The 72,089-nt window shown below is 38.7% G+C and overlaps 5 protein-coding genes across 5 annotated transcripts in view; 3 read left to right on the forward strand and 2 right to left on the reverse strand.

The window, feature by feature from the left end:
* Positions 1–2,724: 2,724 nt before the first annotated feature.
* On the forward strand, positions 2,725–3,976 carry LOC104090260 (U-box domain-containing protein 4). The gene has a single exon (XM_009595321.4). The coding sequence runs from the start codon at positions 2,854–2,856 to the stop codon at positions 3,796–3,798; it is 945 nt and encodes a 314-aa protein (XP_009593616.1). The 5' UTR covers positions 2,725–2,853; the 3' UTR covers positions 3,799–3,976.
* Positions 3,977–10,812: 6,836 nt separating this feature from the next.
* LOC104090261 (trihelix transcription factor ENAP2) lies at positions 10,813–14,462 on the forward strand. The gene is made up of 2 exons (XM_009595322.4): positions 10,813–11,708; positions 13,869–14,462. The coding sequence occupies exons 1-2, from the start codon at positions 11,133–11,135 to the stop codon at positions 14,271–14,273; spliced, it is 981 nt and encodes a 326-aa protein (XP_009593617.1). The 5' UTR covers positions 10,813–11,132; the 3' UTR covers positions 14,274–14,462.
* A 12,149-nt stretch (positions 14,463–26,611) lies between these two features.
* LOC104090262 (thioredoxin-like protein CITRX1, chloroplastic) lies at positions 26,612–29,586 on the forward strand. The gene is made up of 4 exons (XM_009595324.4): positions 26,612–26,957; positions 27,308–27,430; positions 28,992–29,072; positions 29,206–29,586. Exons 1-4 carry the CDS (start codon positions 26,742–26,744, stop codon positions 29,320–29,322), a joined length of 537 nt encoding a protein of 178 aa, XP_009593619.1. The 5' UTR covers positions 26,612–26,741; the 3' UTR covers positions 29,323–29,586.
* Positions 29,587–29,855: 269 nt separating this feature from the next.
* Positions 29,856–48,570, reverse strand: LOC104090263 (E3 ubiquitin-protein ligase KEG). Its single transcript, XM_009595325.4, has 16 exons — positions 47,572–48,570; positions 42,789–43,151; positions 42,444–42,674; positions 42,097–42,219; positions 41,445–41,781; positions 40,757–40,914; positions 39,114–39,271; positions 38,841–38,962; positions 37,945–38,079; positions 35,214–35,338; positions 34,975–35,079; positions 34,633–34,866; positions 32,680–33,013; positions 32,243–32,431; positions 31,745–32,050; positions 29,856–31,586 (listed from the first exon to the last, which is right to left on the reverse strand). Exons 1-16 carry the CDS (start codon positions 48,303–48,305, stop codon positions 30,363–30,365), a joined length of 4,878 nt encoding a protein of 1,625 aa, XP_009593620.1. The 5' UTR covers positions 48,306–48,570; the 3' UTR covers positions 29,856–30,362.
* A 14,408-nt stretch (positions 48,571–62,978) lies between these two features.
* Positions 62,979–72,089, reverse strand: part of LOC104090264 (sphingoid long-chain bases kinase 1) — a 9,355-nt gene continuing 244 nt past the window's right edge. The window contains exons 1-9 of the mRNA XM_009595327.4: positions 72,017–72,089; positions 71,091–71,647; positions 70,649–70,999; positions 68,134–68,227; positions 67,992–68,029; positions 66,636–66,782; positions 66,233–66,332; positions 63,678–64,618; positions 62,979–63,390 (exon numbers count right to left, since the gene is read on the reverse strand). The exon at positions 72,017–72,089 is cut by the window's right edge and continues 244 nt beyond it. Of these exons, the coding sequence (XP_009593622.1) occupies positions 63,241–63,390; positions 63,678–64,618; positions 66,233–66,332; positions 66,636–66,782; positions 67,992–68,029; positions 68,134–68,227; positions 70,649–70,999; positions 71,091–71,513 (2,244 nt within the window). The 5' untranslated portion in view covers positions 71,514–71,647; positions 72,017–72,089 and the 3' untranslated portion in view covers positions 62,979–63,240. The remainder of the gene's footprint in view (positions 63,391–63,677; positions 64,619–66,232; positions 66,333–66,635; positions 66,783–67,991; positions 68,030–68,133; positions 68,228–70,648; positions 71,000–71,090; positions 71,648–72,016) is intronic.

Below are 72,089 nucleotides of genomic sequence, written 5' to 3' on the forward strand. Positions count from 1 at the left end.
TGAATTATTATTATATCTTCTGTTCATGGGTCTCAGAAAAATACGTATTTGATAAAATTTATCCGACAGGCATATTATTTTTATGACATTCCGAGAAAATCTTATTAACGCATTTCTTAAGGCATATTATTTTTATGACATTCCGAGAAAATATTATTAACGTATTTCTTATGCATTTCATGCATTTATACATATATATTGACCCATGACTAGATGGCATTATATACGCGTATATATGTATATTATATGTATATGGGATATGGGAAAAGGTTATGGCGTCATATACGCACCACCACCCGATCAGCTGGTATACGTTGATGATTTGCCCACAGTGGCCGAAATGATATGATAGGATACCCACAGAGGCTTGATGATGTTATGAACACATATACCTATGCATGGTATGATATTTATACGCATATGCATGACATTATAAAAATGAAATGATTCACAGAGCTATGCAGACGTTTATGTCGAGTCTTTTACTCCATGTTTCTCTCATGTCTATTATTTACTGATTTTTATTCCTTACATACTCGGTACATTATTTGTACCGACGTCCCTTTTGCTTGGGGACGTTGCGTTTCATGCCTGCAGGTCTTGATAGATAGGTCGAGAGTCCTCCAAGTAAGTGATCAACTCAGCAGAAGATATTGGTGCACTCCATTTGCTCCGGAGTTGCTTGTTTGATCAGTATCATTTAGATGTATATGGTTTGGTATGGCGGGGCTCTGTCCCGACCTTTATGAAAATTATGTATTCTTAAAGGCTTGTAGACAGATGCCATGTACGTAAAAAAATTATATGGCCTTGTCGGCCTATGTTCAGTGTACTAGTGGTTATTTTGGTCTTATAGGCCCGTATGTCTTATGTATAAGTTGGTATCACATGTTGTATTCTACTTATCTCATGGCAGCCTTCCGGCTCAGTTATCTATTATAGTATGACATGAAAAGATATGTTATGTTGGTACTCGATTGAGTAAGGTACCGAGTGCCCGTCGCGGCCCATCGGTTTGGGTCGTGACACTTACCTCGCTCCGAAGTTCTATAATAGGCTCCCATGCCTCTCTAACTCTTCAATCAAAGCCCCCAACCCCAAACTAGTCAAACAATGTGCAAACAAATAAAAATACACCCTAATAATCATAATTAATCAATTTATAATAATTTCCAACTTCGCTCGAAAAGTCAACAAAGTCAATTCTCGGTCCCACGTGCCCGGATCCCAGGAATTTTTAAAGATAAACTTTACCCATGACGCCGCGAACTCAAATATATGATTTATTCCAAATTCCATGTCCAATTTCGTCGTCAAAATCCAAAAATAAGATTTCTAGGTTTTCTACCAAAATCCTACAATTTCTACTAATTTTCATGCTTAAATTCGTATATAAATCATGTATTTAACACACAATGTATAGAAATCTCTTATCTCAAGATTGATGATGAAAATGGCTCCTCCAAATTGCCCCAAAATTGCCCAAGCAAGAGAGGAAATGAGAGAAATGGGCAAAAATCCCGCTTTTAAAACAATTTTGGCCAGGCCCGCCTTCATCGCGTTCGCAACCACCCGCCAGCATTCGCGATGCCCAGTTGTTTCTGCCCTTCGCGTTCACGAAGGCCTTCTGCATCGCAGCCACCCAGCCTTCTTCGCGTTCGCGACCTCCATGTCGCGTTCGCGTAGGTTGCCACAGCCTTTCTCCACGTTCGCGACCTCTGTGTCGCGTTCGCGATGAGCAAAAATCCTTCGCGAACGCGTGAGCCCCTTCGCGTTCGCAAAGAACAAAACCAGACACCAGCACCAGCTATTGAAAAACAAGGAAAAATTGTCCGAAAATATTCCGAATCACACCCGAGGCCCCCAGGACCCCATCCAATCACACAAACCAGTCCCTAAACACAACACGAACCCGCTCGAGGCCTCAAATCACACCAAGCATCATCAAAACTACGAATCAACAATATAAACCTTCTTTCTACTTTCAAACATTCAAACTTCGACGAACGCGTCCGAATTATACTTAAACATTCCGGAATGACGCCAAACTTTACGCATAAGTCATAAATCACAATACGAACCTATTCCAAGGCCCGAAACCTCAAACGGACATCGATAACATCAAAATACACTTCAAACCAAACTTATGAAATTCTAAAATTTTCAAAATGCCAACTTTCCATAATAAGCGCCGAAATGCTCCCGGACCACCCGATACTCAACCCGAACACACGCCCAAGTCCGAAATCATCATACGAGCCTATTGGAACATTCAAATCCCGATTCCAAGGTCGTTTACTCAAAAGTCAACCCTTGGTTAACTCTTCCGACTTAAAGCTTTCGAATTGAGAATTTCTCATCCGAATCAACTCCGAACCTTCCGATTTTAATTGCGATTACGAGTACAAGTCATAAAACATGAAGTGAAGCTATTCACAGCCTCAAACTAGCGAACGATGCACTAAAGCTCAAAACGACCGGTCGAGTCGTTAGTAACACATTCCTCCAATAGCTTTGTTAACTTCCAACAAATGCAAAAGCTGTAAATTTCATATGTAGGAATTATGAAATTCTCGGTGAGTTTCTTTAAATTACTAAAAGGTTTTAAAAGTCCAAATGGTAATTTCCAATAATTCAAGTTCCCATTATTTAATTTTCTTGAACGGAAAAGTCGTCTGTATAGAAACCTCAAAAGTTTGACTGACCTTCTAAAAACCACAGCACACCAAACGCTCTAACATAAAGTCAACAATAGTATATCTAAATTATTATCCGCTATATAAAGGAATTTGTGATCAATTCATCCAATAGTAATGCTGAAATTTTCCTAGGAGATATCGGAGAAGGCCGGAAATGGAGGTCAAACGAAGGGCGGTGAAGAACCTCGTTACGAAGCTAAGTTCCGTCTCGGAGCAGACACGTACAGAAGCAATTTGCGAGCTGAGATTGATCTCAAAGAACGATTCCGACAGCAGACCGTTGATCGCCGACGCCGGCGCGGTTCCGTATTTGGCGGAATCGCTCTACTCGTCGAACAAATTGTCTCAGGAGAACGCAACCGCCACGTTGCATAACCTCTCGATTTCTTCCAAGGACTTGCTGATGTCCACGCGCGGGCTCCTCGATGCGCTCTCTCACGCTCTCCGTAATCCTTCTTCCCCTTTCGTCGTCCAGTGCGCCGCTGCCACCATCTTCAGCTTATTGACGGTCGAGTCGTATCGGTCCATCATCGGCCACAAGCGCGATATTCTCTTTGGGCTTGTAGATATCATTAAAAGCCCTAATTCGGATTCTAGAACTGTAAAAGATGCGCTCAAAGCCCTTTTTGGTATTGCGCTGTACCCGCTGAATCGTGCTCAAATTATCGAGCTTGGGGCAGTACCCGCGTTGTTCTCGCTGCTGTGTCATGACGGGAGAGTTGGTATATTAGAGGATGTTACAGCTGTCATTGCTCAAATTGCGGGGTGTGAGGAGAGCTGGGAGGCGTTTAGGAAGGTATCAGGTGTTGGAGTATTGGTGGATTTGTTGGATAGTTCGACTGGATCAAGCAGTCGAACTAAAGAGAACGCGGTTTCAGCGTTGCTGAATTTGGTGCAATGCGGTGGAGAAGAGATTGCCAACAGTGTTCGTGACACAGTTTTAGGGGCAGTGGATGGCATTATTGAAGTGGCGGAAAATGGAACGGATAAGGGCAGGAGCAAAGCAATGACGTTGTTGAAGATACTTGATGCGAGTTCCTGTATGTTTCAAGAGGAGGAGCAGATGGACTGCTTATCAAATTCAAACCATTCATTATGAGTATGTCAAATATATCTCTTTGGCTATGTTTGTATAGATACCTTTCTTTTAGATTTCGTGTTTGTACTCTTTGTGGGATTATAACAATGAATGGGGAGTGAAAATGCATTAATGTAATTGGAAGAATTAGTTTGGATTGAATACTAACTAAAACAAATGGAATACCACTTGATTTGAATTTTCTCTCTTTCTATTTCTAATTTGTGGATGCAACATTTCTTTTCACTTACCTTAAAGGTTTGAGGCACTTCTTATTTTGTATTCAGAAATGTATTTTAGCAACAAGATATTGTTAAAAGGACCATAGGGTTACCTGCTTGATGATAAAGATACTGGTTGTGGGAGTGAAAACGAGAATCGTTCAGTCTATTGAGTATGGACCTTACTATTGGCTTTTTTATGTGACCTAATAATTATACATACATGATGGTTGGTAATTCTATGTGCGCCAAGCCACTACCCTTTATAACATCAACAGGAGTTTGTTGGTCCATCAATGTTATAGCTTTAAAAGGTTATAGGTTTAACTCATTATTTGTTGTTCACAACACAAAGCACATTTGATTCAAGGCACTACATCTACGTGTTTAAACCCAACAGCTTGTGTTTCTTTTCTGTTAAGCTTTTGAGACATGTGATCATGCTTATTTAAGAAGACTTAGTTGTTCAGTTTGGTGCATTGCAGATGAATAAATTTAGTGTTCTTATGTAAAATTCCGGAAAAAAGTGATTTTTTTTTTCAAGTGAAAATGGTATTTGAAAACTAAAGTTGTGTTTGGACATGAATATAATTTTGGGTTGTTTTTGAAGTTTTGTGAGTGATTTCAGTGAAAATTTTGAAAAACAGCCTTTTGGAGTTTTTTAAATTTTTGAAAAATTTCAAAATCCATCTTCAAGTGAAAATTTGAAAATTTATGGCCAAACACTTATTTTGGAAAAAAGTGATTTTTTTTCTAAAAAGAGTGAAAATTTTCTTATGTCCAAACGGGCTCTTAATAAGTTCCAAGTATGGTTAATAGCATTTAATTCCCATGCATTTCTAATAGTTCCTAATTATCGATGTAGTAGCTGCATCATTTTAATTACCTGTTCCACGGGCAGAGACATGAATTTGTAGCTTGCGGAGACCATCTTGTTGAATGACACATCTTCTGTTCAGCGCTTCGGTAGCTATATATTTTTTCCCTTTTTTGTTTGTGGAACATCTGATTTTATTTCTTATAGGCTTTGTTGGAGTTAATTAATATGCTCGTATTTTGAAAGTTATTCTACTGTAAATTTGCACATTTCTTATTCTTGTCGCTAGATCAAGAAAGAACCATTGGAGCACATCCACAACAAATGTATGAGAACTATGAAATCCAGTTACACTCTCTCTCTCTCTCTCTCTCTCACTCTTGCTTTCGTCGAATATGGTCAATTATGGTTCTCTTATAGCCTGTTTGGCCAAGCTTCTAAAATCAGCTTATTTTGAAAAGTGTTTTTCAAAAAAGTATTTTTTGAGCAATTTGTGTTTGACCAATTAATTTGAAAAGCACTTTTGAGCAGTGTTTGGGCAAGCTTTTAAAAAGTACTTTTGGGGAGAAACTATCTTCTCAAAAACTGCTTCTGCTTCTACTCCAAAGCACTTTTTTTCTTCTAAAAGCTTAGCCAAACACCTTAACTTTAGAAAAAAGCACTTTTAGCAACCAAAAAAAAAAAAAAACACTTTACGCCAAAAAGAAGCTTGGCCAAACAAGCTGTTAACCTTTTATTCTAATTTAATTTTGAATATTAACAATGGCTTAGAAGATATTTTTAAGTAGTCTGCATAATTTCTAGCATTTTTGGTTTCACTAGGTACGAGCCTAAAATTTGCCTTTAATGGGGTTGTTGTACATACTGTAGAAGCTTAAGCAGAAGAAACAAACATTTCCCATGCTTTTGGCACTCGAGCTTCAGTGACTTGATCGACTTCTGATGCTTTTAGATCTAAAAGATTAGGTTTCGTTAGTTAAGTAGATACTTTAACGCACTTTGCATTGTTATACAATAGCTTGTTAAATAGTATCTTTATCACTCGGTACTCTTTGCTCATTTACTTTTGGGATCATAAGTTGTTAAGCAAGGTTTCTAAATATTTTCTTTACCACGGTGACATCTCTTACTGCCAACAAGATTTGATCAATGTAGATTTGCAGATTGGCTGTGCTATCAATAGAAACTAAATGTATCTTCATAGCAAACAACCGAGTAGTGATAACCATCAGTAGATTGATGGCACCAAAGTAGATTGATTGACTTTAGAACATAATTAGGTTGTAAACCACTTGACCCTTATCAAAAAGTTGCAACCACTTAACAAAGTTTGTACCTGCAAGTGGAAAAACAATGCAATTGCTTTATAGATGATTAATCTATATCAACTTTACGTATTAAAGAGTAAGTAATAAGTTGATTTGTCACTTGTTGTGGTAGATTAGATTCTTTCTGACTTGTTGTCTTGTAAGTTGTCACCGTGCTGTAGTTGAATAATCTCATACCAGCTAGATTAATTCGGGGAAAATCATCTGAGTTGATATGTGTTTGCATAATTAGATTGGTTTGTAACTCACTGCTTTATAATTGATTGATTACATGCCAACTTGAATAATTCAAGGACATACCTGAACTGTTATCTTGTTTGCATATATTGTGGTTACATTAGATTGGTTTCTGCATGTTTAACAACTAAAACCCACCACATAGTGGTGGATAAGTTCTAAGGCGAATAGGAAAACAGGGTAGATAGCAACTTAGAAGTCTCATAAGCAGACAAAAGCTGTTGAAGCTTGAGGAAGAATCAATTATTGTACTCAACGTCTCGGGAAGACATCTCTGATGTGGTTAGTTGCTCTTCATCTGGAGAAAACACGAGAGAACTGCTCTAGGAATATCAAAGGTATGCAAATGAGTATAGTAGATGGACCTCGAGATCTATATTTGTAGTTACTTAGCTTAAGTTTTGGACCTTTAGTATTAATTGAATATTTTTAGGTAGTTTTGAGCTGGTGAGGTAGCAAATTTACCTTGATGTAGCATTGCACAATCCTGGAATTGCTTCTCTAGAAATTTGGAGCTTATATGATGCGTTATTGCAATATATTCATGTTTGTATTCTCAGTTGTTTTTGAATTTGTATCAACTGCAAGTTGTCTTCCGCATCTCTTTCATCTCCTAGAAAAATGAGGTACCTTATGTCTCTACTGGACTCAGGCCAAGGTTCCAATACTTTCTGCTAGCCTTATCCACTTCTAGAAAAATGAGGTAGTTGCTCAAAATGCATTGACTATCTGATATATTAACTAAGTGCCTATTCATGAAGTATGAAACCCCAAATGGCTTTTTGGTGCATGGAGGTTTGTTTTTGAGGGATTTGTCTCATTTGTTTTCTCGAATGAGAAAGAAGACATCTGTTTTTTCAATAATGCACTCTTTTCTTGTTTGCTGTGTGTGTGAGGGAGGGAGGGAGTATTCTGCTCATAAATTGTTGATGAACGTCCCTGTATCTTTAAGTTTTACCTTCAGTTTGAGTTCACTGTCTGGCTTTCCAGTTCATTCTAAGTCTTAATATTTCTAAATAACAAGAGACACTTCTATATAGACGCAGTACTGATTTGCCGCGATTTGTGTAGGAAAAGGTAAGTTGTATGTACTGTTATATCTGGTAATAGTTTTATATTCTAAACACATATTTCGCAGATTATTCACAATTTTCTGTTGAGAATTTCAGCAACAGAGGCAATTTGAGAGACTATAGTAATTGTTGAGATGTTTTTGATATACAAAAATCTGTGACAAGCATGTAAGATTTTCAAATATCATGAGACGACGTTATTGAACTCTCTTATCAATGTAATCAACGCGAGCTTCATGTGTCTGATATAAACTATAGTATTTGTGTATAACCAAATTTAAGTCATAACGATCTCAATACGATGAGTCAATGATAGATATTATAACATGCTTTTCCGCCGATTTTCACGAGCCAGTCGATTACTCTTTTTTCCAGTGGTGCATAACGTTGCATATCGACTATGTGGCAATTCCAACAGCTCCATCACCATTGATTTAGCGAGTCTCATAGGCAGAGTCGGATCTAGAATTTGAACTTTGTGGATTCACAGCAATCTTAAATTAATATACAATAATAACCAGATAAACAAACGATAACTGATCTCAACGGTTTTTTAGGAAGAAAAGGGAAACAGCATAAGTGCATGCGGGTGTTGTCTTGTCAAAAAGTAAAAGTAAAGTTAAAAATTGTCAAACCGTATTTGAACCCTCGTCAAACCCAAGTTGGATCCTCCTTTACCGCTAAACCAACAGCTTTTTTTAGTTCTGGGTTCCCAACTTAAAATTTATATATATTAATTATTTCTCAATACAAATATAGGATCCAAATAAAAGTTATTAGGTTTCCGAGAACCCATACCGATACTGTAGATCCGCACTGCTCATAGGTGTCATCTAAGCATAAATATCTAAGGATTAGATCAGCTGCAGCATATCACTGCCTATAAGGGATTGCAATTTGCATCCCATAGCGAATCGAGCATGAATGTGTCACCACTAAGACTAGGACTATAAGTACTCCAAACCATTATAGGAGAGATAACGACTTCCTTGATACGAGAGTACACCCCTTTTAGGCTAAATGCCAAATGCATAATTGTCGAGATGTTTTTTATTTACAAAAATCAGTGACAAACATGTAAGATTTTCACATTTTATTTTATTTAAATTGTGTAGAAAGACACACCTAATGGGACAAGCACTAAAACAAACAAATTCTAATGGTAATTAAAATATGTCGATAAATTGAAAGAAAAGGTAGGCAGCAGTAAAAGGCAAACCTTTGATGGAGAAAAGATCTCGCCCCAGAATATCTTTGGGTGGATAGTCCTCACGTGTACGTGAAAAGTCAGCAAAATGTGGAGAATAGGCAAAAAAGATTGAAAAGTGAGTGGTAAGGCCCAAAAAGTAAAAAAGAAGCTGCTAATAAGTTGGAATGACGAAAGCGCATTGGCTAGTGGCTAAAATTAAAGAAAGAATATTACTGTACATCTGTATTCTGTACATAATAGGTAAGAGTAAATATAATTGGCAATCAAACCTGAATTCGGTGAATTGAGCTGCACCTCATTAGATATTCTTTTTGCATCATTCTAGAGACTGTTTCTGAAAAGTTTTCTCAAACTTCGATTTTTTAAAATTATATCTGGATTTTTTCAGTGGTTTTCTCCGAAAGGCAGTCTCAAAAATCTTTTTCAGTAAAAGGGCTTTTAGATTTTCTTTTTCTTCAAAAAGAACTCTTCTCTCTCAGTTAGTAGTTAGTACTCACGAATACATCAAAAACTATTAAACCAAACAAAATTTTCTTGAACAAGTATATTTATACAAACAGTATCTTCAGAAGTCCAAAGGGCTAAATTTCGATTGATGCTAAAATTTCACTTGTGTCGAAACAATACTGAAGGTAATAAATGACTAAGCACCGATACTTAATTTTAAATCTAAATGGCATAGTACCTGAAATTGTTACAAATACTTTGGCTACAGTCAATCGAATCTTTGAGGTCTCAAGTGGTCAATGATACTCCACCAAAAAATGAGAATTTCCTTTTACTATAAGCAAAGCTTAATATTTAAGTGACAAAGAATAATATATAGTATAAATAGGAGTTCGGCAAAGTTTATTTTTTATTCTAATTTTATATATCTATTAAGAATTCACTAAATATAAATATATAACAAACTTAAGAACTCGTAAACTCTACGTCTAAAATTCATAACTTCAAATTCTTAATTCGCTTAGATGTAATCTTGAAAATTTCTAAGTTACAAAAAAAAACCTGAAACAGAAAAAGATTAAAAAGGATGGTAAGGGGTGGTAGTGATAAAATGAAGTGGGTGACAGTCCCACGTGACTGGTCACCAATTATCGGTGGATGTCATGGTTGGCTTCATATCAACGCTAACAGCCGAAAGATATATGCCCCAAAATCACATTTCAAACAAAGTCACAAAACCAACACATTACTCACCTAAAAAGATAACACTAACAAAAAGTTGGAAAAAAAGTTGGTTTACTATCATTAACTCATTTGACAAAGTTAACACTGCCCATCTTTCCTTCTGTCGTTTTGGTTGGGCACTATAACTTGGCCTTTTTCTCCATTTTCCATCTCTTCTACTTTCTTTTCCTTTCACTTTTCAGTCATAGGCTAGTGGCTCCTCTCCTGTAGTCTCTCTCGTTTGTTGGACAAATTAGGTGAAAGGAATACTGTAAGTAAAACAGTGAATTATAATCCAATCAAAAAGGTCATTACGCTTAGTAAATATTATGCTTAACAAATTCATCTTCTTTCTTTATTTTAATTTTTTGGCTCTGAGGCTTGAACAAGGAATCTTTTAACAGGAAAAGCTTACGTGTAGTGAATAATATGCTTAACAAATGGAGTTTATTTACACACATTTAGCTCAAGTCAAACATATTAAACTACTTTCGTTTATATGATGATAACCAAGTGAAGGAGAATTGAACTTATTCTTTTTTTCCCCGATAACTAAGTTCCGTAATTATATGAATATATAAGTACACCCGCCTATGTATAAGTCTAGTCACAAATTCTTAGGGATCGTTTAGTACGCACGATAAGGTGGGATAATATGTGATACTAAATTTATATTATGTAATTGACTGGCAGTAAATTTATACGTCAATCAAACATAGTATAAACTTTGTCCCAAACTTAATCTTGGATATTCTATCTTATCCCATCAAACTTAATATTATTTTATCCATAATCTCATAACTATAATCTCGAAATAATTTAATCTGCGTATCAAACGACCCCTAGAATTAAGTCTTTTGAGCAATTAGAAATAGGAGGATTAAGATATATATATGTAGCATCCATTTAAAATGTTTGAACAATCACAGCTGTCCAACGCGAGCATAAAGTTTGATTCGGTTATTGTGATATAGCAAATATCTTAAACAATCACTAACAAGATTTTCTTATGTCACGCTCTGTATGTTTAAGAAATTCCATGATTCTCCTTAATGCATAAGAATCCTAAAGTTGACAACCTTTTGAAACTACAAGAGCCTAGCTAAGACTTTCAATTACTTAGCTACTATACTACTCTTTCCCTTTTATTCCCCCCTTTAATTAATTCTAGTGGCTTTCCCTCCTTTTAATTTCCTCTTTCTTTCTACCTCTCAATTCCTCTCCCACATATATTGCTAGCGGTTAGGTATAACAGCTAGAAGAAATTAGTGATAGGAAATGAAAGAGGATTAGATACATATGGATCAAGAAATCTCTAGTAAAGATGATTTCTTTCCAAGAAATAAGCAGCAAAATTACCATGCTGCCACTGGCAATAATACGAGTGATAGACTGAAGAGAGATGAATGGAGTGAAGGAGCAGTTTCATGCCTTCTCGAAGCTTATGAAGCTAAATGGATACTCCGTAACAGAGCTAAGCTCAAGGGACAAGATTGGGAAGACGTAGCGAAACATGTGTCGGCGCGTGGCAATTCCACGCGATCTCCTAAGACACAGACGCAGTGTAAGAACAAAATTGAGTCGATGAAGAAACGGTACCGATCGGAATCCGCCACCGCCGCTGATGCTTCTTCGTGGCCGCTCTATCCTCGCCTTGACCTTTTGTTACGTGGAAATAATGCTTCCGCAGCTTCCACTTCGGTTATTCCTCCTCCACCGCCGGCTGTGGTGGAACCACCGCAGCCGGCAGCTGTACTACCGCCACCTCCTATTCCGGTTCCTCCGCCTCCTCCACCGCCGCTGCCGACGGCTGTGCCAATTGGGAATGGTGGTCAGAATTCGAATGGGTCTAATGGTGTTGATAGAGCTGCAAAGGTTAGTCAAGCGTACTCTATATGCATCCATTTTCTCAAATTATTTGTTTTACAATTTTAACTACGATTATTCACTATTTTCAATTCAAAAAAAAAAGAATCATAATATATCTTAATTTGAAATAATTATGATCTTGATAGAGGGAGACATAAATCCCTATGTATGTTAGTATGATTTTTTAACGCACTCATCGCCACCAGGTTTCGAGAATATGCTTCAATTCTAAATGGTTAGTAGTTGAAATAATTGTATAAGAAAAGAGATATAGCGTTGGTGCTTAAAATGATAGTTTTGCATTATTAATGTTATGAATTAACGACGAAGAGAAATTTGAACCCCAACTTTTGGAAAAAGTGTTTTTCTGCTCCCTCATCATGCACTTTTGTTTTCTGGTCAGAGTCGTTCTGAATGTTTAATTTAGTCTTAGCTTATACAAAATAGAAAATAATAACACTATGATAATAATAATAATAATTATTATTATTATTATTATTATTATTATAATAATCAAGTAAGTAATTAATTAATGAACAATGAACCACCTTTTAACTCAGAGAGCTCCTCATTTGCGCCAAATACTTCCTGAAGGAGATATTTAAAATAGCACACCTTTCCATGTATTTGGTGTGTTTATGATTAAGTAAATGATCATTTGAAGATTATATTTGGATAAAAAGATATTAAAGTCTAGTTTTCTTAATTTTAAATATGTGAAAAAGGATTACTTCGGAAAACATGGTTTAATTTTGAGCTATATAGAAAACATGGTTTAATTTTGAGCTATATATACGAAATCGATCTGTAGGATTAAAGTTATATACTCTATAATATAAAACTTATCCACTTAAGTAACAAGAACATACAAACTTTGAAATGTTATTTTCAAGCACTAGCTAGAACGAAATCCATCACATCGATCTAGCTTCCAATAACGATATGTCTCAAGTTCACAACGTATGCATGCGACAATATTTTAAAGTACACTCAGACACAAGAAGGGGTTGACTACTTGACTTGTGTCTTGACCGATTTTGCAATTTCATAGAATCTGGGTTTTTGAATGTAACAAAATACACAAACAAAAGTAAAGTGAAATTTAAACTGCACAATAACTTTTACGTGGAAAACCTCCATGTTTAAAGAGTAAAAATCACGACTTACCCCAGTAAAATTTGACTCCAAACTTTTCTAATTTCAAAGAGGGATTTTAGGTTACAACTTTATAATCAAGAAAACTAACAATAATACCCTTCCCCTACAATCAACTTTATTATAGCTACCCCTTCCCAAACTAATTCTAGTCTAGGAAGCTAATACAAAAACTCAAAGTTTGCGTGCTAACATATTATTACACTTCTCAAAAATAATTAGGTTACAATTAAGAGCAATTGACTCAAATCCAAAACAACTAAAGAACTTAAGCAGCTTTGTCTCCTAGACCTGGTTCTTCAGTTGAGCTGCGTAAATCCTTGAAAGCACTTTCTTGCCAAGAGTTGTTATTTGCCTTGAATAAATTCTATGCTAGTGCAAAATAATGGTAGCCTTGTAACAATAATAATGCGGTGCTTTATATAGGAATGAGGTTGAGCAAAAAATCTTTTCCAAGTTAAGGCTCCAAAACCTAAAGTACTTCGGTCACCTCCTTAAGAAACATATATCTTAAAAGGATTCTATTTGGATTTTCCTTAACCAGACTCCTTCACGCCTCTTCCTTTCCATGTAAGTCTTCCCGTAATTAATCTTCCCATGTTGGACACAAGTTCCTCCTGTTAATATTTTCCTTTTAGATTACTATCACGATTTTTTCAACTTTAGCCGAAATTGATTTTCCAATCATGATTGCACTAGGAGACGTCCTTCTACTTCAGATCAGTAGGCTTCAAGCAACTTGGTTCTTTTACAATCATCCCAACTTGGTTTGTCAATCATCAAAACCAACTTAGCTCAGCTCAAATATCTTTCTTTTTTTCTGTCCTTTTTTACTCAAGTATCAAATTTATTTGTGAAAAAAGTAGCAATTATGAAATTAACTTGCACGATAGTAGGAGTTACTCATAAAACCATACTTCAAAAACTGCGCATCTTAACAATTAATTTGTATAGTACTATACATCTTTTTTAAGGAGCATGAAATTAAAGTTCCCTAAGTTGTTTTTTCAGGAAGACATAATGGATGCCAAATTGTCGGACAATGCAGCATCAGACAAACATGCAATGGATACAAACAGCAGCACGCCGGCCCTCTACAGCGACGACAAGAGCAAGTCGAAGAATGTGAAACTGAGATCAATGGAGAAAAAATCAAAGAACAAGCGAAAGAGGGCAGAAGGGTGGGAAATTGGGGAGAGTATAAGGTTACTAGCAGAAGTAGTAGTAAGGTCAGAGCAAGCAAGAATGGAGACAATGAGAGAGATTGAGAGAATGAGAGCAGAAGCTGAGGCCAAAAGAGGTGAAATGGACCTCAAGCGAACAGAAATAATTGCCAATACCCAACTTGAGATTGCTAAGCTCTTTGCAAGTATTACTAAAGGAGTTGACCCTTCTTTGAGAATTGGAAGAAGTTGAGAAATAATTAGTACTGCGGAAAATAACGTTCTCTCCATCTTTTACTGATATCTTCTTGACCCACTGCCTAATGGAAGACATTTTATTTAGATTACTGACTAGCAGTTCCATTTTCTTGCTGATTTGTATCCTTAAGATCTTTACAGTATCACTTCTTTCTTTGAAAATGACAGACGAATAATCCATCAATCGACTGTGTCTTAATCTCAAATTAAACTAATTAAAATCGGCTATGTAAATCATCTATATTCATTTTTGCTCTATTGATATTCATTTTGTTTAAATAATGAATAATTTGTTTATCAAGACACATTAAAGGTCATTTCAGTGTTGCCTAAATATCACGCATGCACGGAATATATGTTTCTAGCGAACATCAGACCAAGTTTTTAGTGTAAATACAACAACTACATCAGAATCACAAATAATTGGTATCACTATGTGGACGGCGACATCGGATTGTATAAGAGAGGCGGCGAGAGAGGTGTTAGGGGTATCGAAGGGTTACTCTGGCAGGCACCGAGGCGACTGGTGATGGAATGACACGGTCCAAGGTAAAGTGAAAGCAAAGAAAGCGGCGTACCTTAAGTTAGTGAAGAACACCGACGAGGAGCCAAGGAGAGCGAACAGAGTAAGATATAAGGAAGCTAGGAAGGAGGCAAAATTAGCGGTCACGGAGGCTAAGACTATTGCGTTTGGTTGGTTGAATGAGGAACTGAGGGGTAAAGGTGGGGATAAGAAGTTATTTTGGCTGGCCAAAGCGAGAGAGAGGAAGGCTCGTGACCTGCATCGAGTGAGGTGCATTAAAGACGAGAAAGGTAGAGTATTGATTGTAACGACCCGATCGGTCGTTTTAAACATTTACACTTCGCTCGGTTATTTGAGGGCATGAGTAGCTTCATATAATGTAATATGACTTATGTGAATCGTCGGTTTTGGTTTTCAAGTTATTCAGAATTGATTTGAAAGAATGATTCTCAGCTAGAAGCTTTAAATTTGATAGAGTCGATCAAATTTGACTTTTTGTGAATTTGAACCCGGAACGGAGTTCTGATTGTTCCATTAGCTCCGTTGGGTAATTTCGAACTTAGGAGTGTGTCCGGATTGTGATTCGGAGGTCCGTAGTTGAATTTGGTACGAAATGGCGAAAATTAAAATTTTAGAAAGTTTGACCGGGAGTGGACTTTTTGATATCGGATTCGGATTATGATTCCGGGAATTGGAATAGCTTCGTTATGTTATTTGGGACTTGTGCGCAAAATTTGAAGTCATTTCGGATTGATTTGCTATGTTTCGGCACGAGTTATTGAATTTGAAAGTTCGAAGTTTATAGATGTCGATTTGAGGTGCGATTCATCGTTTCGATATTGTTATGCGTGATTTGAGGCCTCGAGTTGGTCCGTATTATGTTATTGGACTTGTTGGTATATTCGGGCGTGGTCCCGAGTGGCTCGGGCGTGTTTCGGATTGATTTCAGAGCTTTTTGGAAATTTTGGCTAGGTTCATTGCTGTTGGTTCTGGTGTGACCGCACCTGCGGCTGGTTTGCGCAGGTGCGGTGGTCGCAAAAGCGAAATGTGGGGCCGCAGAAGTGGCGCAAAAGCAAAGGTGATGAAACCCCGGGTTACGTGCTATGTGATTGATGATGAGGTGACGCACATACTAAGTGGCAGGCGTGTGGGCGTGCACCCGGTGAATTGTGACTCCTTTGTTTTCATGGCACTGTTTAGTGGCCCTATTTTGTTGATATCTGTGTTTTCACCACGTGATTAAGTAACTGAACTGTGAATCATGCTAGCTATCCTGTTTGGGCCTTATGCTGATATTGTTAGGACCCATAGTGGTCGCTTCTTACTATCATCTCACTAATTTCATTGATATTTCGTACTCAGTCATATTCATGCATTCATATCATATCTCAGTCTCAGTTGTTACTTATTGATACATCATATCATTGTTCCGGGTCAGTTTACAAGACATTGTGAGTCCTTGGGTGAGACTGGAGAGATTGATGACTAAATGAGGCCGAGAGCCTGATTATGAGTGACAGCTATGGGATCGGGCTGCACGCCGCAGCATGCTATATTGATTTATGCATGGATCTGGCTTATAATAGTGCTTGGGCTGTGGGAGCCCCTCCGGAGTCTGTAACACACCCCCAGTGAGCGCGAATGATATTATTGAGGGATGGATTTCCCTGGATATGGATTTGTCCGAAGTACTTGATACCTGGAGATGGATTTCTCCACAGGGTTAGATTGCCCTTTTTCCTCGGTACTGAGTGACTGATGGTCAGTGATGTATATATTCTAGGATAGATCTTCCCTGGGCCATATAAAATACCGAGTGGTTGAGCATAATGAGTGGAAAGTGTGAGACAGTGAGATTGAGTACTCTGAGAGTGTGAGTACATGATTCATCTCTAAGATACATAGCATTGGCATGCACACATGACATACATGCATAGAGACGCATCTTTCCTCGTGTTGTACGGTATCACGTCATTTATGACTTTTACACACATTGATATGTGAGCATAGAGAGGTATTTCACACTTGCTATCTGGAAAGGAAATGAAACATCTTACTTATTTTTGGAAAGGAATTTTGGAAAGATTTACAGTTTTCAAATTATCTCATACTTTTCGACGATTTCGGTAAAGGATTTGGGTTTTCACTGTTATTCTTGAAAACTATTTTCGGAAAATTGTGATAAAGCTGAGCATTTTATTTCTGAATTGCTTTCTTATTTATATGCCCTACGTTGTTATAAACTGCTATTGGTTATTGGTGTTGGACCCGACCTATGTTCCAGCTCGTCACTACTTTCAACCTAAGGTTAGGTTTATTACTTACTCAGTACATGGGGTCGGTTGTACTGATACTACACTTCTGCACATTGCGTGTAGATGTTGGTTGTTATTGTTGCTGTGCTTGATAGTTGCCGGATTTGAAGATGTATATGCGTTCCTATTGTAGCTGTCTCTTGTTCATGGTAGCCTTAGATTTATAAAAATTCTGTTTATGTACTTTTCAAATAGAAGGTGTATTTACTTCATATCAGCTTTGTAAGCTCTATTCTTAGAAGCTCATGATTTGTACTACCAGTTCTTGGGGAATGCATAAGATTAAGACTTTTCATTACTTAATTACTTTATAAAATATTATTGGAATTGGTTGGTGGTTAATTGTCTTACCTAGCGGGTTGGGTTAGGTGTCATCACGACTAGTCGGATTTTAGGTCATGACAAGGTGGTATCATAGCTCTAGGTTCATAGGTTCGACAAGTCATGAGCAACTGTCTAGTAGAGTCTTGCGGATCAATATAATGACGTCCATACCTATCTTCGAGAGGCTACATGACATTTAGGATATACTTCCCATCTTTCTTTCATTATCGTGCGGCATTGATTCAGCTTGAAGTGTAATCCTTCGAATTCCTTCCACGCATTCGTATGCGCACGTGAGCGCTCGGTATCGGCTGTGCAGGGACAACTGGTGATTTCCTGGATGAGGGAGATGTGATTTCTGTGTGTTGATGATGGACCAGTCTGGGGGACTTGAGGCTGGGTTTTGACGGTGGCTTGAGCACGGAGACTTCGGTTGTGTGAAAACGTGTTTGTGGGACTTATATGTCCGGTGGTATCCCTGTTAGAGGAATTTATGATTGGATGACTATGGGGTGAGTATGATGATACTGCGAAATGTGTTCAGATTGTTCGAATGTGACGAGAAAAGTTTACTTGAGATGTAGCAAGGACTATGGGGTGTCTGATTTCTGTCTTGATTTGGCGTATGGTCTCGAGTTATGGGTGTGTTGAGGAATCTCTCATGTTGTTTAGTTGTGGAGTGAAGTAGATTCTCATGTCTTGTTGATGAGTTCAGAATCAAGAAGATTAAGTGATTGTGTAGTGGTCGTGACTATGGAAGGGTATAGAGAGATGTCGGTTCGAGGCAGAGCAGGCGGGTTATCTCCTGCGAGGTGTCCTGAGGTTGTGTGGTCCTTATGATATTTTGTAGAGATTTCTCTTTTACCAGTGAATGATATATGTTGCAATTTGAGTTTGGATTTCTTGTGGAAGTTAGCTTGACTATTACAAGGGTGAATGCGAGATTTGGAGACGATTTAAAGTATTATATGGTTTGTATTACATGAGCTTGCGAAGGATTTAGTTAAATTTCAGTGCGGGATTCTGGCAGTGATAGAGTATGGGTATCGTGATGTTATCGAGTGTTTTGTTCTGTGGCCTTGAGCCAAGAGGGGGAGTCTGCTATCGACGAGTTGATTGCACAGTTATGTGTTATATTGGTTTCGATTTGGGGTATAATGGTGAATCAGTTATGACTTGCAGGCGTCGAGATCAAAGATGACTCGGGTAAAGGAATTTCTGGATACAGGTTGCATTACACTCTATGGGTATACGGGAATCATAAAATAACTGAGTGGTTATTCGCGAAGGATGTAGTGTACATGGAGTAGGAATTTGCTCGGTTGCTTAGGAGTGGGTTACTCCTTTGGGTGTCGTCGTGCCAATGGGGCACCAGTCGTTTGGCCTGTTTGGGGTGGTGTAATTGAGATTTGAGCAGAATATTGACTCTCGAAAATGGTTCTAATAGACTCAAGAATTATATGTAGTGATTTGGAATTTTCAAGATTGGTACATGGCTAGAAACTGAGAGTTACATTGGATGGTGTCGAGACTTGTGGCATTTTTATATCATTGTGGATTATGCATTTCTGCGTTGAGAAGGTGAAGGAAATAGTCTTAGGTTCACATAAGGTCTCTTTAGAGTGGGTATCTCGGGTGTGGTTCTTTAGGGTGCTTAAGAGGGAAGTCAACGGCTTATGGGCCTTAGGGCGTTGTGGTTTTATACTAGGGTCTCTTGTGTGGTGAATTTTAGTTAAGGATTGTGGTGTTCCAGCAAGGAGAAGTATCAATTTGAAGGCAATTTGGAAGGGACTTGGAGAAATAGGACAACGTGGCAGTAGGTTGGATCAGCACAGTAATGGAGATAATCAGTTATTTGGGTACTTATGATGTGGCTAGTCTCCACAGGTGTTTCATGGCAATGCTCTTGGGTTTTGATGACCTGCGTGGCTGGGTGAGTTAGAGAGATTCAGTTCTGATAGCTTGGTTGTGTGCAAATGGGTTTCAAAGAGTTCCCACTGGGTTTTACCACGGTTCGAGGAGTATATTTCCTACCGGCGTGAAAAATATGTTGCGTATTAGGATTTTCTCCGGGATGGGATCAAATGGAAAGTTCTTGGCTAATTAAGTGTGCAGTTGGTGGTGACTAGAAGTGGATTACGAAGCTCTCGTATTTTTTGTATGATGGCATGGTATGTGCGGTGTATTGTGTAGGATTGAGAATTGCATGTGTAAGGTCACGGTTCAATTTTGAAGGGAAGGTCATAAGTCCTTAGGCAGCATAGACAGTTTTGGACGACTAGGTAAATGATATTACTATCTGGTATGGCTTGATGAGGGTATACATTTCAGAAGGGGCAATTTGTTTTGATTTATGGATACCTCATTGGTATTGCGGCACTCTCTTATTTGATCGACTGCTGATGTTCAAATTTTGCTTTGTGGCACAGAAGAATTATAGAAGTATTCCTCGTGGGATGATCGTGTATTGGAAAAGAGTTAGACATTCAGGCGGTGGAGTTGAGATCAGATATGGTGATTCGTGTGTTCTATCGATTTGGAGACTGGGAGTCCTTATGAGTAAATTATTTCGTGGTTGTGGACTGTGAAAACGTAGCCAAGGTTAGTCAGAAGGTAGTATGTGTTGTGATTCAGTTATTGTGGACTTTCGGAGGGTTATTTATCTATTGTGGGTGACGAGAGTTGATGTGGGGTTCATTGGTAAGCCCAATATGGATGTGTGTTCTGCACCGAGTCGGATTGGTTGGCTCCATACTGCTATTGTTAAGGGATGTGCCATTCGGTTGTTGTTGAGCTTATTCGTGTTCTGAGACGATCTGTGAGTTACTCTTATATGCTACGAGGAGTTGTGATTCGTTGGTTATATGCACATATGGTGCAGTTCTGTTATGGTCTTATGGCAGAATTTGAGCGAGAAGAGTATTGAGTATTGCTTAGTTGATGGCGTATTGGTTATGTTCTTTCGGGTTTGTGGGGCATGGTGTCATTTTCTTCTCTGTGGTTATGGTAATGCACTTTGATTACTTGATATCGAATTGCGCATGGTTATTGATTTTTAGCAGGGTGGCTTGACGTATTTCATATGGACCAGTATTGGGATAGGGTCGCGCATTGCATCAGAGTTATGCGGAAATATGATCCTTTGTGTTAGATTCGTGTGTTATGGTTCTATAGTGTGTGATGGGTTTAAGCATTTTGTGGTGGTGGTACTTGATGAGCTTGCGGGACGGTTCTCTCGTTTGAGTTATTTTTCCATGATTGAGTACATTTGGAATGTTGCTTATTGGTGCACGGATTGCACGGGTTGTGGATTTAGATTGTATGGGTGTGTCATGTCACTGGAGTGGTCGTGTTGGATGAGATGAGGTCACTGGACCTAGAATGGATGCTATCGGATTTGATTGTGGTACATTTGGAAGGATAATATCGGAAGTCAGCTTAGAAATTGGCTATAATTCTTGTAGAAGGAGAGGGAGCTCCATGACTTGTTGGTCTGATGAATGGTATGAGTTTTCGTGTGTTTCTTTCATCATCGGCAGTGTACGAAGGTTTTAGGACGAGGTTTGGTTTGACATGAGGTTTATTGCCGAAATAGGGTTGTTTGAGCAGCTATTGTGATTAGAAATCATTTCTTCGAGTATTTGAGATATGTGGTATATCATGCGATTGTATCTTGGGTTATGGTTGCGGCTTGGTACAACTTGTTCAGACTTATATAGTGTGTAGATACGAGATTCTGATCTTATAGATATTGTGGATGTTGGAAATTGGATTCTAAGGTTTATGGGTTAGGTTGAATTAAGGAACTACAGTCATGTTGTGTTGTCGGGCCTATATGGGATAGGGTGACGTGAGATCACCCCCGGGTATGTGCATGGCAAGGTTATACGGCGGTTTGATGGCTTTGAGAACAACTCTGGACACGTTCGAGGACGAACGTATGTTTAAGTGGGGGAGGATGTAACGACCCGACCGGTCGTCTTGAGTATTTACACTTCGCTCGATTGTTTGAGGGAATGAGTAGCTCTGTATGATGTAATATGACTTATGTGAATCGTCGGTTTTGGTTTTCAGGTTATTCAGAATTGATTTGAAAGAATGATTCTCAGTTAGAAGCTTTAAATTTGATAGAGTCGACCAAGTTTGACTTTTTGTGAATTTGAACCCTGAACGGAGTTCTGATTGTTCCATTAGCTCCGTTGGGTGATTTCGAACTTAGGAGCACATCCGGATTGTGATTCGGAGGTCCATAGTTGAATTTGGCTTGAAATGGCGAAAGTTGAAATTTTGGAAAGTTTGATCGGGAGTGGACTTTTTGATATCGGATTTAGATTGTGATTTCGGGAATTGGAATAGCTTCGTTATGTTATTTGGGACTTGTGCACAAAATTTGAAGTCATTCCGGATTGATTTGCTATGTTTCGGCACGAGTTATTGAATTTGAAAGTTTAAAGTTCATAGATTTCGATTTGAGGTGTGATTCATCGTTTCGATGTTATTATGCATGATTTGAGGCCTCGAGTAGGTCCGTGTTATGTTATTGGACTTGTTGGTATATTCGGGCGTGGTCCCAAGGGGCTCGGGCGTGTTTTGGATTGATTTCAGAACATTTTGGAAATTTTGGCTAAGGTTCTTTGCTGCTGGTTCTAGTGTGACTGCACCTGCGGCTGGTTTGCGCAGGTGCGGTGGTCGCAGAAGCGACAGTGGGGCCGCAGAAGCGGCGAGTGGTGCAAAAGCGAAGATTGTTGGTGCACCTGCGCTTGCGCAGAAGCGAGGGGTTATCCGCAGGTGCAGAAGGGCCAGTCTCCATGGGCTTTGCAGATGCGAGGCATCATCCACAGAAGCGGTGGTCGCAAATGCGACAATTTGACCGCAAATGCGGATTCGTTGGGCAGAATGTTAATAAGTTCGAGGGTTGGTCATTTTTATCACATATTGAGCTATGGACTTCGGAATGGAATGATTTTTGGAGCAAATTTCATTATAAGGATTGGGGTAAGTGTTCTCTACTCAGTATTGATTACATTTCATGAATCTATCTTCATTTTTGGCAATTGGTTGATGAATTTTAGAGAGAAATTGGGAGTTTTGGCCTAAAGTTTCATAATAGGAATTTTTGAGTTTTGAACACCGATTTGGAGTCGGATTTGAGTGAAACTAGTATGGTTGGACTCGTAATTGAATGGGTTGTCGGATTTTGGGAGTTTTGTCCAGTTTCGAGGCGTGGGCCCTGGTGTGATTTTTGGCCGATTTTGGGCTTTTGATTAAAGATTCGACCTTTTCGATTGGGATTGGTTCCTTTAGCATTATTTGATGTATTTGAGTTGTTTTTAGTTAGTTTCGAGCCGTTTGGAGGTCGGAACGTGCGGGATGGCATTTTGGAGCATCGCTTGGCTTGCTCGGTGTTGGTATTGGCTTGTTCGAGGTAAGTAACTCTTCTAAACTTAATATTGAGGGTATGAAATCCCGCGTTACGTGCTATGTGATTGATGATGAGGTGACACACATGCTAGGTGACGGGCGTGTGGGTGTGCACCCGGTGAATTGTGACTCTTTTGTTTTCATGGCACTGTTTAGTGGCCCTATTTTGTTGATATCTGTGTTTTCACCACGTGATTAAGTAACTGAACTGTGAATCATGCTAGCTATCATGTTTAGGCCTTATGCTGATATTGTTAGGACCCATAGTGGTCGCTTCTTACTATCATCTCACTGATTTCATTGATATTTCGTACTCAATCATATTCATGCATTCATATTATATATCTGTCTCAGTTGTTACTTATTAATACATCATATCATTGTTCTGTATCAGTTTTCATGACATTGTGAGCCCTTGGGTGAGACTGGAGAGATTGATAACTGAGTGACACCGAGAGCCTGATTATGAGTAACAGCTATGGGATCGGGCTGCACGCCGCAACATGCTATATTGATTTATACCTGGATCTGGCTTATGATAGCGCTTGGGATGTGGGAGCCCCTTCGAAGTCTGTAACACACCCCCAGTGAGCGCGGATGATATTATTGAGGGATGGATTTCCGTGGACATGGATTTGTCCGAAGTACTTGATACCTGGAGATGGATTTCTCCACAAGGTTAGATTGCCCTTTTTCCTCGGTACTGAGTGACTGATGGTCAGTGATGTATATATTCTGGGATAGATCTTCCCTGGGCCGTATGGGCTATATACAGTACCGAGTGGTTGAGCATGATGAGTGGAAAGTGTGAGCCAGTGAGATTGAGTACTCTAAGAGTGTGAGTACATGATTCATCTCTGAGATACATGGCATTAGCATGCACACATGACATACATGCATAGAGACGCATTTTTCCTCATGATGTACGGTATCACATCATTTATGACTTTTACACACATTGATATGTGAGCATAGAGAGGTATTTCACACTTGCTATCTGGAAAGGAAATGAAACATCTTACTTATTTTTGGAAAAGATATTTGGAAAGATTTACAGTTTTCAAATTATCTCATACTTTTCGACAATTTCGGTAAAGGATTTGGGTTTTCACTGTTATTCTTGAAAACTATTTTCGGGAAATTGTGATAAATCTGAGCATTTTATTTATGAATTGCTTTCTTATTTATATGCCCTACGTTGTTATGAACTGCTATTGGTTATTGGTATTGGACCCGACCTATGTTCCAGCTCGTCACTGCTTTCAACCTAAGGTTAGGTTTGTTACTTACTCAGTACATGGGGACAATTGTACTGATACTACACTTCTGCACATTGTGTGCAGATGTTGGTTGTTGTTGTTGCTGTACTCGATGGTTGCCGGATTTGAGGATGTACCTGCGTTCCTATTGTAGTTGCCTCTTGTTCATGGTAGCCTTAGATTTATAAGAACTCTGTTTATGTACTTTTCAAACAGAAGGTGTATTTACTTCATATCAGCTTTGTAAACTCTATTCTTAGAAGCTCATGATTTGTACTACTAGTTTTTGGGGAATGTATAAGATTAAGACTTTTCATTACTTAATTGCTTTATAAATTATTATTGAAATTGGTTGGTGGTTAATTGGCTTACCTAGCGGATTGGGTTAGGTGCCATTACGACTAGTCATATTTTGGGTCGTGACATTAATTGAAGAGACCCAGATTAAGCAAAAATGGCACGCATACTTTCATAAACTTCTTAATGAAGAGGGGGACGATAACATCGTGCTTGGGGAATTGGGGCACTCTAAGAGTTACCGAGACTTTAGGTACTGTAGGCGTATTAAGGTTGAGGATGTCGTGGGAGCTATGCATAACATGAGTCGGGCCAAAGTGACCGGACTAGATGATATTCCAGTAGAATTTTAGAGGTATGTGGATAGAGCAAGCTTGGAGTGGCTGACTGGGCTGTTTAATATTATTTTCAGGACGGAGAGGATGCCAAATGAGTGGAGATGGAGTACGATAATTCTGATGTACAAGAACAAAGGTGATATCCACAATTGTAACTACTATAGGGTCATCAAGTTACTAAGTCATACCATGAAAGTTTGGGAGAGGGTGGTGGAAGGAAGGGTAAGGAAAGTAGTGTCTATATCAGAAAACCAGTTCGAGTTCATGCCGTGCCGTTCTACTAAGGAAGTTCTCCACCTTATCATGAGGTTGGTAGAACCGTACAGGGATAGGAAGAGGGATTTACACATGGTATTTATTGACCTAAAGAAGGGGCATGACAAGGTCCCTAGGGACGTGCTTTAGAGATGCCTGGAGGTGAAAGATGTGCGGGTAGCTTACATTAGAGCAATAAAGGATATGTATGATGGAGCTAAGACTCGGGTTAGGACAATGGGAGGTTACTCTGAGCTTTTTTTGGTGGTTATAAGGTTACACCAAGGATCTGCGCTCAACCCATTCTTATTTGACCTGGCGATGGACACCATAACACACCATATTCAAGGGGAAATACTATGGTGTATGTTGTTCGCTGATGATATAGTTCTGATTAATGAGATGCGAGGCGGCTTAACGAGAGATTGGAGGTATGGAGGCAGGTCTTGTAGTCCAAAAGTTTCAAGTTGAGTAGGACTAAGACGGAATATCTGGAGTGTAAGTTCAACTGCGTGACGGGGGAAGAGGACGTGAAAGTGAGGCTCGACTCACAAGTCATCCCCAGGAGAGAAAGTTTTAAGTACCTAGGATCGATTATCCAGGGAGATGGGGAGATCGACGAAGATGTCACGCACCGTATTGGGGTGGGGTGGATGAAATGGCGGTTAGTGTCTGGAGTTCTGTGTGATAATAATGTGCTACCGAAACTTAAAGGTAAGTTCTATAGAGCGGTGATTAGGCCGTCCATGTTGTGTGGAGCTGAGTGTTGGCCAGTCAAGAATTCATATATCCAGAAGATGAAAGTAGCCGAAATGAGGATGTTGAAATGGATGTGCGGACGCAATAGGCTGGATAAGATTAAGAATGAAGATATTCGGGAGAGGGTTAGGCCGTCCATGTTGTGTATTGTTACAGATATATTCTTTTGTTCTTTTCTGATATTATTGTCTCTTCTATTGAGCCGATGGTCTCCCGGAAATAACCTCTTTATTCCTCCGGGTAGGGGTAAAGTCTACGTACACTCTACCCTTCCCAAAACCCACTAGTGGAATTCTACTAGGTTGTTGTTGTTATTATATGAATTTTTTTTACTTCTATTATATATTGTTGTTAGTTAAGTTCACATTAAGCTTAGAGAGCTTGAATGTTATTTTAGACAACTTCCATCCATATGACTATAGATTTACCTTGTCCCTTTTTATCACATTCAATCATTATAGTACCACACTGTAAGTATGGACGAGTGAATATGGTGGTTTAATTAGACCCTCTAAATGATGTAATTATTCAAACTCTTATATATGAGTGTAAATACCATTTAACATGTAGAAACGACACCGGGTAGTCACTCTAAAGGACTGCTATTTAAGAATTAGCAAGTGCGTTCCGAATTTAGTTTTTCAATTCAAATTTTCGGATAAAAATGTTCTGAATTGTCTTGAAATTAAAATTTTTAATTTTTAATTTCAAAAAATTAATAAGTATTGGTTAATCTCTAAATAGCATTCCTAAGAATGATAATATGTGTACTTGGTGATATTTTCCTTATGAGAAGGCCCAATCCATAAGAATGGAATTTAATTTTTCAAAAGAATTACTACTTACTATATAGTCGGATTTTGGATAATTCTTTGCTCCTTTCACAGACTCCTCCTTAAACCCCTAACACAGTCGTTCCTAAACAAACACAGAGAGTAGTGAGTGAGGCAGAGCAGATAAAGAGAGTTAAGAATGCAATCTGCGACCCTCTCTTTTCACCCTTCGGCTCCGCCACCCCAAACTTCAGCTTGTCACTTCTCCTCTAATCAGCTTAAATATTCACTCTTCTCATACACTTGTCCAACTCCTAGGCGCTCTCCACTGTCTACTCAAACCCTTTCAAGAAAATCCATTTGCAAAACCCCAGCTGTAGCAGCTGGCAAATATGTCAGAGAGGATTATCTTGTGGTATATTTTCCTTCTTTTTTCTTTTTCTTTTTTCGTTCAATTTCTTTAGCTTCTTAATTTTATTTTAATATTTCCAAATTCGGTTATTGGGTTTTATTCTTCTGCTGGGAACCTTTAGAAAATTTCATATGAATTTGGAGAGTTGGAAATATGTGCGTGCTTTCTTGTACAGAACATTGCGGATAAGGTTCTGTAACACTGGATAAAAAAGTTGTTTTAAAATCATTTCTATTTGTAAATTCTTTTAACAAAGTATTGTGAATTCTTTTAATTCTTTTGTTTCTAATGAACATAACTATGTAACAATGCTAATTCCATTTCTTTTATTTTTTATTGTTTTGGGATTGCAGAAGAAGGTGTCTGCAAAAGATATTCAAGAACTGATAAAGGGAGAACGGAATGTGCCACTGATTATTGACTTCTATGCCACATGGTGTGGTCCTTGTATTTTGATGGCTCAAGAACTTGAAATGGTTGGTTTGGATTTCATACGACAATGTCTTAAGCTTTTTTTAGTTACTGCTACAGATGCTATAATTAGTTCAAAGTTGGGATTGTTGGAATGAATGCTCTAGAGGATTGTACCATAGTTCAAATGGACTAGATATCTTTACATGGAATGTACAAGTTTTCGTTTATCTAAACCTCATATATGAGGACAAAAACATCTTTGGTCTTAGAGTGGAAGAAGCGAGGGTGTGGGTTTGAAGTGGTCTAATTTAATGGAGTGGACATTTTTCTATCAAAGTCAATAGTGTATGTAAGTTAGACCAGATAACTTTGGAATAATCACCATTTGTCAATCCTGGTAGGCTATCCTTCTGAACTCTAGGGAAACCTTACACTCATTGTTATGGTATATTTGAAAATATATCAAGTCGAATCTGCACAATTCTAAGTGCCTACACTCAATTATTGAAAAGATAGAGATAACTCTCAGGTGATTATGATAGTTGTTTTATCGTCAAGCTACCATAGCTTTCACTTGCTTGGGAAAAAAACTTGTGTTGACCTTTTCTTAAGAGTTCATGGTTTCTCTGATAAAAATGAATATAAGTAGAATAGTAGACAAAGTGCATATTGAGATGTTAGTGATATATTCACTTTTCCTAGTTGCTTATTTAACTGTGTCACATTGATGGTGGTGCAAATCGTCCATTATCTAGCTAGTATTAATATGTGGAGTGATAAAAATCTCTATGAGCAGAGGGTTTGTGTTAAATGGATGAGTGCTTCTATGCAGTAAAAGAGAACTATCAGCTAAAGAATAACTATTCTTGTTGCAAACTTCTTTAGAATTAAAAGGTTGTACATTGAAACATTTTAAGTTGAGAAGCTATAAACAACGAAGTTATGGTCTGCTGTCTAGTAAATTTTACCTACTTTTGTATTCGAAAGAAGATTGGTGTTAACCTTAACATTTTGTTATAGTGCGTAATTTCTCAGAGGACTGCGCCTGAAAGCCTAAAATAAATAGCATGTCACAAATTGCAATCAAAGGATTCACTTACTTGTAGCTTTTATTGAGTTTATCCTCTTGAATTGGAATTAGCAAGAGTAAACTCCCCTCTGTTTATGTGATTGCAAGATTGGAGATCCTGCAATCTAATTCAAGTTTAGCTGATATCTTTGAAAACAATAGGAGATGCAGAAAGTATCAAAAGATCTTTTTTAAAGTCAGGTATACTTTTGGTGTATAAGAGAGTCTCACCTTATGCATGTGTAGTTGGGCTAGTCAGTTGGATGGTTGTGAGAAAGAGACACAAAACCAAATATAAGTACTTTTGGCACAATCTTGGTGTCATTATTATGAAATATTTTCCACTTATCCCCCAAAAAATTATGAAATCATTGGCTAGAAAGATTTTGCAAATTCAGATATTTATGCGTGCATCTCTATATAGCTCAGAGGTCTTTGTTATTAGAGTTGATCTTTCTACTAATAAGGAGAGAATAATGGCATTACTGATTTGAGACATATGCTTCTTGCTTTGCAAAATTATTCTTTTGTATAATTCCAATTTCATCTGACAGCTTGCTGTAGAGTATGAAAGCAATGCACTTATTGTGAAAGTGGACACAGATGATGAATACGAATTTGCACGTGATATGCAGGTACAACCCACTCAAAATTTGTTCTATTTCAATACTAATACCAATTATGAAGAAAAAGATGTGTTTTCTCCCCCGTCACTCTAACTCCTTGTTCTCATCACATATTCTGCTAACTGAAATAATCATTTCTCAGGTTCGAGGACTACCAACGTTGTATTTCATAAGTCCCGATCCAAATAAGGATGCTATTAGAACCGAAGGACTCATCCCAATACAAATGATGCGGGACATCATCAATAATGATTTGTGATGAATAATTCATTAGTGGAACTGTGCATGCCATCCTCTTTACTGGAGCTCAAGTTTGGTATCTGCCTAGCAGTTGTAACGCAATTAGAACAAGTAGTGCAACAAAATGCATTATCTGATGTTAAAATAGAAATGAGTATTTACAAGCTCTCTAAATTGAAACACACTGTTCTTTACTCTTCACGGATGTTCTCAAAGGCTAGCTAGCTGGTCTTTGATTTTGATTTAAGGTTTGATCTTGAATTATACTCAGCATTCGGTTGAAGGAGTTTCTAGTTAGATTCTGAATTTATATTATATGCAATGAACATTTCAACCATAGTCATGAACAAATAATTTGGATTTAATACCGTGCATAAATAATTCTAGCTTTGGGAAAAACATATTTTCTATCTCTATAATTTAGGTACCTATAGATTTGTCCTTTCGTTTCACAAGTTTGGACAGACATTTCATAAAACTCCGAACATGAAGGAAGGATTCTTGGAGACCCAATCATATACTCTTAAGTTCAACAATATAAGAGGAAAGGCATTAAATTCACATGCTTCTCTATTCAAACGGCTAAATAAAATTTTACAAAATTATGAGCAGTGGCCTCAGCATTTTTTTTAAATGACAAGATAGAGGAGAGAAATGTTCAAATCTAGTGTAAGTGAACTATGTTTGAAAGCTATGAGACCCAAAAATTTCCTTGTGATTTGTACAGAATATAAAACAAACATTTTCCTGTTAATGCAGCTAAAGGAAACATTATGCAGAAAAATCCCCAATGCGGACCCCAACGATGACCACATCTGTCTAAATTCAGCAATGACCCCAAATCCATCCCAACTTCTTTGTAACTTTTTACCCCTCTCTCTATCATCCCGTCTACTCTGGGTACATCCGTCTTCATGGCTGTCAACTGCCCTGGGGCAGCCTCTAATCTAACGCCATCGCACACCCAGCACATTGACTGCCTCCCATTTATATATAAAAGAGGCTAAGGGGTTGCCCTGCTCGCTATCTAGTGATAGGAGAAGTAAAAAGACAAATGCTTCACTGATCATTGCGCTCATCAAGAATAATATCAGCAGGGTCTCCAATCCATGGACGCCCTTCTCTCCATTGAAATTTGATTCTTAGCTTCCCATTAGCATCTACTCCAACAACCTCACCTCTACTCGCATGAGTCTCCATCCCCCATCCCCACCTAGGTGCCATCAGCCCATCTCTGATCTTCACCTTGTCCCCAATTTTAAATGCTCTAATTCTTTCCATTTCCGAGGCCTTGCAGAGCCATAGCCTATCCATAAAGCAGAATGAAACCCAAAGATCACCATCTTCTATGCGGTGCACGACCCCCATACTAGAATGACAGACATCCCCCCACTGGTGTGTTGGGTTAGACACATTCTCCTTAACCCTGACCCAATCACCAACTTGGATTTCCTCTTCCTCAACAAGGTCTACTTCTGAAGGATCAAGCATCCAAGATTTCGAGCCTGCTGGTGTGTAGATTCTTAATTTGCCATCTGCATCAATTGCTGATATATTTCCAACACTTGCATGACTGTGATTTGACCACCCAAACCTTGGCTGCTTCACAGAGTTTCTTACTCTAACACGCTGACCAACTAAGAGCTTATTCACTCTCTCAAGATGGCTGCAATATCCCACCCATTGGTCCTGCTCTCCACAAAAGGCGACAAAGATATTACCATCCCACTTATCTCCTTCATAACTCATTCCTTGCACAACTCCAATGCTACCTGGCCCTACAGATTTCCAACCGCTTGCAATCTCTCTCAACTTGACCCACTCTCCGACTTCAAATGTTGGCTCTATCTCAAGGTCTGCAGGATCTGCTTTCCAGAGACACTGCAAACCAAAAAATGCAACCCTAACTTCTCCATCAGCATTAACACCAGTTATAACACCTCGAGAATCTGGATTAGTGCCTCTCCAGCCCCATCTTGGTTCTACCAGCCCAGCCCTAAACCTAACATGCTGCCCAATTCGAAATCCAGAAACCTTTTCAACGTCAGTGTAATGAGTCATCAGTCGTCCTTTACGAAAACAGCATGCAAGCTCTAAATAACCAGTGTCTTGAACACTATGCACAACCGCTAGACTTTCTTTCCCAATGCTATACCAATCATAACTGGGTCTAGTTCCCAGGCTTGGTTTAGAATGTACCCAATCACCTACTTCAAATCCTGAAAGCCTTTCTGCGTCTCCAGGAGAAACCTTCCACAAACTGTCTCTCCCAGCAACCTTAACCTAGAAAGCATCAAAGGTCAAAGGTTTGAAGCAATTCATTAAAAATAATAACTAATGAATTGGAAGTCAATTCAACCTTCACTATATTTTATGCCTACTTATAAGGTCAATAGATTCTTTCCACCAAATTTTAAGTGATACAAGCAAAGCATGCTTACGTTTAGAGCACTATCCATGTCAATTCTCACAATCTTTCCAACCGTTGCTGGTGTCTCACTGGACCATCCAAGTCGAGGCTGAGAAACGGATGGCAAAACATGAATTTCTTGTCCAACTTCAAAAGGTGGCACCTTCTCCACATCTGTCACTGAACAAGAGAAAGGCTTGCCCCGGAAGCAAAAAGCAATGCCAACATCACCATCTTCTTCCAAACTGTGTATTATACCTACGCTGTTCCTCGTGATATCCTCCCAACCATATTTTGGTGAGGGAACTGAAGCTTTTACCCTTACCCAGTCACCTACCTGTTAATGTGCACAGAACAAACAAAGTTGTTTGAGAACGCTACCAACACGCTGTTTATATTTCACACTTAACTTTTTTTCTTCCATTCTCATTTCCACAACCCCCAAAACAGAACGAAAGCTCCTAATTACCAACAACATCAGCTAGCATCCTCATTATACAACAAAATATTGATCAATTACAAGTATTACCTTGAAATCCTCCAGCTTCTCCATGTCAGAAGGATCTGCCTGCCACGGGATTGGTCGATTGGGGATTTCGATGATCAACAGACCATCAGCCTCTATATCAATTATTTTTCCTACACTATGATGTGTTTCACCACCCCAAGCATATCTTGGCTCTGCGACAGTGCGCTTCACACAGACCCTATCAGCAATCTGTGAAAAGGTACAGAATGTAGAATTTAACCAATGGACAGGATAAGGAATTCTGAAAAAGGTAATCTCTCTGTTTCATTTAGTATGGTAGTACTTGACTGGACACTGGAGTTTAAGAAAAAAGGACTTTCAGCATAGTACCGTTAGAACTTGTGGAATGCGGTCTTAAACATGACATGACATTTCATATAAAATGAAACAGAGGGGAGTAATGAACTATCAGACATCAGTGAAGTTGTTTGTCTTACTCTGAATGGCTCAACAGGTTCAACCTCTTCTGGTTCACAATGCCATGGATGAGGAAGATAGCTTAGTTCCACCATCAGACTACTGTCGGGCTTGATACAGTACACTACACCAATGCTTCCTGGCGTTGCAGATCCAAATCCATGTTTAGCTGTTGTGAGTGTAGGACGAATCCGAACCCAATCTCCAACCTTAAATTCCTCCACACGTTCCATTTCCGCAGGATCAGCTTTCCACCCTCTAGATGCTCCAGGAAACCCAACACGAAGCACCCCATCCTCATCAACACATAAAACAGTTCCTATGCTATCATGGGCATGGCCGCGCCAACCAAATCTGTAGCAAAAGCAAAGCTAGTTACAATTAGCTTCTCAAAAATGCTAATGCATTCCTGAGTCAGCTTGAAAATTTTCAACTTAAACCTTGTAAGCAGAAATTGGCAAGACAAAACTACGGGACAGGAAACTTGACTAATCTTATAACTAATACATTTTTTGTTTATCTATGCTGTATTTAAGAGCCGCACTATCCTGTTTAATCCTCCTAATATGGGGAGCAGTTCCAGAGGAACATCATGCTTAAGGCTAGGGCTGTGCATAATATGGTAAATACCGAATTACCGTACCGAAACCGAAAATTTTGGTATGTGATATTTGGTATTTGGTATGGCATTTGGTTTAAGTTTTTAAAATAATTTGGTATTAGGTATAGTATTTGGTATTTAAAAAAGTAATATCGAAATACCGATACCGTACCGAAATATATACTAAATTACACATTACACATATTATTGATTAACATACTAAGTTACACAATACTTTTCTTTGGCATTCATGTTGAGGTTGGCAGTAAAGTCCATGTACTTCTTTAGGAAAATAGAGGAACAAGGTAGGATACAGATTCTAATTCTTACTCTCCAGGTTGCCAAGCAGTTTAACATAATATTTCAATAGTTTTAGGGTATTTTTTACTCCGTTACTCTTGTATTGTTGTTGCATGTGTTGGATTAGTCGTTGTTGTGTTCTCTAATTTCAATAGTTAACTCTAAGCAAGTAGCATGATATTTCCAATGATCAAATGTATTCCTTTATGCCTTTTTTCTCTTAGTTCATACTTGATGGTTTTGGACAAAAATTTTATCAACAGTCAGGTGAGCATAGAACGTTTTCATTGAGTACTTTAATTAAAAAATTATAGTCTATGGCTCTATGCACTAGTTAATATTCAACCCGAATAAACCGAAATCACCGGACCGAATAAATCGAAACTAAAAGGATAAAAGCAGAACCATACTGAATGTAATTAGGTATGGTATTGGTATAACCTTTTAAGAAACCGAATAACGAAAATACCGAACCGAAATGACTAAATACCGTACCAACCGACGAACACCCCTACTTAAGGCCTGGTTTTTTTTGGGTGGGGGTGGGGGTGGGGAATTAGATTTTGGTTAGATAAGTGGGTGAAAGAGGGCAAGCTGAGGGATAAATTTGCATACTTTGTACAGCATAGCTATAAATAAAGTTGTATTGCTGATATAATTTCTGACTCTGGTTGGCAGCTGCATTTTAGAGGATGTTTTTAATGGTGGGAGATTGGGGAAGTTGGTAGCTATTGAACTTTTTGGAAACAGCAAATCCTAGATGCCAATAGTAGGAACTCACAGATCTGACTGGCCAGTAATGATGGTGTTTTCACAGTCGAGAGTTGTTATAGCTTGATGTTAAAGCAGGAAGGTAGTGGGATAAGGGAATGGAAATGGAAATTGTTAAGGAAAAAGGTTCCGCCCTAAGCTTCCTGTTTCGGATGGATTGATTCTTACAGTGCTTGTTTGACTCACAATTTCCTATAGAAATAAGGTATTTCTATGTGCACTAAGAGCAAAAAGGACATAAGAAGAAGCGCATAACCCTGTTATAAATACGGCGGGATAACAGTTTTTATTTAAGTCAAACCTTGGTTCTTTGACATCTGGCTTGAGCTTCACGTGTTGCCCTCTGTCTAATGGAATCACTTTTACAACTTCATCTACTAATACTTGAGCTTCCCCAGAACAAAAGGACACAACAAGATTGTCTTTGTCAAGGACATTTTGCACAAAACCAACACTCTTATGTCTTGCACCTTGCCACCCATAAGTTGGGGTCACAATGCTTCTCTTATATTTCACCCAGTCTCCTACGTCATATCTGTATAGCATATGAACATGCAGCTCTTCAAAACCTCAAGCACAATCAACAAGCATATTTACAAATATTATTCGACAAAAATTAGCAACAAAAAAATCTTCTGCTCACACTGTGGGAGATAAATGGACCCCCTTCTCCCTAAGTGCCTCTATCAAATCTTCTGAAATCCATTCACGAGGCAGAGTCTCCAAATAGTCACATAAAGTTTTGCCGCTGCAACAATAGACATTGTTTGATGAAGTTAATGCCAAGCTCAGATACAAGAGTGTTTTTTGATAAGTAGATACAAGTCGTCCCCATGATAGCATAACCCATAGAAAGGAACCATACGGCTAATTGGAACTTGCCTGTGATTCCTAACTTCAATAGCAGCATCTGGATACCTGAGCATAATTACAATCCAATCAAGATTTTCACGTATCATATTGGCAGAGAATGCTGCTACATGGAAAGCATTATCACCTTCATCATCCTGATATCAGCGAGAAATACAAAATTAGCTCAAAGAGGAATATAAGAAATAAACTTACAAATATCAATAAGCATTGAAAAGCAAACTAATACGTCATGAGCAAATCAAATACAGAGCCATGACCATAATGTTTGACACTAATTTTCATTGAGGTGCCCACATAGGGTTACGAGCCTCACAAAATAATTTGCAAAAGTACATTTTCCTTCAGGCTCATTCTAGTTTGAGTAGGAACCTATGCAAAAAAATTCCAAGACCATCATAAACTACAAAATTCAGAAAAGTCTCAAGTTTGGGCCGTATCTGCTGAGGATTTGCACATCCAATCTCTTAGACCTCACACTTTGTAGTTATCAAAGTCCAGCAAAGTTGCAACAGACAAGCTTCTCTTAGATTTCTGTGTTCTGGACCTTGGTTCCTGCAATCCTAAACGCTGATACAACCTAAGGATTCTATTTAGACATCGGGAATGAAGCAAAGGAATATTTTTCAAAACAATATGAGACTAGAAGTATGTCTGCATAGCCACATCTCACTTCAGAGTTAATTCCCTTCCTTATTCACACACCTTTACCTATACACTTTTCATAATGCAAAAAGTAAATGAATTGAGAAGCTCCAAATGAATAAATAAATTCCACATTAACATTTGATGGGGCTAAGACTCGGGTTAGGACTGTGGGAGGCTACTCAGAGCATTTTCCGGTTGTTATGGGGTTACACCAAGGATCTGCGCTCAGCCCGTTTTTATTTGCCCTAGCGATGGATGCACTAACACACCATATTCAAGGAGATGTGCCATGGTGTATGTTGTTCGATGATAATATAGTTCTGATTGATGAGTCGCGAGGCGGCTTTAACGAAAGGCTGGAGGTTTGGAGACAGGTCCTTGAGTCTAAAGGTTTCAAGTTGAGTACGACTAAGACAAAATATCTGAGTGCAAGTTCAGCAATGTGACGGGGGAAGCGGGCATGGACGTGAGGCTTTGACTCACAAGTCATCCCCAAGAGAGTAAGTTTCAAGTATCTTGGGTCAATCATCCAGGGGGGTGGGGAGATCGACGAGGATGCCCCGCACCGTATAGGGGTGGGGTGTATGAAATGTAGGTTAGCATCTGGAGTCTTGTGCGACAAGAATGTGCCACTGAAACTTAAAGATAGGTTCTATAGAGCGGTGGTTAGACCGGCCATATTGTATGGGGCTGAGTGTTGGCCAGTCAAGAATTCACATATCCAGAAGATGAAAGTAGCAGAAATGAGGATGTTAAGATGGATGTGCGGGCATACTAGGCTGGGTAAGATTAGGAATGAAGATATTCGGGAGAAGGTGGGTGTGGCTTCCCATGGACGACAAGATGCGGGAAACGAGGCTTAGATGGTTCAGGCACGTGCGGAGGAGAAGCCTAGATGCCCCGGTTAGGAGATGTGAGCGGTTGGCTTTGGCAGGTATGAGAAGAGGTTGAGGGTGGCCTAAGAAGTATTCGGGTGAGGTGATCAGGTAGGACATGGCGCTTCCGAGGACATGGCTCTTGATAGGAAGGTGTGGAGGTCGAGTATTAGGGTTGAGGGTTAGGAGGCAGTCGAGCGTTTTTCTTCTTTGTTCCGGGGGTGGGGCTAGTTGGTTAGTGTGTTGTCTTGGACTGCTAATGGTTTATGTTATGCCCACACTATTTATTTTTTTTTATAGTACTGTGGCATTATTACTGGTTATTGTTATTGCTTGTCCATTTATTTTCTGTCTCTTACGATGCTGATAATATTTTTCTGACTTCTGTTGTTGTTACTGATCTATTGTCTATTTTCGTCTTCTTGAGCCAAGGGTCTATCAGAAACAGCATCTACTCCTCTGGGGTAGGGGTAAGACTGCGTACACTCTACCCTCCCCAGACCCTACTTGTGGGATTTTACTGGGTGGTGGTTGTTGTTGTTGTTGTTGTAGTAGTATTTTAACATTTGATCTTTTTTCCTTAACAAGTAATGTATTTTTTATGATAACAGCACCTGATGGTGCAGATATGCAGAAAGCAAAAGTCAGTCCTTTTATACTTGCAGGGCGCTGAAGACTTCTAACAAAGCATACATATCACATACATTCAGTAAATTAACGCGAAAAAGGCGAAAAAATACAAACCCCTGCACTTGAGCTTGTGTAGAGTTTTTGGGTTTCTTTCCAATAATAAAACAAATTAACAGTTAGTACTACCATTATTACACGATTATCCTTATCAAATAAAAAATATGATATATGATTATGATTTACAGTTAATATCTCTTCTAAATACTTACTGATTTTTATTGTCTTGCATTACATTCAACACATCTTGTTCCACGAAAGCAGGATGCATAGAACTCTAATCATCTATTATTTCCAACCCAAAAAATCACTCTTAACAACAGATGCGTAAGAACTGAACTCTTTACGGAAATCTGCTAGATTAGTCTATTATATTAAGACCAGAAGAAAATATCATATATACTAGGTGCTCTAGCGATCAAAAATATGACGACCACAAAAGATAATCGGAAAGTTTTCAGAAATTAGCTGTCAAAAGACCGAATTCACATATTTGTATCAAGTGATAGAAACAAAAAGTGATTAGTACGGACCTGGAAATTACAATTTGCCCCAGCAGACAAAAGCAATCCGACACATGATTTTGCACCTCTATTCAATGCCACATGAAGAGGTATTGTATTATTCACATTCTTGATGTTTACATCAACTCCAGCATCGAGGATGATCTAAAGAAAAGTTGAAAGTTCATGAGACAATAAAAATAATGATGGTTTAAAAAGTATTACAACCAAAAAGAGAACCTCCGCTTGACTACTGTGCAGAACTACGAAACTAGTCACTTGGCAGCATAGGCGTGCACCCGCTGACAAGGACATGAAGACATGCATGTTTTCGAATAAGTGGGGGCATAACAGAATAGGAAAATCAAATTACTTTTGCACCTATTCTTTTATATGTCACTTTTTGAATGGGAAGGTATAGATTATTTTATATATCATTGATCTATCAAAACAAGATTAAGAATCTTCATCCTGCATGAACTCTCCCCCAGCTAACTCGTCGATTAAAAAGCTGCTCGACGAGTTTAAGCTGGAAGCAAGCTTTAAGTTTTTTCTGACAAGTAGAAAGCAAGCTTAAGTTGAGTGACATGAAATCATGTCTAAAATTACCTTCAATCCTTGTTTTTTTTAATGATGTGTTAACTATCAAGTTTCGATCCTTATAGTAATGACCCCATCTATTCGATCAAAAAAACTTTGATATCCCTCCTTATCTATATCGATGGAAAGCAAGAGAGCTAACCAATATCATTAGAGGGTAGTGTCCTGAAGACTAACATGAGATCAGCGAAAAATGAGACACAACCGAACTGATGATAAAAAGAGTGTTACTGGCCGGCCGAAGCACGACTTGGACATACAACCTAAGATTTGCATATTTTTTCTCCAAAATAGCACTGGTCAAACTCAAGTACATATCAGCCTACCTTGACCAACTCAACATCGTTTATCATAGCAGCAGTGTGCAAAGCAGTTCGAAAATGCTGTGTGTCTTGTGCAGCTGGATCTGCTCCAGCAGCTAAAATTAAACGTACCAGTTCTCTTCCCTCTACAAAAAGTAGGCAAGATTACTGGTAACAAGAAAACAAGAACAGGTACAGCTAGTAAAAAGGAAGTAAAAAAGAGGTACTATCAACTGCTATATCTTGTAAAAACAACTACATTTATGTTCATCCCTGTAAAAAGAGTGTCATACTCACCTGCCTCACGATCTTTCTTTAAGGCTGCTGCCATGCACAGTGCAGTACCAACAGGACTTGGAATATCAATAGCATCAGCGATCTCTTCAATAGGTGCAAGTTCCACCCACTTCTTGACAACAGCAACATTCCAAGTCACAATGCACAAGTGCAGTGGCCTGTAGAAGGCAAGACACAAAATATGCACCACGTGTGAAAGAGAGGGGAGGAGATCAAAGAAAATATAAGGCCAAACATGCTCAAGCATCATCCTTCACAAGCAGCCAATTTTCCTCCATTGCTGATTAAAAAGCCAAATTATTAACAACTAAAGTAAAAGCAGCAGATTAAAAGAACAATTGCCAATGGTAAACTTCTTTGGATGCACCTGAAAAGGCTGCAAGATTACCAAAATCCAAATAACCTATTATCATTGTGATCATCCCAGACTAAACCCGTTAGCCACATAATTAATCTTCTTATTACTATTATCCCAACTGTTCTCTTTGGAAATTCAAAATTACTGCAATTTTGACAAATTTGAGTAAATAAAAAAGTGAAACACATCAAAAGAGATATTTAATAACTAACTCTCTGTTTTGTTTCAATGAGTAAGACTTAATTCTCTCAAGTACAATATACATGACCCCCTAATATAAATAATACAATTAAGACATGATAGTGACACTAGAACACAGTAAGTAAATTATAAAGCACCTTCTAAGTACATAGAAGGGGTCGCATCAAATTCCTTAAAATAGTTTTAATATGATAACTCAGCTCCAACAATTTTTTTCAAGCACCGTTCTTTAACTTAAAGATGCCACAAGCTCAATTTGGTTTCCATCTAAGACACCATAAGTCAAAGCCACGCTTTTCCTAGTAAACTTCGAGTCTTTTCTTCATGAATTATTTTTGATGAAGTAAAGGAATTTCAGTCAAAAGCAAGCTCTTTTCTTTATGAATACCCTTCCTATAGATCTTCATATTTGAATGAATTAATAAATCTTACTGACTTGAGAGTCTTAAAGGGGAAATAACCTAAAAGAATTTAGCAAGCTATACTCTACTCATTGGGATACACAAATTTAGAAAGTAGTACTTTTTTTAGAATGATAACATTTTATAAAGAACAGCACAAAGATTGTGCAGTTAAACATGACAAAATACATTTTAGATCTTCACTTTTGGTGTAAAGAGTTTTCTGTAGTAGATGCTGAATCTATTTTGCAATTTTTGGAAGCCTTGTAAAGTACACAAGGGCTGTAGCTTGTAAATACTGTTGCCAGTACATGATGAACACAATGTTATCATTCCCAAAAAAAAAGTGACAAAATATACATACTCCAAGAAACAACAAAAAAGATAAGAATCTCCCTACAGTAAAAACTTACAGGGATTCTATGATGTCAAGTATGGAGTCACTATCATTTAGAAGTATTCTTTACACGAGATAAGAAACTCGCACTTTAATTTTGAAACTCTGAGAACCACCAAGATTCTCTTTTCATCTTGTTTTCCTGTGATTTCATATTAGATTTCTTTTGCACTTTTCTCTATCCTAATTTTTTTCTTAATTTTTTCCACGCCTATAGGGTTCCCCTACTAGAATTTTATTTCCAAAAATATTTCGAGGAATGAATAAGAATCATATTTGAACTTACGTCAAATTTTTGGAGTTCAAGATAGCCATTGATTTACAGCCTCCATTTTCCAGTATGACCTTGGCACAGTCCGTATATTTCTTAGCAACAGCTCGATGAAGCACCGATTCACCTTCATCATCAACTGCATTTGGATCAGCCCCAGCCAGTAATAATTCCTGTTGCAATGAAACATAAAAAGGAAGATAGGTACTAACATAACAAGTAACAACCAAAAGATACAAAGAGCTAACAAAGATATCTATCCAAAAGAGTGATAAACAAAACATCATCCTAAACATGCTATTTCTATTTCGTTTTTTTTTTAGGGGGTTACTGAAGAGAGAATAGAAAGGCCTACCAAGGACAAACCTTGGAGACCTGAAATGTAAAGTAGGAGCTTTTACCAGTGAACAACTATAAATCTCAAATTGGACTATAGAACCACTTGGATTTTGTTTTGTTCTACTTCTTATAGCAGAAGGATTTGGGGCAGAGTAGGGGAAGGACAAGAGGACGAATAAGAAATCGAACCGTCATCTCTAGGAAAGCCTTTTAGTTTACTTTTTTAACCTAAAATTGCATTTTCATCTTATCTCTCTATTTTAATCTCATCTCTTTAGTAGCTTGACTTTCCATTTGTTCCTCCACATTTCAGTTTCAGCCTAACATCTTTCTCAACATACACATAGAAGGACAAGAGACCTACACGCATGCAATCTGGTTGGCCATGGTATGCACAGACATGAGCAACGGACGGACCAAGCCCCTCTCTCAGTCTAGATCTCACATTGGCATGCCTCCTGATAAGAGCACGAACACATTCAGGTGATCCAGCAGCGAGAGCAAACACAAGGGGTGGATCACCATCTTTGTCTAGGACATCCACATTTGCCTGCGTGTATTCCAGAATGGCCTCAACAAGTTCAACACTTCCTCGTCTACAAGCAAGGTGGAGAGCAGTTTGCCCATCAGCATTTTGCGCCTCCAGTAGAGAACAGAAAGAGCTAATACTTTGTCCTGAAATAGTCTTCGCTAGCAAGTCTCTGCGTCCAGATGAGTAAAAGAGATGAAGTATACAGGAAACATAATTTTTAGGAGAACTGCCAGAAGTTGCAAAAAGAGATATAGCGAATAATGTTCCTAAAACTTCTTTAAGGGATATGTGCATTAAGCACAAGTAACTTCTGTAAATTCCCTTCCAAATAGAAAAAAACTTGATGACCTGAATCTTTTTTTCTTCTTCTCCTTTTTTTTCTTTTGTTTGAGTTATGAAAATGTTCCTTTCACATTTCTGGTAGTCTCTTTGATGATTTTGCAAAATATGATACCTACAACTTGAAAAACACATTAAGACTTACCGAACTCCATTTACATTGCCTTCAGAAATGAGTCTGTGTAGAAGACTGGGATCATCAAGAGAAACCTCCAACTGATACGCAGCAGATGGCACTACACCATTCGTTCCCAAGTACTGCAAGTTACTGCATTTTTACAGATAATAAGCAACATTTATCTGAACGGACAATGATTAAACTCAAAAGCAACTGTAAAACATTAATCTTTAACAATCAGAATAAGGAACACAAAGAGCACTGCTGCAGCTTAAGAAGCAAGATAATCAAGTGTTAAATGCTACCTTTCAACAGCTAACCATGTTCATATGACAATCCTGTTACAAAATATCAGCTTAGCTAAATGTTCTTACTTATCAGGGCTGGCAGGAGGGCTGCGAGGGATCTCTTGCAAGTGGCGAAGAAATGTGGCTAACATTGAACTAAAAGTTGGTCTCTTGGAAGACTTGAACTGCAGACACTCACCAATCATCTTCCACAACTCTGGCGGTATTCCAACACCCACTACACTTGCATATTGAGGAGGTTGTCTCCTTGCCTTTATAACAGCCCGATAAATTTCTTCTGCATTTAAGCCAGCCCATCTGCATAAGAATGACAAAGGGTTCTCTAAATAAATCATCACATGGAGTAGAATAACTTATACGCTAAAACGTGGTAGAAGTGACACATTGAAGAAGTTAAGTTCAGTCACTTACGGAATAGAACCAGTGCACATTTCCACCAATGTACAACCAAAGCTCCAGGCATCTGATTCCGGAGATATACCAATGGCACCATCCCAGAAAAGATTAATTGATTTCTTTACAGGCTCCCATGCTTCTGGAGCAGTGTAGTTTGGGCTAAGCATTGTACAATCCATGCATGAATGGGTTATTGAGGACTCACACTCCAATCTAGCTTTCCTACAGGCAGGCTTCTTTAGAATTGCTGGAAGTCCATAATCAGAGACCACAGCATGACCATTTTCATCTAAAAGAAGATTGGACGGCTTAATATTCATGCAGACAATACCAGCTGCATGAAGCTCAGCCACCCCACGTGCAATGTCTGCTCCATATCTGCATTTAAGATGGGATAATATATCAACGCTAGGAGATACGTGAAATGCTAAAGGCACTATCTCAAACAGACTACACATAAAAAAGTGGCTAGATCAATTGCATGTACATCTGTAAACTGGACTCTTTTCTTAGTACAACTTTACAAGCAATGAGGAGCCCAGGGAAGAGGAAAAGGAGATGGAGAAGGGAAGCACTGGTTGGGAATTGAACTCTTGCTGACTCTCTAGGGCATCTGTAAGCTAGAATTTTGATAAATTTTACAGTTCGAAAAGTTGATTCAAGCACTAAAAATCTGAAATGGCTAACCAAATTCATTTCCTTATTGTTTTACCCTTTCATTTATTGAGGATGTAAATGATCATAATTTAATTGGGGAACACTGGTGACTGGCTTAGCTTATATAGAAAAGCTTCCAGAGCTCCCACGCAATAGAAGTGCAGAAAAGAATTGTCAATTATAGTTGAGTTTGTCAATCGCATTTCATACAAAAGCTTCAAAAAACTTGTCGGCTGGGTCTTGCACCTTCTATATAGAACCTTTCCCAAACCTTTATGCTTCTACGGCTAACAAACAGGCTTATGCTGATATTGTTTGATGAGACAGAAGAAATGCACCATGCAGTGTGAAGATCAAGCTTCATAATGAAGTATCAACTAATACACAAGCGAACTATCAAGATTTCTTGCACTTTAAGACGCTATTTTGACAGCATAAAAAGAAGAGGACTGGTGATATGAATGCTGTATTACCAACAGTATCGAGTACAACAAACCCGTCATTAGTGCAAAAAACCTGATTAAACTGTCGACATATCAGCATCTCAGGGGAAGTGAATCACCAACTAATACACTCTCAGACAGCGAGCCAGTTATAGTGGACAGCAGTGAATCACTTTGGTATTCATTGGGTTACGCCAGCTGCGATGAAAGATGTTATGTCCAGCTGGGCATTCAGACGAAGGAAAAAGAAAAGACGTCGACCATGGGATGTAGCTCCTTCGGAGCTAATGTGGACACTATGGAAAGAAAAATATGAGAGCTTTTATGAAGATGGAGAATACTGTTGCACTAACTAGGACAAATGTTTTGGTTTTGGTGATCTTTTGGTGCACCCACGAGGTCCCAACTAGCATGGATGACTCGGTGTGATTTATGGAGAACAATGTCTTGGTGTCGGTTCACTACTTTTTTGTGTACAAACTTGAATATCGGGGTTTTCTTCCCCATTATATCAATGAACTTATTATGTATCAAAACAAATATAAGCATCTTTGTATGGCCTAATGGTCATTAAAGTGGGAAAAGCCATGGAAGTCCAGGGATGGTCCTAATCCCACCAAAGACAAGGAAAAACACTAGGTGATTTAGTGTTTTCTTCCATCTAACTAAACTTTGGCGGGCATTGTTACCCAATACCTATGTTATAGATGTGCTAATTGGAGGTAGCAGTAGCACGTGCCCAGTGATTAGTCGACTGTGTGCATACTGGACCGAGCACCACCATTACCTATCTATTTTTATTTTTATTTTTATTTTATATAATGCTGGCCCGAGATGAATTTTAATTGGAGAAACAGTCATTGAGGAATCATATAGTCGACCCAACATATTTGGGCCTGAAGCATTGTTGTTGTTGTTGTTTTTTTTGAGAAGGTAACAAGTTTTATAATTAAGTAGAAAAACCTTTAGCATAAAGATTATGCTAAAGGTTAAAGATAGGTTAAAGATAGTTACAAGACCCTCGAAAAAGCAACCCAGACTTGTGGTAGTTACAAAGACCCAATAATATCCACTATAAACTCTACATCCTCTACCAGAGCTTCTTTACACCAAAAGTGAAACAAAAATATACAATTCATCTTGATCTTCTGTTCAGTGTTAGCTCTATCTTCAAAGCACCTTGAATTTCTCTCCAACCATATTGTCCACCAAATACATGCTGGGATCAACCTCCACAAAAATATACATGCTGCATTGTTGTTGTTGTTAGTCTAGTAATGCTAATATAAGCATGAAAAATTTCTTTTTCCAAAAATTTTTCCAAGAAGTCTAGCAAATAATGTGGTCTTGAACTATTGAATTATCTAAGTGAAAAAAGTTTTAGTTGTTTAAAGTTTGTCACGCACTACAAGTTAGTTCTCTTTTACTTCTTCATTTAAAATCAAAAGATAGACACCTAGGATACTTAGGCCTCATTTGTTTTTTTTAAGATTAAGACGTCTGAATCTTAATACACATCTGAATATCAAGATGTGTATTAAGATTAAAACATCTGAATAAGATTAAGACATCTGAATATATTAAGATGTGTATTAAGATCTGAATACTAAAATTAAGACTGTTTGATTTTTAACATCTGAATGTATAAAATTTATCTTTATTTGAAAATTAATAAACATAAAATTCAAATGAAATACTAACTAATCTAATATTCTATCAATAAAATATATAGTTTTTTAAAATATGATAGTTGTTGGTGGTGATGGCTAACGGGTGAATGCCGACTAGAGGTTGTGGTTGGTGGTAGTTTTGGTTGATAATGGTGGTTCATGCTAGTAGCTAGTAGTGATTGGTAGTGGTGGCAATTATGATTGAGGATGGTGGTGGTGGGTGGTGATAGTTAATAATGACGGGTGGTGGTAGTAATTGTGATTGAGGAAGGTGGTGGGCGGGTGGTGGTAGGTTATAATGATGGGCGGTGCCGGCTGTGGTTGTTGATGGTTATGGGGTGGTTAGTTGTGGTAGTTGAGGTGGATGAGTGTTGATTATGGGTGAGAATGATGGTGGTCGGAGTGGTGGGGATAGTGAGGGGTGATGGTCGATAATGGTGGCGGCTATGATTGAGGGTGACGGTGTGGTAGTGGTGGTGGTGGTTGAGTATGGTGATGGTGGTGGTGGTGGTGGTTGAGTATGGTGGTGGTGGCGGCATGGTGGTAGTTGATAATGGTAGCCGGTGGCGGCAGTTAATAATGAATATGTGATAGCATCTTAATGAAATTAAGTCTCTGTTATAGATCTTAATCATACAGACCTATTCAGACCCATTAAGTGGTTGTGAAGTAAAAAAAAAAAAACACACTTAATGATTAAGATCTGAATAATTAAGATTCAGACTTTAAAAATAAACGTACTTAATGTCTAAGATCTGAATAATTAAGATTAAGACCTCCGTTAAGTGCAAACAAATAAGGCCTTAGACTCGGCCCTCTCTCTTCCATTCTGCTTACAGATAGTTCATTGCTTTTACACCTTGATAGTGGATATTGCAGTTCAACCCGCCATTTCCACTTTGTCTATGTTAGTACAGCTTTCTATCGTGGTAGTTTTAGCTCATTTGATTTATTCTGCCAATAGGCAGAATGATTTGTTTTTTGTTTGTTTTTTTATAAGTATAGACAGAATGATCTCATATAGCGAACTTGTATCTTTGTTAATCCAAATTAAGAAAACAATAAATATAATAATGTTTAATATATTTTCAACTAATTGTCGTCGCCATATATATATATATATATATTTATTTTTTTTTATTATTATTTTTTTTTTTTTGCTTCCAAGATGGCACAAATGGAGGAAAAAGATCAATATAGGCAATATAAAAATACTAGGTAGGTTATTTCTTCCCATATGTCTAAGCCGTTACCTCGTACCTGTGTTGGTGGGAGGTTGCAGGGACCCGGTTAGGAGAGGTGCGTGCAAGTTGTCCCGGACACCACCATCATCAAAAAGAAAAAATCGATTAATTTGGAATATGTTTTAGTCATGTTAGTACATTTATTTTAGGTCCTATACTTCCTAGTTGTCTTTTAGTCTTGTCAGAGAGTTATATGCCAATAAAAATATACAGAAAATCTAGTGCTTTTTCTTTTATTTTTAGTTTGTTTACTATTGGCTTGAGATGAGTTTAACGGAGAATCATGGTCAGTGAGGAATTGAGGATTCATATACTGACCCTAACTTGCGTGGGATTTAGGTGTAGTTATTGTTGTTGTTTTAATAATGTTTTTTTTTCTTTTTTCTTTTTTCTTGGAGTAGCGTTTACTGAAAGCTAGTTCCTAATTTCTCAAAATGTCATTCTCTGAGATGAGTTTTTCTTACAAATCAGGAGGTAATGCTACTATTTTTCCCGTTCTTGTTAGTATCTCCACAATTTCATGTATCTCATCAAAGTTTGGGCATATGAAACATCAAATGCAAGAGATGATAACATTTCCGCTTTTGACGAGCATTGTAAAGCACATGTGATAAATTAAGGATGCAAAAGTTCTCACATAATTTTAGAGTTCGAATTACTCATAAATTCCTGTTTCTTTTTCAATTCTCTACTAAACCTCCAAATTTTGGAACAACATAATCAGCAAGGTAATGAATCAAATGGAAACAGGAGTAACCCTCTATCGAAAAATCAAACATTATACCTCAGAATTTGCTCAAGAGTGAGACGGCCTTCGTTGCGCTGCATCTCGGTCTGTACAGATCCTTTACACCTATCCATAATCAAGCACAAGCTTCTTTCTAATTTGGAGACACCATGAAAAGCACACACATTTCTACACCACATAGACTCCCGCCTCAACTTCTCCAACTTCTCTTGAACCCACACCACATCCATTTCCTCTCCAACTCCCACTTTCTTCACCGCCACTTTATGCCTACACCGGCCCCCACCACCACCACCACTACCAGAAACAGTTGCTGCCCACATCTCTACTCCATGCCTCTTGGACTCACCACCTATCCTCCAAATCAACCTAACTTCCTGATGAGCACCCACCTCTATCCTCCCACCCCCACAGCCAGAGCTCGACGCAGCACGGGCCCCATGTCTCCTTCTCGAATCGTTCTCTTCATTATCATCACCATTCTCATTGAAACCCCCCTCTTCTTCATCCTCTTCATCATCGCTTGAGTACCTGGAACTGGAGTCGCGGATTAAAGCGAGGATCGCGTAGTTCTTCTTTAGGGCAGTAACGGAGTTGCCCACAAGGGACACGTGGCGACACCTGGGGCACGATAAGCTAGTATCCGGCGAAGCAGAGAACATTCTAGAAAGACACTCCCTGCAAAATCCATGACCGCATTGGAGCAGTAAAGGGCAACGCTCCTCCTCGTCATACCTATTCTGACAAACTGAACAACAAGGTACTCTCATAATAATAATAATACAATCAAACAATCAATAAATATTAACCACTTTTTCCGCCTCAACAAATTGGGCAGAAATTGGGATTATTGAATCCGGGTTTGATTGATGAATGGGAATTGAAGTAGGTATAGATATTGTACTTGCAGATCCAACGAGGAAGAAGAGTGTAGAGAGAGAAAGTTAGTAAGGGTTTAGAGAGAGAAGGAGGGAGAAAATGGTGGGTGGGTGGGGTTAATAGTTGAGTTAAGGAGGAAGACGGAAGCTTTACTGAGGGGTTTCTCTTTCTACTCTTTTTTTTTTTTTGGGGGGGGGGGGGGGGGAGGGGTGCTTTCCTGTTAATGCTGGGGAAATTTTCATCTACATACACATCTGGAACAGTATGCTACAAGTACAACTCCTTTAATGCACGTGTAGTAAATTTTCATCTTGCTAAAGAACAGTACAAATATTGATAGAGTTTTGAGTTTGAGATTGAGATTGCGTTTGAGTTCAAGTTATATAGTATAAACCCATTAATGCACCATTTAGATCGGAGAGGATGTAACCAGATGAAATTCTCTTCTTCTTTTTTTAAGTTTTATGCACCGACTTAGAAATAAAGAAAAATAAATAATTTACATAGTAGTTTAATATGATAATTAAAGTTATTTGTTTATCCGAAAAATAGATAGAGTTAGAATTTGTATGTAATTCTAAGGATATGTGATATACCTTAATACAAATCGCAATGATAAATAGAAATATCAAATATGAAGCAAAGAATGCAAAATAAACAAGGTTGTAAAGAAGATGATTTTTAGGACTAAGCAAGATGGATCAATTTATGAAGCTTAAAAGATTAACTCTTGAATATAGGAAAATATGATGTTTGAATTACTATGTAAGCCAAAGAACTGCCATCTACAGAAATGTAGTCATCCTCTTTATAGTGGAGGATCCTACTTTAGATATAATTAAAAATACATAGTGGAGAACCCATGATAAATCGGCTTATCCCTAATTTCCGCTGAGATTTTCTCCCTTAGTGTGCTTGTAACGGCTCTTGTCTGTGAGCTCGAGCTCGATCGGCCTCGGTGCTGGTCGGTATTGCTTCTAGAGCTCGATGTGGACTCAGAATCAGGTGATGATTCGGGCTCGGTATCGGTTGGCCTCTGCCCTTTAAGCTCGAAATCATCTCATCATAGTTCGATTCGGACTCGAACTCGATAATGACTTCGAACTTAGTGTTTGACCTATACCTGAAATGTGAAGCTCGTTCATACCATCTTCGGAACCCATCTCGATATTACGAAATTTTTCTTCCATCCATTATGTTTTGACCTCGATCGATCGTACGAAGGCCGAAATCAATTTCGACCGTATACAGATAGTCCCCTCGTTTCTCGGAAAGGATGTGGCGAGAAACGATATGATTCAATGGCTCGATTGGATATACGCTGATATTTGCATCGAGTCCGACCATGACGTTCGTGATAGCTGTCCGTCGGTTTAGCTTATCAAGGCATTGAATGCGTGTCAGACGGTGGTCGGCTACCGCTGATATTGAACTGTCATTGCTTCAATCTATAAATAGCCCTTCCTTCCACTATTTATCATTTTTACGTCTTCAATCTTCAAAAATATTTTAAGTTCTTTTTCGTCTCTTCTGAGTTCATTCGCTCATCTGTGACTCTTTTCTGCAAAATTCTTCTTCTAAACTACTAAATCTTTGTCACCTTCTTTAAATTCAAAAATGGTGAAGACATCAAAAACTGTCCCCCAAAAAGAAAAAGCTCTTTCTTCCCAATCTGCCGCCGACAAAACACCGGTGGATCCACGCCCTGAGGAGTGTGTTCTAGCGGCGTGTGTTCTTACCTTCGATTTCAAACTCGATAAAGGTTCGTCGGTTCCTGGCCGATATGAGCCTGTATCGAGATATATTTGTTCGATAATCGGGGGGTATATCGAGTAGATAAAAAAAGATTATAACTGGGGGAACAAATAAGTGGTAGTGTCGTCTCCCGAAGAGGATATTACTACTCACGTGAGAGGGTTTTTAAGTGTGTACACTTACCCTTTCACGTTAGGTCCCCTCGACCATGTTATCATAGATTTTTGTCGTAAATACCTAATAACCCTAGGCCAAATCCATCCTTCTTTTTGGCGGATCGTTATTTTGATCCGATACTTTGTGAACAAAATCGAGGGGATGCCTTTCACCCTCGATCATCTCATCTGATTGTACCGTCCTCGCTTTTTTCGAGGAGGGTTAATAAAACTTCAATGTCGAGATACCAAGGCTCTGTTCTCGAGTATAGACGAGGACAGGGACTGAGGCTGGATAGGCAGGTTCGTTCGAGTAAGGACTTCGGACCTGATTCCGACTGAAAATATGCCTTTTCCCGAGGAATGGAACATGAAACGTAAGTGTAATTCTGCTGTTATCTCCTACTATTTTGTCCTTTTATTTATTTTCTCACCGATATCCCCCTTTTGTGATGCAGCGGTTCCCTGGATGCCCGGCGCAGTGCCCGATCTCAAGAACTGGGTACGGGATCTGGTTTCAACCTCCCCATACGTCGAGCGCTCATGGCGTAACTTGTCAAAGGGCCGATGGGAGGCCGAAAATCATGGTAAACCCCTTTCTCGTATTTTTTGGTAGTTCGAACAAGATGTTTTTCATACACTTTAATAAAATTTTCCGTATGTAGGTGTGGGCAAATATGCGGTTTTGAGGCCCTCGTCTGTCGAGGAAGAGGCTTCGGCCTCTGTCCCAAAGCTGGTGAAAGATAATAAGAGCAAAAGAGCCTCTGTTCCCGAAGATCCAAAATCAAAGAAGAGGACGGCTCGTAAGCCGAACAAGAATACCATTCCTTTGATCGTAGAATCAGTTCTGCGTCTAAGGGATGAAGAAGAAGAAGAAGAAGAAGAAGAAAACGATGGGTCCGCACTGGCAGCCCGAACAAAGAAGACTACCAGCGTTCCACAGGCAGCTGGATCGATGGTGATTCATAAGGCTCCGCCTCGAACTGAGGATATATCAGAGAAAGATTCGGGCAGAGTCCCCGAGTTGTTGGAGATCGAAGATGTTTCCCATTGAAGCCAACGGATGGGGGATATGTCTGAAAGGGCTCTCCCCGAATCTCTTCGAACCGAAGAGAATGCTCCAAGTGATTCACTCGGGGAAGTAGCAATCGAAGACTCACCCACCTTCCCTACTTTTTCCGCATGGGCGATTCGGAAAGCCCAAGCTTTGGGGGGCTCTCGAACTAGACATGCCTCATAATAGAGAGGACCTTTTTCGTGACTTGTTTACCGGTGTCGAGGATGCTACCGGTACAAGTGACGCATCGGATATTTTTCACGAAGTGCAGCAGGCTTTGAATCAAGTAAGCCTTAAATTATTTTGTTGGCATTACCTGTATGTTTGCTTTTCTTTTCTAACTTCGTTTCTTCTTTCTTTGCAGGCCGCAACAGTTCATTGAGAAGCATGTTCTCGGTCCCGAACCGAGCTGTGTCGATATGAGGCCGACTTTCAAGGGTTACGGAGGAGAGGAACTCCCTAAAACTCCTCTTAGGGCAAAGGGGAGAGGAAATAAAAAACCACCGAGCTATGTTGGCCAAGGTTTACCAAGATCAGACCGATATGTCCGAGCAGGTAATGATACTTTTAAAAGCCCATGGACTCGATACCGGAACGATGGCTAATTTTTCGGTCACACAACTGCAGCAGAAAATTGAGATGATCGGAAAACTCCGTGAGGAGGTCGATATGATAAAAGCGGAGTCTTTGAAGTGGAAAAAAGTTATGGATCGCTTTGCTGCAGAGAAAGAAGCTGCTCGAGCCCAATTATCATCGGTCGAAAACCAACTTCATAGTATGAAGGAGAAAAGCTCAGTTCAATCAAGAAGAATAGAGGATCTCGAGGCTCGGTTGGCCTCTGGACTTGCCAAGGCCGAATCTAACGTCAAGGTAAAGGTCGATGCGGATGCACTCGTGGCCGTCTATCGGGCCGATGCTGAAGCTGCCCAGGTCCAAGCAAGAGAGATAGTCGAGATCGCCGATACTCGAGCACATTGGGTCGTTGAACTTGCTAAGTGCCGATCCCGGAGGGAGACCCTCGAGGAGATCCATGCTCGAGGTTTCGATCTAGCCGAAGAGATAAAAAGGGCTAAAGAACTCGAAGTCGATGCTGAAGCCCTGGCTTCCGATGATGACGATGATGATAATGATGACGATGATGGGAGTAAGAGCTAGTCCGAAAACGGGGAGGAGCCTGATGGAGAAGAGACCGCTCCCGAAGATAACCAAGAAACTCAGCCCTTAGTTTCTATGTTGTAATCAATCATGTAAACAATCTCGTATATATATATATATATATATATCGTTTTCTTTTACTGACTTGCTTCTGTTTTGTTTACTGTCTTGTGAGGATTTTATTCGTGCCTTATGAATGTTTTCATAAGGATTTAGGCAATTTGATCGAATTTGGGCTTCGTAGCCTTTATAGACAAGTGAGTGCTTAGTAAAACTTGAAATAAGGTAGCCCATAGGCTTAGTAGTCGAGTTGAGTGATTGTTTGAACTTGAAGTGATGTAGCCCGTAGTATTATTAGTTGAGTGAGTGATTCGAACTCGAAGTAATATAGCCCATAGGCGTAATAGTCGAATGAGTGCTTGCTCGAACTCGAAATAAAAATAGCATGTGTGCTTAATGGTCTAGTGAGTGCTTGCTCGAACTCGAAATAGAAGTAACTCGTAAGCTTAGTAGTCGAGTGAATGATTCGAACTCGAAGTAATATAGCCCGTAGGCATAATAGTCGAGTGAGTGCTTGCTCGAACTGGAAATAAAAATAGCATCTGGGCTTAAAAGTCGAATGAATGATTTGAACTCGAAGTAATGTAGCCCGTAGGCATAATGGTCGAGTGAGTGATTTCAAACTCGGAGTAATGTAGCCCGTAGGCATAGTGGTCGAGTGAGTGCTTGCTCGAACTCGAAATAAAAGTAGCCAGTAGGCTTAGTAGTCGAGTGAATGATTCGAACTCGAAGTAATGTAGTCCATAGGCTTAATAGTCGAGTGAGTGAATTCGAACTCGAAGTAATATAGCCCGTAGGCGTAATGGTCGAGTGAGTGCTTGCTCGAACTCGAAATAAAAGTAGCCCGTAGGCTTAGTAGTCGAGTGAGTGATTTCGAACTCGAAGTAATATAGCCCGTAGGCTTGATAGTTGAGTGAGTGTTGCTTGAACTCGTTGATATACCTTAAGCCTTTTTGAGTAATAAATCTTGGATATAAGATATCGGTAAAGAAGAAATTTTTCTTTGCAAGTCATTGTATATGTGTCCATGTTTTGTGTCAGGGCTCGGGCCACCTACATGAGCATGGTTCGTTTTGACCATTTAGCTCTTATAATTTTTTCTATTGGAACCCTATTGTTATGAAGTAACTGTATTGCATAGAACTTGATATATTTGAGGGCTAATTACCCCCCCCAGTATTCGAGGTCGATTGTAAAGAGGCCTCATATACTGTCGATTTGTTTCTAAGTTAGCACGATCAATGGTTGCCTCATTAAAAACCTTACCGAAAAACCCATTTGGGATAAAACCGGTCTAAGAGAAAAAGAGTGCAACGCGTGCTTTCAGACCTAGGCCTTCATATTGAAGGATCCATCCTAGCTCCTGATCGGACTCCTCCAGGGGTTAGTTTCGAAATGTAAACGAATATGGGAGGGTCGTATCTTAGCAGTAGTATCGTTTTAGGAGCTACATATTCCAATTGCTTGATAGTTGTTTGACGTTTATGATACCAAGCTTGTATGACCCTTTTCCGACGTTTTCGAGAACCTGATACGGTCCTTCCCAGCTCGGTCCTAGTTTTCCTTCATTTGGATTTCGGGTACTGAGGGTGACTTTTCTTAGCACCAAGTCCCCGAGTTTAAAATGATGAAGATTGGTTCTTCGATTATAGTATCTTTCGATTCGCTGATTTTGGGCGGCCAATTGGACAAGAGCAGCTTCTCGTTTTTCATCTGATAATTTGATGCTAGTGTTCATAGCCTCACTATTTGACTTTTCTGTTGTATATCAAAACCTGGCACTGGGTTCCCCGACTTCAACTGTAATCAAGGCTTCGAAGCCATATACTAAGGAGAATGGGGTCGCCCCCGTACTAGATTTTGATGTTGTTCGATATGCCCAAAGAATTCCGGGCAGGATTTCTCTCCATTTCCCTTAGCGTCGTTCAACCTTTTCTTTAGGTTTTGAATGATGGTTTTGTTCGTTGATTCGGCATGTTCGTTCCCACTGGGGTGATACGGTGTTGATAATATCCTTTTTATTTTTGTGGTCTTCGAGGAATTTCGTCACTTTGCTGCCGACAAACTGTTTCCCATTGTCACACACTATTTTGGCGGGTATCCCAGATCGGCATACGATATGATCCCAGATAAAGTCTATAACCTATTTCTCTCTTACTTTCACGAACGCATGTGCTTCAATCCATTTAGAGAAATATTCAATCATAAATAAAATGAACTTAGCTTTACCTGGGGCCGATGGCAAAGGGCCGACGATATCCATTCCTCATTTCATGAATGGCCATGGGAATAAGACCGAGTAAAGTTGCTCTCCGGGCTGATGGATCATTGGTGCAAACCTTTGACATTTGTCATATTTTTGAACAAACTCCTTTGCATCTTTGTCCATATCGATCCAATAATAACCTGCCCTAATTACTTTTCGGACTAATGAATCGGCACCAGAGTGATTTCCACAAGTGCCCTCATGCACCTCACATAGGACGTAGTTGGTGTCTCTTGGACCTAAGCATACTGCCAATGGTCTATCGAATGTCCTTCGGTATAACGTTCCATCCGCAGTTAATGTGAATTGAGCTGCTTTGGTTAGTAGGGCCCTCGAATTTTTAGGGTCTGATGAGAGCTTTCCATTTTTAAGTATTCAATATACTTATTCCTCCAATCCCAGGTTAAGCTTGTAGAATTTATCTTGGCATGACCTTCTTCGATCATGGACCTCGAGAGCTGAACGACAGTCACCGAGCTTATCTTGCCTTCCTCGATCGATGATCCCAAATTTTCAAGTGCATCGGCCTCATTATTTTGTTCTCGTGGAACATGCTGTAAAGTCCATTCTTTGAAATGGTGCAAAGTGACCTGCAGTTTGTCCAAATACCTTTGCATTCTATCTTCTCGAACTTCGAAGGTTTTGTTTACTTGATTTACCACCAGCAAAGAGTCACACTTGGCTTCAATAACTTCTTCTTCCAAGCTTTTAGCTAGCTCGAGACCTGCAATCATGGCCTCATATTCGGCCTCGTTGTTAGCCAACCTGATAATTTTGATAGATTGCCTAATAGTGTTACCCGTCGGTGGCTTTAAAATGATGCCTAGCCCCGACCCCTTCACGTTCGAAGCCCCATCCGTAAAAAGGGTCCATACCCTCGATAATATACCCGATTTCAATAAGAGTTCTTTTTCAACTTCAGGTACGAGGGTCGGGGTGAAATCGGCCACGAAGTCCGCTAAAATTTGAGACTTGATGGCCGTACGAGGTTGATATTCGATAGCGTACCCACTGAGTTCGACGACCCATTTGGCCAATCAGTCTGATAGTTCGGGCTTGTGCAAAATATTACGGAATGGGTAAGTGGTCAATACGCATATGGGGTGACATTGAAAGTATGGTCTTAACTTTTTAGAGGCGTTTATCAGTACAAGTGCCAATTTTTCTAAGTGTGGATATCTAGTTTTTGCTTCTCCTAAGGTTCGACTTACATAATAGACGGGAAATTGCGTACATTGTTCTTCTCGAACTAGGACACCACTTACCGCGATTTTCGATACTGCCAAGTACAAGTAAAGTTTTTCGTCTATTTTTGGAGTATGAAGCAGTGGTGGGCTCGATAGATATCGTTTTAATTCCTCTAATGCATGTTGGCATTCCGGGGTCCAATCGAAATCGTCATTCTTTTTGAGTAGAGAGAAAAATTTGTGACTTCGATTTGACGACCTTGAAATGAATCAGCCTAAGGCTGCAATCCGTCATGTTAGCCTCTGCACGGTTTTTACGCTGTCCACGATGGCGATGTCTTCGATGGCCTTGATTTTATCGAGGTTAATTTCGATCCTCTGATTTGACACCATGAAGCCGAGGAACTTGCCCGAACCGACCCCGAAAGCATATTTCTCGGGGTTGAGCTTCATGTTGTATTTCCTTAAAATCCCGAATATTTCCTGCAAATGGGTCAAATGGTCCTCTGTGCGCAGGGACTTAACTAGCATGTAATCAATATAAACTTCCATTGATTTACCTATTTGTTCCTCGAGTATTTTATTTACTAGGCATTGGTAAGTAGCTCCTGCATTTTTTAGCCCAAAGGGCATCACATTATAACAATATGTTCCATACTTGGTGACAAATGAAGTCTTTTCCTGGTCTTCCGGGTTCATTTGGATTTGATTATACCCGGAATAGGCATCGAGAAAAGTAAGGATCTTGTGGCCGGTCGTGGCATCGATCATACGATTGATGTTAGGCAGTGGAAAAGAATCTTTGGGGCATGCCCTGTTTAAATCCTTGTAATCTACACACATTCTAAGTTTGTTCCGTTTCTTAGGGACTACAACTACATTGGCTAACCATTCGGGATATTTTACCTCCCAAATGGTCCCTATTCTGAGAAGTTTAGTTACCTCGTCCTTTATGAATGCATGCTTTACCTCGGATTGGGGCCTTCTCTTTTGCTTTATTGGTTGGAACCTAGGGTCTAGGCTTATCCGATGCATCGTTATATCCGGTGGGATCCCTGTTATATCTAAATGGGACCAAGCAAAAAAATCTATGTTATCGATAAGAAATTGAATAAGTGTGTTCCTGAGTTCAGGGTTAATCACGTTCCCAGGTATACCTTTCGTTCGGGCAAATTCTCGATTAATATGACTTGCTCCAACTCTTCAATTGTTGATTGGGTAGCGTCAGAATCATCAGGAAGCACGAAGGATCGAGGAATCTTTTTATCATTATCTTCATCGATCTTCTGATTTTCTGGTTGGGTTAAACCTGATGTCTGTGATTGCTATTTGGCATCTTGTTCCCCTTTTGAGCTCGATCCCTTTATTGGCGAAGGAGAGGATATTAGATTTGCTTCCTCGACGGCAACATTTCTCTTGCGGCCGGTTGCTCTCCGTACACTGTTATGACCCCCCATCGATGTTGGGAATTTAAGAACCCGGTGTAGGGTCGAAGGTACAACTCTTATGTTGTGGATCCATGGCCTTCCAAAAAGGGCATTGTACCTCATGTCACCTTCGATTACGTGGAACTTCATTTCTTGGATGGTCCCGGCCATGTTTATCGGCAGAATTATCTCGCCTTTGGCAGTTTCACATGCCATATTGAATCTGTTTAGGACCAGGGTCGCGGGTACGATCTGGTCCTGTAGACCGAGTTGTTGTACGACCTTCAATCTAATGATGTTGGCCGAGCTTCCTGGATCAATTAACACACGCTTAACTTTAGTTTTATTCATAAGTACGGATATTACCAATGCATCATTATGAGGTTGTATGACTCCTTTTGCATCTTCATCATTGAAGGACAAAGTTCCTATAGGTGCGTAATCCTGAGTTCGAGATCGCTTTTCTCTCACAATCGATGTATTAGTGCGTTTAAGCACCGACCCTTGAGGGGTATCGACACCGCCGATGATCATGTTAATGACGTGCTGTGGTTCTTCTCGTTCGTTTTGCTTGCCGAAATCCCTATTTTTGAAATAGTTCTTCGCCCTGTCACTTAAAAATTCTCGAAGGTGCCCTTTATTGAATAACCGGGCTACCTCCTCTCTTAGCTGCCTGCAATCATCCATTCTGTGGCTATGGATGCGATGATATTCGCACATTTGATTGGGATTTCTCTGGGCAGGATCGGTCTGCATGGGTCAAGGCCATTTAGTGTCTTTGATGCGTCCGATAGCCGACACGATGTCGGATACATCAATGCTGAAGTTATACTCCGATAACCGAGGTGCTTCCTTAGATCCGGTAGGCCTGTCGAACCCACTTCTGTTCATCAGCCCCCGAGACCCTTGACCTCGATCACTTTTTTTGTTGCTTTGTCCGGGGTTATGTCTCGATTCATTGATTCTATGGTTTCCGTTATACGGTCGGTATCGATCCCTGATCGGACCTTGTTCTCGATTGATATCCCTTCGAGCAGCGGGTTCAACCCCCAACTGATCATCTTCGACTCTAATTTTTGATTGGTACTGATTGTGCACGTCGGCTCAAGTGATAGATAGGTACTCGATCAGGTTATGCTTCATCCGTCGTGATGCCGTCGAACTTCATTAGTTCAAACCTTGAGTGAAAGCCTGAACAACCCAATCATTTGTGACTGGTGGCAGATCCATTCGTTCTCTTTGAAAACGAGATACGAACTCTCTTAGCATCTCGTTATCCTTTTGTCTTACCTTGAAAAGGTCTGATTTACTCATTGCGACCTTTATGGACCGGCATGTGCCTTTACGAAAGAATCTGCTAACATGGCAAATGAGTCGATCGAATTCGGTGGTAGGTTATGATACCAAATCATTGCTCCCTTCGAGAGGATCTCTCCGAATGTTTTCAACAACACAGATTCAATTTCATCGTCCTCCCTTGATGGCACACGTGTAAGAGGTGACGTGTTCGTTAGGATCAGTCGTTCCGTTATATTTGGGAATTTCAGGCATACGGAATTTTTTGGGGATTGGTTTTGGGGCTGCGCTCAAGGGAAAAGGCTTTTGCACGAATTTTTTGGAATCCAACCCTTTTATCATTGGTTGAGCCCCCGGGATCTGATCGACCCTGGAATTATATGTTTTTACGTTTTTATCGTCGGCTTCGACTCGCTTTGTGAGCTCCTCGAGTATTTTAGCAATTTTGGGAGTAGTCCCCGATTCTTGCTCATTTGACCTCACTATGACTGGCTCTGTTCTGCGGGCAATTTCTCGGAGTCAACTCGGCTCCGGCCTGCTTGGTAGCTGGGTTTGGCTCTGCAACTGAGCTATCACTACCTGTTGGGCTTACAACATTTTAAAAATCATACGCAAGCTGACGCCGTTTTCCTCAATGTTATGGGTGTCTCGAGCTGCAGACCGAGTGCCACCATGAATGCTATTTTCAGGTTCAGAATGAATGTTCGCCTCAATGGCCACATGCGAATTGATATCTATCGGCACTCCGATTAAAGCTCCAATGGCGTTGACAAGTGGTCTTTCGGTACTGGGTGTCAAAGTTGTTCTTCTCATCTTGAAGACCAGCTTCGTTGTCGATAGGTAAGGTCATTTGATTGGTAGTTAGTCATTGCTAATCTGAAATCCAAGATACTTTCGGAAACAAGCGCAAAATTGTGTGTTTTTGCAGATTCGTATCAAATAACCACTCTTATCCTTAGCCCCACGGTGGGCGCCAAACTGTTTACCCAAAAAACCGATAGAGTTGAATTTGTATGTAGTTCTAAGGATATGTGATATAGCTTAATACAAATCATAAGGATAAATAAAAATATCAAATATGGATTGCAAAGAATGCAAAATAAACAAGGTTGTAAAGAAGATGATTTTTAGGACTAAGCAAGATGGATCAATTTATGAAGTTTAAAAGAGTAACTCTTGAATATAGGAGAATATGGTGCTTGAATTACAATGTAAGCCAAAGAACTGCCCTCTACAGAAATGTAGTCATCCTCTTTAAAGTAGAGGATCCTACTTTAGATATAATTAAAAATACATAGTGGAGAACCCATGATAAATCAGCTTATCCCTAATTTCCGTTGAGATTTTCTCCCTTAGTGTGTTTGCAACGGCTCTTGTCTGTGAGCTCGAACTCGATCGGCCTCGGTGCTGGTCGGTATTGCTTCTAGTGCTCGATGTGGACTCAGAATCAGGTGATGATTTGGGCTCGATATCGGTTGGCCTCTGCCCCTTAAGCTCGAAATCATCTCATCATAGTTCGATTCGGGCCCGAGCTCGATAATAACTTCGAAGTCGGTGTTTGACCTATACCTGAAATCTGAAGCCCATTCATACCATCTTAGGAACCCATCTCGATATTATGAAATCTTTCTTCGATCCATTATGTTTTGACCTCGATCGATCGTACGAAGGCCAAAATCAATTTCGACTGTATACATAATTATTTGTTATAAATGATTGAATTAAATTAATTATTTGTATAACTGATTGAATTAAGTTAACGATATTAAATTATTCACATTATCAGTGTATATTTATCACCTATTTTTCTCTCAAGCAATTTGGAAATCCTAACTCGCACTAGTACGTACATAATTAAATCTCTTGGAGTGAGTATCTCATCTTAATCTTATAATTGAAATATCAAGGTTTGATTAACCTTAATGGAGGTTCTACAGAGGAGTTTTTTGTTTTCTTATCTTTGTTTCTAAGTAATGTCTAAGAATTTCTCATCTTGGTAGGAACTTTTAACTTTATCTTTTATACTATATTAAAAACACGAAAATGCTTAGCTAAATATTGTTTGCCTTTTTTACCCTTTAAACATAGAGTTTACACCGGATAAAATAGTCATTTAATGATTTTTCCTAATATTTAGGACATTAAAAATAACTAAAATCGTAATTACTAAATACTTCCTTATTTGAACTATGTAAAAAAAAGTCCTACAATTTAGAACTTTAAAATCAATTAAAATTTTAATTTATAAATATTCTTTCCTTATTTAAAGTATGTTATTACAAACTATATTTGCGAATCCTCATATTACGACTTTGAAGTCAATTAAGATATTTTTTCAAAAGAAGCTTTATCTATCATATATTTATATTTTTCAATATTAGGAATACAATTATATTCCTTAATAAAATAATATCTTGACATACAATATTCTAGAGCAAAAATTAAGATCTAAAAAAGTCATACGAAATCTAAAAGGACTTACATAATCCGAAAGTATTCCTACTCAATTATATTCCTACTCAATCTTTTTTAAAGAACTTTTTTTGTTTTATAATTATGCAAATCCTAGAAAATTTTATATATATATATATATATATATATATATATATATATATATATATATATATATATATATATATATATATATATATATATATATATCATAACGAAATTCATAAGTACATTTTTGGTTGGACACAATAGAAAATACAAATACAGTGTAATTTTTTCAAAAAAACAAAGCTGCAATATGACAAAAAATGAAAAAGAAGAAGAGAATAAGTGGAAACTCCTTCAATAACTATATCCCTAACAAAGAGCGATTGTCGTTGGTTTAAAAAAGGAAAAGAATAGTTAATATCCCTATTAAGGAAATTCAAAATTGTCTTAGGTTCAAAAGGAAAAAAGAATAAAAGAACAAGAAGAAAACTTAAATGCAATATATTCATAAAATATCTTTATAGGAAGTCGTTAGTTAATATCTCGCTTTTTAATTTGCTCTCTATGGACACTAAGGTTTAGTTTCCTTGTTGGTCAATGTATTCATCAACTTAATTTTATTTTTAGTGAACTTCTTAAATTAAGATTTTAAAAATGTTATCTGCTGAAATTGCGAAGGAAGAATGATAATTTTTGAATTTTAAGTAATGAAATTATAAAATTTGAACAACTTTTTGACTGAACACATTGACGAATTATTGAGAATTTTTATGGAGCAGTTTCTTCTTTTATTGAGTTAAGTATATAGGATCAACATTTATCATTTTTAGGAAAATAAAATTTTATTTTATAGCTTAGACACAATATTTCAATATAATATCTATACGACTTTTTAGAATTCTTTTATCCATTGAGATAGTGTACACGCGCAACGCGTGTATCGTAAGACTAGTATTTATAAAAAGATTTCAATCTTAAAATGTAATTCAACTAAATACAAAAGAATAAACAGTTTAGTCAGTATATATTTGGGTTTAAACCATTTCTTTTACCATCTAAAATCATTTGGCATTGCATGGTGTTAGAAATCCCTGCATAAAAATTCATATAAAATAATACGAAGTCTGGCTAGTTGCATAAGAAAAATAATCGCTGCATTACTTAATGTAGCATTTGCTCGTCAATATCAAATAATGCATACATTAAATTATACAGGAATTTACATAGTATTATTTATGCAAAAAATAATATGAATAAAAATATATGTATTAGCAAATCGTGAAAGATACTTTATTTAGTTTTTACTATTCATAATGAAGGAGAAAAAAATGTGAGAAAATTAAAAGGTGAAAAATTAAGCCCACCAAGAAGATAGAAAGTTCAGGTAACCAACTAATTGTGCCACCAAGATTTACCGTGAAAGATATGTGCATACATACATACTCTATCAGAAACAGCGACGAGATTGTGGGGGGACCCCCAGGGGGGCTTTTTACGTAAGTGACGACTTTCAGCCTTATAATGTTTTTATGCCCAAACCTTACTAATACTGTCGTAAACTTGCCACTTCAACCAAAATTTCATTAAGTGACCAATAGAAAAAAGAAAATTCAACAAATAATTAAACAACGCCAAGAGAACAAAGAAGCACACCCCTCTCTCGGGCCTTTTTCCCCCCCTTTCCTTTCCAGCTAGTGCTAGTGCTAGAGGGGGGGGGGGGGGGGGGGGGGTTTAATGGAGCAAAGAGGGGGATAGAGAGGGTAAGTGTTAGATAACCAAAAGAGTGAAATTTCCTTCCTCAACAAACGCAAACCAATAATTTACACGCTTTGTCAAACCAGTACAAGGAATAAGGCCAATATCCATACAAAGCCAACTCTCAAAGGCATTAATACAAGTTACGACAAGGGTACACATTAATATATAAGCTGACATACAATTTGAAAAAATGTAAGCAACATTGACAAAATTTACAAGGACCTCAATGACAAATAGGTAGAGAGACCTATTGAAGATATACATGCATCAATCACTTGCAATTACCTGGGGCACGACCAATAAGCCTGCACTGTTCTGGAAGCAAGGACGAAATCACTTGCTCATTTACTGGGAAAAGTTCACCATCGATACCACAGCTACTGTGTGAGTGCTTTCCGGGCTTAATCTTTACTGCTTTAACCTGCATTGCATAGGAATGAAGCTTATTTTGAATTCAGTGAGTACCAACCAACAAAACCTCATTAAAAGTCTCTAAACCAGATTTTCTGAAATAGATGGGTGAGCTCTAAACTGAAACTGTAAGTTTCTTGAGGCAGTTTATCTTTACTAAGTAGATTGATGTTTTGAAAATATCCATACAGTAATGGCCTCCATGTAGACAGGGAAACCTGTATTAATGCACTCAAAAACTCTGCCTTAGTAGGAAAAAACAAGGATTTTGCATCCAAAATCCATTTGCTGCTTTACCTTGACATATTCAACGTATGGGAGGGAAAGATGTCGGCCCATTTGCAGACGCAAGAAGAACCTGATAAGCTTCAGTCTTCCACTTCCATGGACCAACAACAGATCTAACGTGTTATCATCAGGCTCTGCTTTTGGGGCCACAACCTGTGAACTTAAGCTTTGAACAGTTTTGCATGAATGGTTGCATACCAGGACACCAAGAAATTGACCTTTGGTAGTCACCCATTCTTCTGCAGACTTCTGAACAATATCCTTCCGCACAGCATCTTCAGTTTCATCTGCTGGTCCAGGCAATTCAATAGGATTTTCCATATTCCAATGAGGTTCTGTGTCCCATCTTGGTTCCGTCTCCCAAATTGGGCCAGGGTCTGACATCGTTGATGAGATATCCTCTTTATCATTTGTAGTTGTATTTGCCCAAGAAGATCTAGTGGGGTCATTTGTAGCAGTCAACCCACTCCATCCTTTATCTGTTCTTGATTTGGACCTAGTCCTGGGCCAATTCGGGGTTGCTGAAAGTGGAAGCTGAGGATGGATAACTTCCGGTTCATAAGTTGTATTGCCACTCCGTCCGGCAGATAAACGTTTGGATTTTGCATCAATGGCCCGCACATATTCTGATGGCTCAGTGCTACTGCATGTAGTATCCAAGTCTGCTGCGGACATTCTACTTGGGGTCATTATAGAATCAATACTTGATAAGCTAGAGGCTCTGGGAAGCCCTTCCTTGCTTGATCTCCTCATGATGTCTGTGTACAATTCAGACATATCAATGACTTCCCTCTCAACCAAACCTTTTCCTTCTCCAGTTGCTTCTTTCTGCGCTGGAAGATATTCCACTTCAAAACTGTACTTCGGTAAGCACATGAATTTGAGGAAACCAGCGACAAAGTAGCGCAATGGACCAAACCGCTTCTGGTATTTCTCAGATAGTTCCAGCACTACAATAGATAATTGAAGTACACTTACTATCTGAAAATATATGCAATTCAGACAGAGATACCATATACTGATAAATACTAAATATCCATGCAAAACACAACTGCTACTGCTACAACAACAACAACAACAACAACCCAGTATAATCCCACTAGTGGGGGTCTGGGGAGGGTAGTGTGTACGCAGACCTTACCCCTACCCTAGTGTAGAGAGACTGTTTCCGATAGACCCTCGACTCCCTCCCTCCAAGAACTCCCCACCTTGCTCTTGGGGTGACTCGAACTCACAACCTCTTGGTTGGAAGTGGAGGGTGCTCACCACTAGAGCAACCCACTCTTGTCGAGGAAAGTAGAGAATTCATAGAGACACGGCAACCTCTTCCTTTTTTTTTAGATAACCGAGAAATCTTCGACAGTCAATGGCACACGGTTCGGAACTTGGTAATCGGCCCCTCTACCCTTATCTACTTAAATACCGAGCTTTTGTTTGCAGCACGGTTCGAACCCGTGACATGAGCCTCTGCCTCACCCACACATCACGGTTGTGCTCTCACCACTAGACCGAAGCCAGAGAGCCAACATGCCAACCTTTTCAATCAACAAATCAACCTTTTACATTCTCAAAATTACTTAGTCTTAATAACTTTTTTATTTATCTTCTGTTATGACAAAGCTAATATTTCATAGAGGATACCCTCCCAAAGGTAGCTCACAATATTTACTAATGCAGAGACCAACAAGATAGTTCCCATTGTATCTGAGAGGAAACGAGGGCAATACCTATAAGAATCTGCAGCAAAAGCTTCTCCATAAAACCATAACTCAGATGATACATGTCAGCTTTTCAAGTGACAAGTTATGAAGCACATACACCAAATCTATGCATGTTTTTTCGTGTAATCGTCAGGCACAAATGCTTTTACAAGTTACAATATCAATTCAGTTAGTTGCATCCCAAATTTTTCCTTGTATTTAGGCACCATCTATTTAAGAAGGAACAGGATACCGCAGTTGGAAGACAAAAAGGAGGCAAGATAATTACCATTTTACCCAATTCATAATTTTGGAGCCAAAATATATTAGAAAAGGCAGATAGTATGCATTTTAAATGTAATAACAACAAATTATTCAATTAAAACACAGAAGTCGGAACACATAAGGAGATAGAAAGCACAGTAGACAAAACTCGAAAAAGAAAAAGGAAAAAAAGGAGTTGCCTTAAGTCTTAAGCAAACACATAATTTGAGATGCTTTCACGTAACTGAAGGTTAAGTTTGATAGACTCTTCTTTGTTAAGTAATCCTAGCAAACTCTGTCATCTGGGACATTTTCAGTGATATAGGCATGTTATGATTGGTTGATAAATATTTACTAATAGTTCTTGATTAGACATTTTAGGCGATATGAAAGATCAAATATCAATAATCATGTTCTAGGGTAATGCATACCCTAGTTTTCCAAATTTCCTCTTTCGTGTCCGACTCCTTATCTTACCCTACTCAAGTATCTGCATTTGTATAGGTAATAATCACAAAGTTATCATAGCACATGATTATCTTACCAAATTATTGTAAAGCATAAACATTAATAACTGCTAGGAATTAAAAGATTTAGTACCATCGCTTACAAAGCCAAAGTAGGTGACAGTCGTCCCAAAGTGAATTCTACCACTTTGAACCCACTCGACAGCAAAAACATCTGTAGCTGTAAGCCCTCCCTGAAACAAGAAATCGACACTACATGAAAGGAGTAGATAACCTAGCAGCAGTAGTGAGATATTTCAAATAATATTTCGGATGTTTGATGGAATCAACTCCAAATCATTCCCTGAAGGCTAGATGTTAGCTTTATTTGTTCAGTAGGAGTAACTTAACTTCTGTAAATAGCACTGATCAATTATTTGATTTTGTTAGCTCCCTAATCCTAGCATATTCTTTTGTTTATACTGGAGCTAGCACACGTCTTTTGTAACCTATAAATATAATCAGCATGAAGACGCATCAAGAGAGATGAAACATACCTTGACAATTGCTATGGCAGCGGACACGGGATCTCTAACTCCAAGCACAGTCCAGACCAGAGAATTATCAGAACCAGCAGGAATGATTCCAATTGGAATTGAAATTGCTTCTTTCTGGTTATCCCTACTGAGTAGCCCGTTTAAAACCTGAATCAGGAAAGTTATGTAAGAAAGTTTAACTTAATTTTCTGGACGAGTAAGCTAGATTAACTAATTCTGAGCACACCTTTTAAATGTCAACCAGCAAATATTGGTAAAGTTCACTTTTTGGTTCAGAATGACCAACTTAGCAGTTCAAAGATGTCAAGAACCTATAGTAAAATTTATCAGCATGCAGTTTAGCTTAAGGCCATAATTCAACAAATGTGAAAATTCTATTCTGAACACAAAATCAATAACTACATATAGGGTGACTAAAAAAAAAAGGGCAGCCCGGTGCACTAAGCTCCCGCTATGCGCCGGGTTCGGGGAAGGGACGAACCACATATAGGGTGACTAAGAAGCTAAAAAAAAAACGAGGCTGAGTGTAACCAAAAGAAAAGAGCATTCTGAAAATGAGATTGCAAAGGGCAGAAAGCTGGTGGAAGATATAAAAACAGAAAAGAATCTAGGAGACTCATCAAACTTTGTACTTTTTGTGCCAAATGATGCTCCAGCATGTTAAAGATGATTGACCAGATCCCATTGAGATAAACCCCTTTATAGGCTTTATTCACTCTATACTTCATGTATAGAGGATCTTCCCCCTTTTTGTATACTATTACTTGCTTGAAGAAAACACAAAGAAGTGAAATTCTAATGAAGGGGCCTCAAAGAGTGATTATATTTTCTAGAATCAAGGGGGTGTATCAGGCTTTCTTGTTCTTTAACCTTTTTGTGTAGCCTTTAACAAGATTGCCAACCCCTTAGATGAAACTGCATCCATCTTATAAACGAAGCACTATCTCAAATAGAAAAACATCCAACTTAATGACTCATAATTGACAGATCTTACTGTTTGTTTTACAGGGTACAGGAACTTTGCACAAGGTCGGTATTTGTACTAAATCTCAAAGAAGCCAGCCATCTTAGGTCTTAATTGACTCAATATAAGCAATCCACAACAACATAAAGGATGTCTCTATCCTAAAGAAGAAACAATATGCTATTAAAGAAAAAAATAGCAAATCAGGTAACTCTGTGCACACCTAAATTATGTCACGATAGCTCTCTCGATTTAATGCTACTCGAAAAACCTTTATTGAGCATAAAAACTGACTTATTGATGCAAGAAAGGAGAGTAATTGAGCTATATATGCACTGCAGACATACACACTTGTCACTTGTGAAGTTGGAGAAAGACAGACCATAACTAACCTCATTCACTATGCCATCGCCTCCTACACATATAATGCCTGAACATTTTCCAAAACAGAGAATATAAGAAAAAACAATGCTGAACATGGTCTTAGACAACTAAAACTGAATAACAGAAAAACTAAAGCATTGAAAGAAATACCATCAGGACATGTGCTGAAGTCAACCGTGCTTGCAAGTTTCTTGGCATGACCTGCAGATGTGGTTTTGACTACTTCCAACTTAAACCCAGCAAGCTGTTAATTCAATAGAAACAGAGTTAAAGTTGAGAACAAGAACGAACAAGGATATCCAGTCTGAGATAATCTGATTGAATCGGAAACATTCACCCAAAGAGAAATTCTGAAAAAAGAGAATCTCAAGGATGCACAATAGAAGGCATACGTGACATAAACATAACTTTGTTAATCTGCACCTAATATCACAATCGGCTCTCACAACGAATTACACATGAAAAGTACTGCCTTAAAACCAGGAAGTATCAGAAGGAACTCCTCTACTAGTCAGAGGAATAATAAAACCAATTTAGAATGCCTCTCTTATAGCGCGAATTCTTCGCATTTTGCACACCTGATGTATGCACCATTTTGGTTTGCAATTTATCCTTTTGTTTCCCACAATTTACCCCCTAACTTATTCATACCTTAAAAGCCATAAAATAGTACATTCTGTGAGATGCAAGGTAGGAACTATATATATTTAAAGGGGGAAAAAAGAGGGGTGGGGGGGGGGGGTGGGGGGTTCTGAAAAGGAAGAGTGCAAGGAGAAAGAGGAAAGAATCAAGCATTTACCTACCGTATTCACACACAAAAAAAAAAGGGAATGATGCATGGAATGAGTTTCTTTTTGCTCGGCTCTAATACCTAAGCTGGCAAGAGAGACATGTTAAAGTTATTCTGCATTTCTGTCAAAGACACGAGAGTTACCAAAGATGAAAGATAACTGATGACTTAAATTATCTCTAATAGATTATTTATCTATTTGGAGAACGGAAGCTAATTTCTTTCGGAAGATCGTTCATCTGAGCAGATAGAGATTCTCGCAGCCTTCAAGGTTTAATATATTCTAGATGCTCATTCATAGTATATTACTTCTACATCACTCTTGGAAGCTGTAGCTCGTGACGGCTTAGAGAGCAATGTTAATTGTTACTCCAGAAGTTGTTGGATATTTTAGGATTCGGATAGAGTGGAGAGCTAAACCCTTGATGCGTCCATCGCATTAAACTTAAAAGTTTCCACTTCATTTGCTCAAGATCAACATTTTTCTTGTTTATCTTTTTTTAGCAATCAAATGACGTATTTTTTCTTTTTATTTGGACGGAAGAGTAGCAAACTTCAGAATGGAGCTTGAACACCACGATACTAAAAAGTTCTTCCTGAATAGAATGTTTCTGAAATGAACAATATTCAAGCCAATGGAATGGCATAGTTTATGTTAATTAGCTAAGCTTTTGATGATTTTTGTGTAAAGCTTCACGGAAAAATTAAATGTCTCGTTACCATCTCTCAACCCTTCTTTTTCTATAAAATTATATAATTCCTATTTTAGTCCTTACAATTTTTTTTTATATAATTCATAAAATTATGAACTCTTTTGTGATTTGCAGAGAAATAAATAGGTCAAGGGGCAAATTGTTAAAAAAATAAAAAGACAGTGCAAAATGAAAAATGATGCATACAATAGGGGTATAAACTTGATGGTATTGATATATTGTCTCTTTCGTCTTTTTCGTTTTCTTGAGCCGAGAGTCTATCGGAAACAGCCTCTCTACTCCATGGGGTAAGGGTAAGGTCTGCGTACACACAACCCTCCCCAGATCCCTTACTTCAGGAATTTTACTGGGTTGCTGTTGTTGTAATAGGGGTATAAAACACTAAGAACTCCTTATAGAGCTTATTCCAAAAAACAATATGAGAGATTGAACGGTAGAGACTTCAGACCTATAAATCCAGTAAAAGCAACTACAAGATTTTTGTAGCAGTGCTTCCCTTTTGACATTCTACAGCATCAATTGCAAACGCAATAATTGATTCCAAGATAAATATCAAACTGAACTAGGATAAGGCATATGATTATGTAAATTGAGCCTTTCTGGACTTCATAATTGAGAAGATGTATAATTTGTAAAGAAATATCTGACGACAATTATCAAGAAAAATAGTTATTGTGATGACAACATTTGCAGTTATCAATTTTTTTTGGTTAAGTAAAATTTGTGTTTGTTTTTCTCAATCATTTTGCAAGTTTTGCCAAACCCCAAACAATTTTTATAGTTGTATGCAAGTCGTGACAGTTGGGGACGGGGAAAATATAAGAGACATGTGGACAAGCAACGGAGCAACTAATTGGATAAACACTAGAAAGCAATGAATAATGAACATAAAGGAAAATAGGGATTAGGGGGACAAATCAGATAGTCTGCATAACGCAATGAACAAACACATCCCCTTTCTAACAGCAAGGACTGTTGGCTAAGAGAGAATGCTATTAGAGAAACGATTTATTTCATTTACATCCAGCGGTATCAACACTAGATGATTGCGACCACTACAATATTTTCATGCATTTAGCTTAACTTTAAAAAAAATCATGCAGTTAGAGGTGCAAATAAAATTGTCAGCTAGATAATAACAGATTACAGTTCTAGAACATACCTTGAATATAGGTTCAACCTTGTCATGGAATACTTTACTTGAACGACCACGGCCAGACCTTGGGTTTAAAATGACAAGCATTCTAGGAGGATTTTTACATCGTACATATGACTCGAGAGGAAATTCATTAGTAACCAAATCAGAAGCCTGCTTCTTTGATGAAGCCAGAGGGTGAGGCAATATATTCACATAACACTGTTGATCGGCAAATGCATTTACCCATTGAAGTGCTTCCTCTGATGAAGAAGCTAAGAAGCGAAAATCCTTCTGGCTTCTTCGAGTTTTTAAAAAACCTCTTCTAAGGGGATATGAATGGATGGTGAAATGTCGGAGTCCAGGACAGTATGATACCTGTGGTACGTGCAGAACCTACTGCTTAGTAAAACTCAAACGGAAGTGATACAAATTCTGACAAAACCCATAATCCCTTAAAGAACCTTACCGAAATAACATCTTCCAGACGCAGCATATCAGGACCCCAAACCATAGCCTTGCTAGTAAGTTTGGCTTCAACAGCATCCTGGCTAGTAACCTCCTTTGAGGCTTCTAACTCAGAATTTTTATTTGCCTTCCCCTTGTCTAAAACCAGCTTTCCAGAAAACACTTCATATCCGAGCAGGTCAGACTGCTCATCCCCGATGTCAATCCTGTGCTCCTCATTTTTCTCTTTCTTAGGGTCATTATTACTCAGACTAAGTTCTCCACGTATCGAACTTCTTCCTTTACTTCGTTTTTCAGGGAAAACAACCGGAGATGAATGCTGCCCTGCTGTTGTAATCTGGGAACACAACCCTAGACGTCGAAGAGACTGCTGAGTTGTAAGTCTCAAAGAATTATTTTTAGCAAGATTCCCGCTCTTCTGCATATTTCTTCTCACCGAGCAAAAGAGAGAGAATACAGTTGAACAATAACGGATTCCTCTAATGCTTAAGTGTAACAAGATCCAGAAAATAGCTAATTCAGAGCCTAAAAAATTCACATCCAACCAAACGACCAAACCTGCATCATGATAATTTCAAATTGGTGAATTCATTTTAAATAAATCTTTAAATCATTATATAATTCAGAGCAAAACAACGAATCAACTCTCCGGATCAGAATAACCAAAATTCATCTAGGAAACAACCACCCAATCGACTAAAATTCTCAAGCCAAAAACTAACTGTAATCTCTCAACAGCAAAACTTTCATCAGAGATTACATATTATGAAAGCATTCACTAAATCATATGAAAATGCAAACAGCACATCACTCTCCAGATCAAAATTACCAAACTGGTTAAAATTGACGAACCAGAGATTAGCTTTAGGCGTTCGACAAAGCAAAATATGGGCACGAACAAAAAATAAAAGGAAGAAGAATACAAACCTGATTGCTAGGGTTTGTATTCGAATGTTGATATCTTCAGTCAAAATCTACGGTTCTCGAATGCTGTGATGAA

Source organism: Nicotiana tomentosiformis, chromosome 1 (assembly GCF_000390325.3).
Source record: "Nicotiana tomentosiformis chromosome 1, ASM39032v3, whole genome shotgun sequence".
NCBI lineage: Eukaryota > Viridiplantae > Streptophyta > Magnoliopsida > Solanales > Solanaceae > Nicotiana > Nicotiana tomentosiformis.

Bases quoted from the DNA above. Each gene is read 5' to 3' on its own strand.
- LOC104090260 (XM_009595321.4), top strand. From the start codon at position 2,854: ATGGAGGTCAAACGAAGGGCGGTGAAGAACCTCGTTACGAAGCTAAGT.
- LOC104090262 (XM_009595324.4), top strand. From the start codon at position 26,742: ATGCAATCTGCGACCCTCTCTTTTCACCCTTCGGCTCCGCCACCCCAA. The intron at 27,431-28,991 runs GTTGGTTTGGAT...TTCATCTGACAG, and splicing joins TGGCTCAAGAACTTGAAATG to CTTGCTGTAGAGTATGAAAG. The intron at 29,073-29,205 runs GTACAACCCACT...ATCATTTCTCAG, and splicing joins AATTTGCACGTGATATGCAG to GTTCGAGGACTACCAACGTT.
- LOC104090261 (XM_009595322.4), top strand. From the start codon at position 11,133: ATGGATCAAGAAATCTCTAGTAAAGATGATTTCTTTCCAAGAAATAAG. The intron at 11,709-13,868 runs GTTAGTCAAGCG...TTGTTTTTTCAG, and splicing joins GTGTTGATAGAGCTGCAAAG to GAAGACATAATGGATGCCAA.
- LOC104090263 (XM_009595325.4), bottom strand. From the start codon at position 48,305: ATGAGAGTACCTTGTTGTTCAGTTTGTCAGAATAGGTATGACGAGGAG. The intron at 41,782-42,096 runs GTAAGTCTTAAT...ATCTGGACGCAG, and splicing joins GGCAATGTAAATGGAGTTCG to AGACTTGCTAGCGAAGACTA. The intron at 39,272-40,756 runs GTAAGTTCAAAT...TGCCTTCTACAG, and splicing joins TTGAACTCCAAAAATTTGAC to GCCACTGCACTTGTGCATTG.